General features: G+C 33.1%; 3 protein-coding genes across 3 annotated transcripts; all 3 read right to left on the bottom strand.

Moving 5' to 3' along the window:
* Nucleotides 1–4,285: 4,285 nt before the first annotated feature.
* Nucleotides 4,286–5,356, bottom strand: LOC121253480 (ATP-dependent DNA helicase PIF1-like). The gene has a single exon (XM_041153491.1). The coding sequence runs from the start codon at nucleotides 5,354–5,356 to the stop codon at nucleotides 4,286–4,288; it is 1,071 nt and encodes a 356-aa protein (XP_041009425.1).
* Nucleotides 5,357–42,698: 37,342 nt separating this feature from the next.
* On the bottom strand, nucleotides 42,699–46,192 carry LOC121252531 (12-oxophytodienoate reductase 3). Its single transcript, XM_041152229.1, has 5 exons — nucleotides 46,032–46,192; nucleotides 45,634–45,774; nucleotides 45,190–45,320; nucleotides 44,649–44,831; nucleotides 42,699–43,569 (listed from the first exon to the last, which is right to left on the bottom strand). Exons 1-5 carry the CDS (start codon nucleotides 46,106–46,108, stop codon nucleotides 42,908–42,910), a joined length of 1,194 nt encoding a protein of 397 aa, XP_041008163.1. The 5' UTR covers nucleotides 46,109–46,192; the 3' UTR covers nucleotides 42,699–42,907.
* Nucleotides 46,193–68,315: 22,123 nt separating this feature from the next.
* LOC121253479 (protein FAR1-RELATED SEQUENCE 6-like) lies at nucleotides 68,316–71,619 on the bottom strand. The gene is made up of 4 exons (XM_041153490.1): nucleotides 71,138–71,619; nucleotides 70,468–71,047; nucleotides 70,299–70,367; nucleotides 68,316–68,396 (listed from the first exon to the last, which is right to left on the bottom strand). The coding sequence occupies exons 1-4, from the start codon at nucleotides 71,617–71,619 to the stop codon at nucleotides 68,316–68,318; spliced, it is 1,212 nt and encodes a 403-aa protein (XP_041009424.1).
* Between the last annotated feature and the right edge of the window lie 470 nt (nucleotides 71,620–72,089).

The following is a 72,089-nucleotide window of genomic DNA, read 5'->3' as shown; positions in this document are numbered from 1 at the left end:
GATAAACAGGTACCTATTCAAATCTAATGAGTTCGTTGGAAATATAATATTTTGGGCTAGTTGGAATTAAAAATAGTATATATGTACTGCTGGCTATTTATAATTGAATACTATTTTGAGTACTAACTACTCTTTCTAAATATATGTAAAGTTGGTTGTTTATTATAACATAAGTTGAAGATTTAGAGTAGCTTAAACATTTTCTCTTGTGATGGTACAAAAAAGTTACATTCGATCCCTTTAATTGCTTCTTTAACATGAGCCTATTCCATCATAGCTAAGCAAATTTCATGCATGCATCTACTTTAGCATGTACTATAATCAAGCTTGAAGGCGTATGATTAAATCATACGTTTTCTTTCATTTAGAAAAAGCATGTAATAATAGATCAGGTTCAAGGCTCTAAATGAAACCAATACCATTTGAAGTTTGAACTGATCCCTTGCATCATGTGTATCCTATAATACATATATAGTTTCTTTTTTCGTGAAAAGGGAAAAAAGTACTCAATTTATTACATATATAAGATTAGAGCCTTAATTTAAAATTTGTAACATTCTTCAGTTTTTCATATTAGTTTCATGTAGCATTCAATTTGGCATGCATCATGTAACATCTACAGCCAGGTTTATTATGTTATTAATGTTTCTATCGGCCCTGAATTTCATGCCATTTTAGATCTCCATTTTGTAACACAAACCAAATAACAGTTTATGCCCTATAAATCACGTACAAGGGCATCAAAGTGATTAAATTCTTTTGTTGTATGTTTTTTTACCTTTTTTATTTTTAATTTTCTCTTTGACTTCATAGTGCACTCATACGTTTGTAATTACTAGCTAGTCCTATGATTTCTTGGCTAAACAAAAATTCGCTTGTATATAATGTAGAGAATGTCATAAAATTATACATGATTTAGTGTACATTGCAAAATTCTTGTGGTATATATCTGGCAAGCTCTAATTTTCTGTAACAGGAGTGCACTACTGGTCTTTATTAAACTGGAGGAATGGATGAAGATGACTTTAATTTTGCAATATCTAGATCTAAAGAAGTTAGATTTGGATTAAAAAGTTTGGATATAGAGGATCAAACCTTGATACTGTTGGAAAACCATGTAAATAACAGATCTAGCTCCTGTATAAAATAGTAGTGGTACTGGTGGTATGGTGATAGTGTAGACGAAGATAGAGAAAAAGAAGAAAAGTATAGATGAATAGTTAAAGTAAAATGGTGGTTGGCGAACAAGGTGAATAAAATAGTCTTTTAATGTCCTTTTAATATTTCTCAATTTATTTAATTGTAAGCAAAATCATATATGCAGAAAAATGTTATTCTACCAATCACAAACCTGATGGATGATCAAGAAGACATCTTTGCCAAGGTTCTTGGGCAAAATCTTACTATGCTTCCATCAAGAACATTGTAAGAAGTTCTTGTAGCCTGCCACATATATAGTGTGCATAGCACATATTGAAGTTGTCTGCCAAATATGTAGTAGAACTTGTGTGTAAGAACATTGTAAGAAGTTGCTTGACTTATATTGTTTAGGCACGTTATATGTAATACTAGTGGAGGCGTAATGTCCAATGCATGTTTGCTTAGTTGGATTTTATAACTGTTTTGCAGAAATTTGTACAAAGAAATATTAAACAAAGTTAAACAACAAGATAAATTATAAACTTGTTTTTTTTCCTATCGTTATTGTAGTTTTGGGCCATATTGGACAGGACCAATTGAGACAACATTGAAATTCTTATGTTATTGTTGGTTGAATTTGTCTGGATCTGCTGTAAGTTGAATCATCCACTGTTTTTTTGAAGCTTGTAATGCCATGTTTTCTATAAATGGTAAATGCTCCTGTATATTAAATATTTGATGAGATTAAATAATCAATAAATGTATGAATAATTTGCACATAGAACAAAATTGAAAACTACAAAAATAACACTGTTTTTTACAAGTAATTTAATTATATTATTAGACTTTTTAAGTTTAGAGATTCGAGTTATTATTTATGATTTATATGTTAATTGTTATAATATATAGTTATAATATTCTATAGAAAATGTAAGAGTTATTTTAAAGTACAATTAAGTATGTTTTGTTGAAAAGGAAAAAGTAGTAAAAATGAAAAATGTTACCTCTCCAGTGTGATTCATGAAATCAATTGCTGTGCAACTCAATGCTTCCTCTGCAAGTTCGCCAAACATAACTGTAGCTAATTTTCCTGTCCCATCATCAAGCTCAACATATGCTCGACAACTACAAATAATGGGAGTATTGTTTTTTGTTAAGGTCAGCAAAAATTACATAGAAAAAAAATTTTGAATGAATTATTAGGTAGTAAAGTTTGAAGAATATATACCGTGGTTAAGCAACACTTTGATGTTTGCAGTGATAACAAAGAAAGCTTTCATTTTGGTCATGCCCAGTTCCTTTGTTACAATTGATGCATGACATGTAAAAGAATATTTGGCACAAGGTGATGATGTTTATCTTTGCTTTGATCCAGAATTTTGCTTTCTGTATTATATTAGAAATAATGTTTTACACAACAAGAATGAATAAGAATGTAAAAATGTCACTAAGAAAAGTATTTTACCTCCATTGGTTGTAAACTTTTCAGTAATGCAGCAATATCACAATTTTGTGTTATTTCTCGAACACCAACCGATGATAAGGATGTGGATGGATATTTCAAAGATTTTGCAATGATACTTTCAAGCATTGAATCATTAATTGCTGCCCTTAAAAATTAAAAATGATATTTAATTTAAAAATGGGAAAATAAAGTTTAGATCTTCAATGTATGTACTTAAGTAATTTATGATTAATTAATATTAATATAGTTGTGTTTATTTTAATGCATTAATAAAAGCAAGATATAGATTTGTAACTGTTGATATAAATATACTAATGAAGAATTGGTTAAATATGGATTACCATCTTTGCAATGATTCTGCCTCAGGAAGAAGGGGATTAACTATAAATACACTTGTTGGTCGAGACGAGAGAGATAACCCTGTATTATAAATACAGATAATTATTAGTTAGAAAATATATGATTCAAAAGAACATTTAAAAATGTTAATCATTAAAAGTACCATTATAAGACCGAACCCTTAGCTTTGTTGCAAGTATGATTGGTTTTGTTTCTATTATCTCAGAAATTTTTTGGCATTTGTCTTGGACAAAGCGGCCCCACATTGTTAAGCAGATGGGATTCAGACTATGACATATAAAATAAAAGAATCAATAGGAAATTTTAAAAGTAAAGATTGCAAAGTAATTTTAAAATGTTAAAGTGAATGAATTTTTTTACCTCTGATCTATAACATAGATTTCTTGAATTACAGCTGGTACATTTGTTAATGTTATCTCTCTTGGTGGCTTTATATGAATGGCAATCGCTAAAAGGTCTGATTAATAAGGCTTAAATTATTAGTTTGTTATTAATAAAAAATTTCAAAAGAAAATAATAAATTACCTATTTCTGCAATCGCGTCTTTATAAGGATCTAATTTTTCAATAGGAATAAGATTGTACTTTGGCATGCCTACTTGATCTTCATTCTCTGGCACTTCTTCGATGATTGTTTTGGAATTTAGAATCTATTGATATGCATGACTATCAATTCTATATCTGGGATCCAATAGCTTAACATATGCGTTTGTAATATAATAAGATCAGAAAATCTGTAGAGAATCATCCCGTGATTCAATATCTTTACCAAACAACATTGCTTGGACCCGATTTCCCTGTATCAAATAAAAAAAGTATAAATAATTATTTTTTATGGCAAAATATTATTACATAGAAGGTAAAAGATATATAAAAAAAAAATATAATGATTTTTTTTATTGTAAAAAGAAGGATAATCACAAAAATAAATGAAGTACCTCTTGATCGACCAATGTCAAGTTTTGGTATTTGACTGGTGAGTGTTGCCCAGTTCGTTTGGGAGATTTTTCAGCCACAAGCATTTTTATCTCTCAGTTTCTTGTGGCTGGAGAAATATCTTTAATTGATGTATAAATAGTCTGCATGTTGAAAACTGGCAACCTAGAAACAAATTAAATGTATAAGTATAGCATATCAAATATACAGTTAATTAAAGTGCATACTAAAAAGAAAAAGAAAAGAACTTTTTTTTATTGATTGACAAAAAGAAATTAGTAAAATATGCAACACAAACAAAAAAAACAAAAATGTAATGAACATTTAATTTATTTGTAGTGGTTAAAAAAGAATTTTGCAATTTTATTTAACTACCTGTATAGTATCAATTAGAAGCTGCCAATGTTAACAATTCCGTATAAACAATATTTTTTGTGCGATTGTTTTCTGATTCTTCAGCTGAGATTGGCCTTATTAAAATCTTGATTGCAGAAATAGTCTTAGCTCTTGATAAAGCCACATATAATTGCCCATGTGAGAAAACTGGATGAGGCAAATATATCCCAACAAAATCCAATGTTTGTCCTTGTGATTTATCTATACTCATTGCAAAGCTTAATTTAACAGGGAATTGAGTTCGCTTGAATGGGAAACCACTATTTTCATCAGGATTTGGCAAGAATGGGATTCTTGGAATAAAAACTTTTCTACCACTGTGATGACCAACAGCAATTTCTGCATGAATCATGTTATGATCAAAATTGCGGCATATAAGTCGTGTTCCATTGCATAATCCTTCTGAAGGGTTAATGTTTCTGAGCAACATGATTGGACAATTTTGTTTCAGTAATAACTCATGAGGAGGAAGTCCATTTGGTGTTAGTGTATTCAAGAAATCTTCCATAACTAGTTGTTTAGATGCATCAATTGATTCATCAAAGCTGTAATATCGTTTTAGCTCCCCGAGAAATTTCTGAATTAACAAAGTGTTTATTTCATCAACATAAGCATTCTTTGGTGTCAATATAGCTCGATTCATTATGGTTGAAATGTTTACTGAATAATCACAAATATCATGAAAAACAGCATCCACCAAATGATTCAAAGAAGTGGCATCGTTTTCATATGGGATTAACATGGCTACAGGAATATTGACAAGTTCATCAATTGTGATTGGTGGCATCCCATTGCCTAATTCTAATATATATTTTGAAAAGTCTGGATCTAATCTTGCACGCATATTTTCAGTCAAATGAAACTTTGTCAATGTTGGCCATAGGTAAGAAGAAACCAAGCTAGTGTCAATTTGTTGTTGTCTTGTGCTTTTTTGAACTACAGGTAGGATTTGACAAAAATCTCCACCAAACACAACAACCTTTCCACCAAAAGATAGTTCTGAATCATTAATGTTTTTCAACATTTTATCCAATACTTCTATGGCTTCTTTTCTTGACATAGGAGTTTCATCCTATATAATTAATCTTACCTTTTGTAGCAGTTTTGCAAGCCCACTTTGTTTACTAACACCACATATGGCATTTTTGTTAATATCTAACGGTATTTTAAACCATGAATGTGCAGTTCGACCTCCAGGTAAAATTGATGCCGCAACACCAGATGAAGCAGTTACAAGAGCCACTAATTGTTTTGATCTTATTGTTGCAATGAGTGTTTTATATAAGAATGTTTTCCCTGTTCCACCAGGCCCATCAATAAAAAATGCAGCAATTTCGTTTGATAAAACTTTTCTCAAAACTTCGTTTGTGGAAATGGAGCGCAAAACTTCTGTCCTAACATTCAATGAAGAATGTTCAATCAATTGAAAATTAGCTAACATCTCTTGTTCAAAACGTTCCCAAAGATCTCTTGGATTGGTGGGATTACAATAAACCAAAATTGTTGCAAACAATCTTCTCAAATTGAAAGGCATTTGATAGAGAGAGGCTTCATATAAGCATTCTTCTAAACTATTATCTTTCTGTAACAAACTGTGCATAGTAGCTGCTTCACGAAATGTAGGAGCCAAAACACCATTTATTGTTTTCAGATCATCAAATGATAAAGGACCTCTTATGTGATTTAATAATCTCTGAAGATAATATCTTTCTCCTTCAACAGGATTTGCTGTAACAATTCGACCTATCACAATTTGTTTTTTTCGAACAGTCAACATTTTGTACTGTTGGCTCCACACATAAAACTCTGGGAATTCTTTATATAACAATTTTCTGGCATTCACATCAACTTGATTTGTTGTGAAAAATTCTGTAAATATTGATTTTGCAGAAAGATCAGAGTTCGCTACATTGGCTAAGTTTTCATATGATCGAAAAGTCACTTGGTGTTGATTTTCAAGATGTAAGTGCAAACTATAAACTGCTGGATATACCTCATTGACAATAAACCCAAATATTCTCCACATAGCCTCTGGTGGAGCAATCCATCGAGCTGATTGAAACCGTTCAATTTCATCAACTTGTTAATTTGATTGTTCAGAAACCAAGTTGAAAGCAACACGGTTGTGGCCCTTGTAAATATATTTGTAAAGATACTTAACTGCATTTATTGTAGAACATATTTCGACGTTGATGTGACAGTCAAACATCGCAAGCAAATAAGGATTATATAGAACAACCCAACGATTATCCAAATCATGACCTCTAATTTTGACTGTTTTTCCATTGTTTGAACGTTTATATATTGGGAAGCAATCATTTCCAACAACAGTATTTGACACAAACTGTTTCGGATAATTATTCTTGCGGCAACCATTTTTTTCATGCATACATTTGTTGGATTTAGAATTCCGCACGGTCCGTGCATCATATGTTTAACAACAGCTGTATGTAGATGCAGATTTTTGTCTTTGTCGGGCAATTCAGCAGAGACAATCTCATCAAAAGATTCTGGTGCATATAACTTCCAATCTTGACGCAATATAATTAAAAAATGCACATGTAGAAGTCCTCTGTTTGGTGTTCAATAATGTAAACATATGCCGAAACTTTTCCAAATATCTCCTGTTTGAATAGCTGATACTTCAGCTCTTCTAATTTTGCTCTGAAGATCCGAGCAATTAAATCAGGCCGATTTTGAGTTTCTTCATGTGGTTGCAATTCATTTGAAATTTCTTTCCAATTTGGGTTGCATGTAATTGTCAAAAAAATATCTGGTTTGCCGTACCGTTGAACCAAAGTCATCGCTTCCATATACCTTTTTTGCATATTCTTCGGACCTCCAATAAAAGATGAAGGCAGAATCACACGCTTCCCAATTCTAGAAGCATTTGTCTCTCCAAGATTAACACTATCAACAATTCCTTAATATAATTTAGATCGAATGTGTTGTTGATTGCTATGAAAATAATCTAACCTTGATGTTTCAATATTAACATACATATCAACAACAAATTGTTAAAGAAGCCAACCAGATAGTAGGAGGATGGATTTGATATTTTCTCTGATTTGTAACTTGTAGCAATAATATTCACAGCATGAAACAATTGGATCTTTTCTTTTTTTCCTTAGAACTACAAAAAAATAAAAAATAATTTAGAAAATTTCATTCCTAATGTGTAAATTGTGGGCTGTTATATAAAAAACGTAATGTAAAAAATTTAACCTTCTTGTTCTCTTGTAAGTAATTCTTCTGCAAATGTTGATTGATGAGGATCAATTGATTGGACTGTGCAATTATCAGCAGATACAGATGGAGTTCTTTTGTTAATTCTTTGTATACCTTGGTGCCATCAAATATCACCAAAGGGGAATAACAATGGATATTGAAGCGGATCATAACATCCGAAATAATACTGAACAATATGACTCCCACCAACATGGTTAAATACAAAAATGTCACGAGGTGTTAACTGTTCTAGATCATCATTTTCAACCCAAATTGCAGCAACTTCTGATGATGTTGGTGCATTAAATACCCGTTGATCTAATCCAGGATCTGATCTTATAAAGATTTTCTGATATTCTAAATCTGGTTGATTCCCAATAGATCGAAAAAATATGGAACATGGATTTACACGAAGAATATTCATGAATTGAGTAATAATTGATGAATCCATTATAACTGAATCAAGAATGCGATTTTCAAATTCATGTTCCGTATCATAGAAATACAGTTGCAAATTAGAAGGTCGGCCATTTGAAGGAACCAAATCAGAAAGGTAGTGATAGATTTGACCTTGAGCTCGAAATGTGTAAATTCCACTATTTCTTCGACATAAATTTCTGTCAAATTTCACTTCAAACGATGTGAAAGCAAATTTGTTGTTATATGTTCGAATGTATGTTTAGAATTGTACAGATTCAGGAGTGTTTGAAATAATCAAACTATAAAGTTGATCTGGAACATCATTTGCAACCAAAGAAATTGACCCATCAGCACAACAAAAACTGTTTGTCTCATGAAAGAATCTTTTTGCTTTACAATGCTTGCAATGTGGCACATCCGGCAAATAATTATCTTCATACGGAATATTCTATAATATTTGTCTATGCACAGCAATACGAGAACGTGATACACCTATTAAATTGAGATAAAATGAAGACAATGGAATAAAGTTGATTAGAATTAGATGAATGATTTTTGCTTGGATCGATGATTTAAGTATGGTTAAAAGCAAGAACACAATGTCATAAATAAACCAATTCTATTTTGATTCCTTACCGAAAAGACTTTTTGATCGAGTCCTTTGAGAAGGTGATTGGATTTGATTAACAGAAAGAGCCTATTTTGGAGAAAAAATCATTGTTGAATAGAAAGAATATGATTAGATACGATAAAAAAGATTTATATTAGTAAACCTGTGGAATTGCATGTTGTTCAGAAACCTCTACTGTTTTTGTCAAGGCATTTGCTGATTTCTGTGTCAACAAATCCACAGAGTAATTTAAACTAGTAGAAGAATCTAATAAAATATTTAATTGTGTAGATCCTTCTAAAGCTGTTCCAATAATATTGACAGCTGGAGGAACATTTGGCTCTTGTGAGGAGGTCATTCCAACAATGTCAACATCTTTATTGGAATTCGGTATCTTTTTCGTCGAGATTGTTGAACATTATAATTTTGATCATTGCTAATAGATTGAAGATGATCATTTGATGTGCCATCAATTGATATAATCATTTGATCAGCATCAGATGTCATTGAATCTTTCAGCTCAATCACATTTCTTTTAGCAGCTTTCCTTTGAGCATATATTTCTCTAGCTTTTTGTCGAAATTCAGCTTTTTTCTCTTCAGAAAAATCTTTATACGGGATTTTTTTTTTGTTGATTGTTTTTGAGAAGCTTCAAAAACATGTTTCTAAAATTTAAGTTTAAGGAAAATTTTTTACAATTTATTGCTATAATAAATATTTTATAATTAATTAATAAAATCTTACCGCTCATTATATTAGGAGAGCAAATCATAGGCTGGAAAATTGCAAATTGCAATAAAACCAAAAGCTAACGAACCAGTGATCACGATTTAACGTAAAATCCTCAATGAACATTGTAGTTTAGATTCTCTAAAATGTGTACTCATTCCAACCTTGAACAATACATAATAAATATGTCTAAGCATATAAAACTTGAACTAATATTATTTGAAAACATAAAAATAATTGGCAAATAAATATTATAGATTAAAAAATGCATGGAAAAAAAAGAAACAATTTATAATAAATGACATAAAAGTACTTACAGTTTTTTTCCAGAAGGAAACAATATTTTCTTGAATTTGAATCTTCTGATTGAGAAAATAAATCTTGTTTTTTAAAAACAAAAAATGTTATTTATGAAAGGATATTTTCTTTATAATTTATAAAAGAAAGGAAATTTTTTAAGTTCTTATAATTAATTTTGAAAGTAAATAATACAAAAAATATTTATAAAGAAATTAAAAAAGAATTTAAAAATAAAAGTTTAAAATATATTTTTATAATCTAAAATATTTGTTCGTAAAATATAAAATCCAAAACAGGAAAAATATTTCTTTGTTATTGTGAAAAAAGAATATATAAATTATTTTTTAATTTACTATGGAAAAATAATATAAATTGTGGAACTTTAAAAGTATTAGTATTTATGGGATTATTAATTGTTTGTTCCAATTAAAAATTTGCGATTAAAATATAAATATTTCATTGTTACAAAAAAACAAAACCTACAATTTTAATTTTCTATATTGTCATAATTAATTTTGAAAAGTAACAATCAAACATATATGTATAAAAAATTAAAAAAGAATTTAAAAAATAGAAATTTAAAATCTATTCTTAAATTAATCTAAAATATTTGTTTTCGAAATATTAAATCCAAAAGAGAAGAAATATTTCTCTACCATTGAAAAAAAAGAATATTACAAAAAAAAATGACTTAAAGTTTCTCTGGACTGTAAATAAATAAAGTAATCTGACTCTTTTAAAATGTGTGCTAATTTTAACACTAAACAATACATAACAAATATGTTTCAACACGTAAAACTTGAACCAATATTATTTCAAAATGAAAAAATATTTGACAAATGAAAAAAAAAATATATATATATATAAATCTAAAAAAGGAAAAAAAATGAAACAATTTGTACAAAATAACAAAAAAATACTTACAATTTCTTTTCCAAGAGATAACAATATTTGGTTGAATTAAAATATTCTGAAACAGAAAATAAACCATATTTTCACTATTGAAAAAAAAGAACATTACAAAAAATCAAAAAAATGACTTAAAGTTTCTCTAGACTGTAAATAAATAAAATATTCTGACTCTTTCAAAATGTGTGCTAATTTTAACACTAAACAATACATAATAAATATGTTTAAGTATGTAAAACTTGAACCAATATTCTTTCAAAATGAAAAAATTTTTGACAAATCAAAATATATATATAACTATATATATAAATCGTAAAAAGCAAAAATCAAATGAGACAATTTGTACAAAATAACAAAAAAATACTTAAAGTTTCTTTTCCAAGAGATAACAATATTTGGTTAAATTGAAATCTTTTGAATCAGAAAATTAACCATATTTTCTTTAAAAAAAAAATTGTTATTTTTGGCTGAGAATATTTTCTTTATGATTTTATAAAAAACAATTTAAGGTTTTATAGTTAAATTTGAAAGTAAACAACAAAACAAAAATTTAAAAAAGAATTAGAAAAATAAAAGATCAAAATCTATTTTCAAATTAAATGTCAAAATAAAAATTCTAAAAGAATTTATGTTTTGAAATATCTAATGACAAGAATAAAAAAAACCATATTTTTGAGAATGATGTAATAATCTTTTAAATTTATAAAACGTGAAACTTTTTATGAAATAAAACTTACTTTATAACGTTCATAAATGAAAATTAAAAATAATTTAAAACTAAAATTGATCATGTACTTAATAAAATAATTTTGGGATTAAACATGTAAACGGTTAAATTATTATTATTACAAATGACAGTAAATAATAACAATATATTGCTTTGTTGAGATGTTCACATTTTGTACATTGAATTTAAATTTATTTCGATTTTTAACTATGATTAATACATTTCGTTTAAATAAATTAATTTTATACCAATAACATCAATAAATCGTCTTCAACCCTTGAGTTGTTATGGTTTGATAACGGTAAAGAAGTTGGTAAAGAAGTTGTTAAGATTGGCCGCAAGCAAAGTTGTAAAATATAACGCCAAATAGAAAATTAGAATTACATAACAAAATTCTAAGATATAAACGTATAATTGAAAATATAACTTTCCACAAATTGTCTTCCAAATAATAAAAAAATTTCCGTTGAGCACAAAATATAGGATTAAGATTTAAAACTTGTTAACTTTCCTCAACAATTTTAACTTTAACGAGGAAAAATCTCCATAATGTTATCTTAAATTCCTCTTACAGATTATAAAATTCACAAAATTATGCTTAAGAAAGTATATATGTTTGTTGAAAATAGATTCTTACGTTAGAAACAATCAATTCATCCAGTTGGAAAAAAAAAAAAAAAAAAAAAAACCTATTTCATGAAACCAACAACTTTAGAAACAGCACTTCTAACAATATTTTATAACTGTTGTTCATAATTTTGTCACATAAAAATACATAATGTCCACTCTTAAAAATAAGTCACATAAAACTTTCCAATTTAAAACAAAATGAAATTTGTCCTAAATAAAAAAAATTTATAAAATAAAAGTGTCAATAGTATATTACAAATTTTAATTTTAATTTGTTAAGAAGAATTTGTAAAGTCAAAGAATGAACCAAAAAAAAACAAAAAAAAAAAAAAAAATTGTGAGATGTTTAAGTGGCATGAATAGTTGATGGAGGGACTAATTTCAAAACCCAAAATCAGACAGGTTATAGAAAAATGTTTAAGTGAATAAGATAGTTCAGGACTATACAGATTGCAGAAGTGCTTTATAAATAAAGCAAGCAATGATCTATGCAAAATAATTTTTTGGCCTACTCTTGCAAATGTTAAAAAATCTTTTTATGAAAATAAAAAAGAAAATTGTAAATATTTTAATGAAATTAACATGAAACAGGGAGCAAATCATAATGGAATTTACATTTTAGTTTCACCAAATGTTTGTTTTAGTATCACTTTTTCATCCTAATGTAAATTAGAAATACAACTGAAATTAAGAAAAATGAAACCATCTGGTACATTGGGCTGTAAAAACAGAAAATTAAAACAATACCAATAAATAACATTACAAATGCATTGAACAAAAGAAGCAATTGCTCCATTGCAACGAAAATTATTATAATTGTCAAAGCTCATTATAATTGCATTACAGAAAATACTGAGAACATTCCTCCATTGCAGGAAAATTGTTTAGCTATGTTATGTGATAGTTCTAAACAGCAAGATGAGTGTCAATTTGAGTTCACAAGTGAACAAACAAAGGAATTTTACTTGACATATTCTTGCAAGGGAGGAACATCCCAAATGCTCAAGTAATTCCATTATTACATGATTAACTCTTGCATTATAATGTATAACTAATACAACGGTCTTACAAATAATAAAATAGATATTTCTTCTAAAATCTGCTTAGTAAAAAACATTACCAAGCAGATTTTTTACAGATTGATAACATATTAATTTGAAACACCCTAAATTTCTACAGTTGCAGCATAAAAATACCAAATAAACAATCTCTTATCCAGCATAAAAGTCAGATTGTTTATACATTTTTCTAGAATGCCATAAATTAGTATATTACAACTTAAAGACCCCAGTAATTTGAAGATTTGTAAAATCACAATTATATCACTGAGGCACAAATAATAATGCCTAAAACTGATTTTACCTACCCAATGACTCAGGGGATCAATGATAGGAAAACAAAATGGACAAAAACTCAAAAATTAGTATTCACTTCTTTCATGCCTTTTTTGAACGTTTGGACATGTATAAAAAATTTTAGGATATGGCTTTTTAGGAGTATAGATGATAAAATAAAAAGGAAAAGCTGAGCAATTACTTTCAGCTATTATATAAAAATCTTTAATTGAACCCAGCATCATTGCGCTGATATGATTTTTTGACATAATTTATTTCTTGCCACAGTTAAGTAATCATGATTTTTATAAACAATCCAGTCAGAACCTTAAACCATAACGTTGTCTTCTCTCATAGGTTTAATGAAAAAGTACACAAAGGCATGGAACGTCATGACTGGATATTAGCAAGTTAAAGATGTAAAATAAAGAAAATTACACAAAGGCAATGCCTTCTAGATAACATAATCTTTTGTAACCATTGATAATAAAAGGTCATAAAACAAAGAAAAACTATATAATATGTTAAAACATATTTGCATCATATAACTATAGATACAAAATTAAAGAAAATAATATAAAAGATTTTAATATTTTGAAATTATATAAGATGGAAGCAATGGTTTGTTCTCAACAAACAAACCCAACAACATACAATCTTAGAAGCAGTGAGTATAAAAAAATAAAAACTTTGAGATTCACCAATACAAAACTTCCAACCATGCTAGACAAAAAAAAAAAAAAAAAAAAAAAACTTAAATTCAGAACACCAACGAATGAAACTTATATATATATACACGAACAAAAAATCATTTCAACACTAAACCAGAAAGTATTCAGAACACCAACAAATGAAACTTACATATATATACAAACAGAAAAATCATTTCAACACTAAACCAGAAAGTAACAAACAAAATAGTTAAAAATTAGGAATAACTACAATATATACATTTACAATAAAAACATAATATTCACTGTAGGTTCTGAAGTATATTCAAATCGAAACATCTACATCAAAAACACCAACGTCAACATAACAACAACATCTAATCTGTTTAAATATCAAACCAAAATTAAGTTCAATTAAAGAAACATCTAATGTAACACAAACCTTAAATGAACAGACCACGCAAACAGTACTTCAATCTTGCCTGCACCAAAGATAAACAAATTAGAACAATTAAAAGCATATAAGAAATGAAGCAAATTTCAGAATCAAGTCAGCATAAGCCAAAAAGAACAACACAAAGATGCCAAACAACAAAAATGTATAGAAACATCCACAAAGATCTTCAACCAACAAAAACACAACAAATGTTGAAAGATGTTACAAATCTGAATGTAACAGCATAACTAAATGTTTAAAACATGAAAAAAAAATTCAAATACAAAAATGTAAGAAATGAAAAACACAACAAAACTACCATGTGGTTTCAGACAGAAGCTATATCACAAAAGAAGAGATAAACTGCGGCCTAACATATAAATAATCAAATCTAAAAAAAAAAAAACTGAATAAAACCTCAATTTTCAAAACTGCAAGTATTTAGAAATAAACTCTACACAACAGAGAAACAACAAAAAATATTGAGGAACTTTAACAACAGAAAGTGCAAACACAACACAAATAACTTTTTCCTATCATGAGTAGATAATAAGGGAGAATGATCTTGAATAAATATCTAAATTTTAGCCTAATTACTTAACTGTCACAAACTCCCCGACCTTGACAATTCTCAAAGCCGGAGAGACTTTGAGAGTCAAGCAATTTAACAGACATTTTTTCAAGATAATTCTCCCATATTGTTTACAAGACAGGAAGTTTCAAACATTGTTTGACAAAAGAAGAGATAAAAAGTGGCCTCAAATATAAATAAAAAAAAAGTTTAAAAAAAAACTGAACAAAACTTCATTTTTCAAAACTGCAAGGAATCATCGCGAACTATTCACAATAGACAAATGATAAAAAAATATCAAGGAACTTTAACAACAAAAGATACAAACACATAACACAAATAACCAGATTAACAAATGTGAATAGAACAACGTAACCAAACATTAAACCAAGAAAAAAAATATTCACATGCAAAAATATAACAAATCAAAAACAGAACAAAAATTCCTCGTAGTCTCAAACTAGAACTACATCAAAAAAGAAACAGATAAACTGTGGTCTCAGACAACAAATGGAATGTAAAATAAAATGAATAAAACTTCAACTATTTAGAAATGGACTGTACACAAACACTACAAAAATAATCTATAGTCTCAATCAGAAACTATATCAGAAAAGAAAAGAGATAAATTGTGATCTCAGCAAACAATGGAATGCAAAAAAAAAAAAAAAAAAACATAAAACTTCCTTTTTCAAAATTGCAAGTATTTACAAACGGACTGTACACAACAAAGAAATGTCAGAAAAAATTGAACAACTTTAACGACAGAAGGGAGAAGCACAACACAAATGACCAGTGGTCTCAGACAAAAGCAACATCAAAAACAACACAGATAAACCGTGGTCTTACATATAAAGAATGGAAAGTAAGGAAAAAATAGATGAATAAAACTTATTTCTTAAAACTGCAAGTATTTACAAATGAACTCCACACAACAGATACATCACAACAAAATGGAGGTACATTTAACAACACAAGGTATCGTAAAAATGAATGTCAAGATTATATCACGAAAAAAAATATATAAATATCACCGAAAGGCAATTTCATATACAGTTTCTCACGAAAGAGGAGTACATCATCGATCTCACAATGAAACTGAAAATACGAAACGGTAATAAATACAATCTGCAACGCACAGAAAGAAACCGTAATAAATCCAACGGCAAAAGAACACAGCACAAATTGCACTGAAACATAAAACGAAGGGGGGCAGGAAATTACTGTGGCGACATTGTACTTCAAAACTCCAAATCCAACCTTGGTTTTTTAATACAAAACCCTTGACCAAAAAGAAAACATTGAGAGAATAGAAGAGCGAGGTTATGTTTGGTATACTCGATCAAAAAGAAAATAGCATGAGAGAATAGAAAGTGAGGTAGTGTTTGATAAAGGACTTATAGCAGTTTATAGAAGTGTGGCCATAAAGTAAGAATCCAGAAGGAAGGACGCATAGAAACAAAAGTAATAAAACAAGAAAAGACTTTTGCACAGAAAATACAAATCAAATGATTCAAATCTCCTTTTTGCCATCCCCAATACAGTGACAACACAAAAATCCAAACAATCAACCCATACTCTAAAGCTGACAAACAGTTCAAACAGATCTAGAAAGGGACAAAAAAATATTTCAGAAGCTTCCTCGGGAACTCAAATTCAAAAACTGAATGTCACATACATATAAAAATGAAATGAGAATGTACCAACCAAACCAAAAAAGAACAGTAGAACCAACAAAACAAAAGAAACCAACAAACTAAAAACTCCAAAGCTGACAAACAGTTCAAACAGATCTAGAAAACGACAAAAAGATATTTTAGAAGCTTCCTCGAGAACTCAAATTCAGAAACTGAATGTCACGTACATATAAAACTGAAACGAGAATGCACCAACCAAACCAAAAAAGAACAGTAAAACCAACAAAACTAAAGAAACAAAGAAACTAAAAAGCTGTCAAATGGAATATTAAAAAAAAAAACAAACGTTCAAAATCAGAATGTAGCAAGGAAACCAAAAAACAGCAGCAGAACCAACAAAAGAAAAGGAAACCCAAAAACAACAGCAGAACCAACAAAAGAAAAGGAACCAAGAAACTAACAAGCTATCAAATCGGAATATATAAAAAAAAAAAACAAATCTTGAAAACTGCATAAAAAATATCTACATGATTATTGAGGTGAAATCTCAAAAATACAATTCTCGAAGCCACCAACAGTAACCAGCGAACTTATCAGAGCACCATTAATGCACTGACCAGAAGATGCCACATCCATTTAAAATAGAACCCCCACTCCGTATATATGTAATAGGTAAACATATAATCATAAAAAAACAAAAAACCAGAATTAAAGCAATTACCTAAAATCTACAAATAACAATACTAACAAAAGGCATAACTTTAATAAAAATTTCTGAAAAAAAATATTACATCATTGACCACGGAATCAATACTCAGAGCCATAAGCAAATAGAGGAAATTCCAAAACAACATTGAACCACCACCACAATAATAGGACGGATAAAATACAGGACGGATACTAATTGCTCTTCCCCAAAACAAAGTGCATCATGGACCACGGAATCAAACCGAAAATAACAAAAAATGTAAATTTACTGAAACTAAAACAAACCAAACGAAGCGCATCATTGACCACGACATCAAAACAAAAAAAAACTTCAAACCCTTCCAAAACCAGTAAAAAAATCTCAATGCACCACCAAAAACCCAAAAAAAAAAAAACACAAGACGCACCCAAAAAAAGCTAAAACCATTCAAACTCTTCCAAAACCAGCAAAAAAACCTCAACTTTGAACTCGCAACAACATCCCACCGAAACAAAACCGCAACTTTCAACCCGCAAAAAACAGTGACTTTCTTAAAAACCGTTCCTCTTCGACAAGCACCACTGAAAGCGCAACCCAAACGTCCCAAACAAACCAACACAACACCAAGAGCCATCACAGAAAACGGCAAGGCAAAATGAAAACCAAGGTAAACGTTCAAAACCGACCAAAATGCACCACCCAAAATCCCAAAAAAACACACAAGATACACCCAAAAAAATCCCAAACCTTTCAACTTTGAACCCAAACTAACAAAAAAACATCAACTTCGAACCCACAACAACATCTCCACAAAAACAAAACTGCAACTTTGAACCCACAAAAAAGCACAACTTTCAACCCTGAAAAAAACCAAACTTTTGGAAAAACCCTTCTTTTCGACAAGCACCACCGAAATGGCAAAATGAATAAAAATCCAAACGTCCAAAACAAACCCACACAGCACCAAGATCCATAAGCAGAAAACGGAAAGAAAAAATGAGAAGCAAGAGAAACGTTCCAAACATCTTCAAACCGACCAAAATGCACCACCAAAAATCCCAAAAAAAGGCACAATACACACCCAAAAAAATTCAAAACCGTTCAAACTCTTCCAAAACCAGAAAAAAAAAACCTCAAGTTTGAACCCACACCAGCAAAAAAACCTCAATTTTGAACCCACAATAACATCCCACCGAAAAAAACAAACCCACACAGAGAGCAAACCGAAGGTCTCAAACAAACCCACACAAAAAACCACACGGAAAGAACAGCAGAGAAGGAGAAGACAAAACCTAGAGAAAGAGACACAGAAGACCAAATACAATGAACGAACGAAACGCCAAAATCAAAAGCCACTCAAGCGTCCAAACAAACCCACGGCAGAGAGGGAGAAGGTGAGAGAAAGAAAGAGAGATGACTGAATGGAGAAGATGAAAAGCACCCGTATAACCCACCTAAATATCTACCCAAGGAAAAGACAAAAAAATCCCCCCATACACGGAAACAAAGGACATAAATGGAACTGCAAAAAAAAAAGACAAAACACACACACGGGAGAAAAAAACGGAATGGGAAATCACTGTAGATACTGTAGCATGCCGATTCCCACTTATATAATAACTATAGATATGTCTATACTTTAGTTGACTCATCATGAGCACTAAGGGAAAAAGGCACTACTCAATAGCTTTCTATGCATATATAGTGAGATGAACTCTAAGTGAAAGCAGTTATATATTTCTAGTTCATATGGAATCTGTGTACATATTTTGGTTTTTTAGTTGGCAAGCTAGTAGGATATAATGATTGGTAATTGGACTTTTGTTTACATGTATCTGGAATGATTTTTTATGTGAAAATCTTTTTTTTTAAATCATTTCAGGTTAATTAATTGAATTTTTTGTATAAATTCAAGGGAAACATTAATGTTTATTTAATCTATTTTATGGATTTAAAGTTCCTTCCCTCAATAAACATTTCAAGCATATTTATCAACAACCAAAAATTTAAATATGCTTATTTCAAAAAAAAAAATTAAATATGCTATCTCGCTAATAATTTATTTGTGGCCAAAAGACATAATTTTAGCGTCCAAAATATACTGCGGGTAAATAGATTTTTGCATCCATTTTGAACCATTCATATCAGTACCGTCCAAAGAATGTGTGATGCCAAAACTACCAACGCAAATAACTTTTTGCTTTTTGCTGCACTATTTCTCAAATTTGTGACAACTTACATAGTTGCTATTGAGGATCCAAATTCCTTTTGCGGCCACATACAAGTGCCGGTAATAAGAATTGATTTGCGGCTATATGTTTTTATAACACCATAACATTGTCGCAAATAGGTACTTTTGGTCACTGTATCCAAAATCATTTGCGACTAAAAAATCTAATTTTGCGTCGTAATATTATGACGCAAATAGTCGAGTTATTTGCGACATTATTGACATTGGATGCTAAAGTGATTTTGAGACGTGGATGGAAATCATCATTTGAATCAATATATTTGGCCTTTTTACGTCGATTTGAGCTGCCGGGAATGAGAATTGATTTGCGGCTGTATGTTTTTATGACACCAATTAATCATTGCAAATAGATAGTCTTGTCACTATATCCAACATCATTTGTGAGTAAAAAAATCTAATTTTGTGTCGTAATATTATGACACAAATAGTCGTATTATTTGCAACATTATTGACATTGGACGCTAAAGTGATTTTGAGACGTGGATGGAAATCATCATTTGCGTCAATATATTTAGCATTTTTACGTCGATTTGAGCTGCTAGAAATGAGAATTGATTTGCGGCTGTATGTTTTTACGACACCATAACATAGTATAGATAGTTTTGTCACTGTATCCAACATCATTTGCGGCTAAACAATCTATTTTTTGTGTCTCCATATTACGACACAAATAATATCTTTTCGCGACGTTATTTACAATTGACGCGAAAGTGCTTTTAAGAGTGAGTACTATCATCTCCCTTGCGTCGATGAGGAATGGATGGAAATACTCATTTGCGTCACTATTTTTTACTTTTTGCATGTATTGAATTGTGATGTCATATACTATTAAAAAAAGATAGCAGCAAAATTACCTGATAAGCAGGATCTTCAAATATATCACAAACCTTCTCTCAATTGTTTGGTGGCATTACTTGGAATAGATTCCGGTGTGCCTCAATTGTAGTACTGAACTTCTGATAGTGTGCATGGCATCGACCTTTATACCTCCAGAATGCATTCGATAGTAGTTCCTCAACCGTTTGTTGATCCTCTTGGGTTGTAGCTTATTATCAGGCAATGATTTTTTATATGGTATTTTACATCTTGGAGAACTTTAGACTAGGAGGATGTAGTCATCAGTGCATACGTGTGAGTAAGCGCACAAACATATAAAACAAGCCACGCTGTCGAATCTCCGGAGCCACCGGTGTGATCATCAGGAATATCAACTTTAATTTTATCTACTTTCCTTACTTTCTCTATGCAAACACCACTCGTAGTGTCTCGACCTCGACGCTAGCTTACAACAGCTATATATACAGTAATTAAAGCATATATTTTAATTAAATTATTTTTATTTTATAGATATATATTACTTAAATCTAGCATTAAATGTGGTATTTAATTTGATAAAATACTTTGTTCTGGGTCTGGTGATGTTGGCCAACTATTGATGGCAGGTGAACCACATGAGGAGTCGGTAATAGATGGGGATGGCGCACGTGTTGCTTTGCGTTTGAGAGGCATATCTGTTTAAAATTGAAATAAATTATTATCCGAACAACGTTATAGATATTTATAAAAATGATAGTTACACAAATATCTGTTTGAAATTCATTCACTATCAATGTTGCTGGACCAGTCGCCCTCATCCTCACTAGACACTTTAGTCGATTTATGTTTTTTCGACATTTCACCCTCAATTAGTTCGAGTTGAACATCTTCTCTACGCAATGGGACCATGTCATATTGACTTAGATCAACAAATAGATTAATGCCTGATTCGTTTTCTTGATAGGCTTCTTCATTCGCTGGACTATCAACTTCTTCATGTGCTTCGCCTGCCTCTGGAATGTAATCATATACATTTCTTGGTGTAAATTTATCCACTACCCGCCATGGGTTCCCGTATTCCAGATCATCTAAATAAAAAACTTGATTCGCTTGGCAAGCGAGAACGAAAGGATCATCCTCATACCATGTGTGAGATGTATTGACATTCACAAAATATTCATCGTTACGCACTTCCAACCTAGGATTTGAGACATCCCACCAATTACATTTAAACAACCAGACTATATATCCTCCACATACTTTAACGCTATGATATCTTCCACAATTTCGTAAAAGTCAATATTATCATCCTCATGGCTTCCTTCGACTACGACTCCACAATTTTGAGTTTTCTTATATCATTCTCTATTAGCTGTGTGAAATTTATATCCACACACCAAATATCCTGAGTATATGGCCCGCCTAGATGGACCGCATGCCACAGCATATAATTCTAGTGAGATTTCTTCATAATTTTCACTCTATTTTTATACAACCTACATTAATAAATATTATTATAGTTATATAAATGTTAAATAGAAAAAAGTGAAATTTAGTGTTTTGATGTTTGTATTATTAGATCGAGGTTTGCAATAATACTTTTTGTTCAAACCACGAGGTGAATTTTTTTCGTGCTTCTTTTCTACGTCAGTTACACCATTCGTGCGAAATAATTGTATATGTTCGTTGCGTATGTTCACGTGAACTATTAATGTGTATCAAGTTATACTATATTATTATACCTAAACTTAAAGATACTATTGATTTATATGATCATCACTAACCTCAAGTATTAGTCAATCTCTAGATAGTTATTCAATACATACCATTGAGCTCTTTCAAACTCTCGCCCACATAGGTCATAGCCCCTTGTGCGCCTATGGAACTTACGGTTTGAGAAAACACAAAATGCTTATGAGACTACCATTTGTCCACCTTCATAATTTCGATCCGGTCTCTTAAATATAGTATCAACCCCACGGAAATACATTAAACAAAATGTATGTCACTCATTATCAATGTATGACTCTGCAATCAAACCTTCCAGACGAGCTTTATTCCCTACATATCGTTTAAGTTTTTCTAAAAACCGCTCAATAGGATACATCCATTTAAACTGAAATGGGCCAGCGACTAAAGCTTCATGAGGTAGGTGCACAGCCAAATGAACCATTACATCAAAGAATGAAGACGGGTACGAACTCTCCAATTTGCACAATATCACTACAATGTCAGTTTCTATTTTTAACAATGCATCAACCTTCAACATTCTATTACAAATGTCCTTGAAAAACCTCCCTAATTTTATGAGAGCAATACAAACATCCTGAGTAAGCTTTCCACGCATACCAACCAGCAACAGATGCTGCAGAAATACATGACAATCATGGCTTTTAAGACCAGTTATTTTCCAATCATGAGTTCAAACACATCTTGACATGTTTGAAGTATAGCCATCAAGTAATTTGATTGTCATGAACCAATCATAGAATTTCTTTCTTTCATCATTTGAAAGTGTATACCATCCAATGGGCATATAGGCTGACGACCCAGTATCTTGCAATTGCAACTCCGGTCTTATCCCCAACTCCTTTAAATCTTTACGAGAATTAGTTGTATCTTTTGACTTCCCTTCTATTGACATCAGAGTGCCCAATATATTCTCACGTATATTTTTTTAAATGTGCATAACATCTAGATTGTGGTGTAGTGTCAAGGTAGACCAATATGGCAGCTCGAAAAAAATACTTTTTTTTGTCCAATCAACTCCACTGCTTGTCGTTTTCTTTTTTGAACTCTTGCATCTTTCCCAAAGTTGTTTTCTCAAACATCCCCCAATTGTGCGATAATATCATTCCCAGACAACTCTGGCGGTGATGATCTACGCTCAACCCTTCCATCAAATATCGTTCTTTTTTAACACCATTTATGATCATATGGTAAATATCGACGGTGTCCCATGAAACATAATTTCCTACCATTTTTCAACCACTTAGACTGTGTATCTTTATTGCAAACAAGATAAGCCATTTTACCTTTTGTGCTCCATCCAGACAAGTTTTCATATGCTGAAAAATCATTTATTGTTCACATCACTGTAGCATGTATCTTGAACTTCCACGACGAGGCCAAATCATATGTACTGCCACCCTGATCCCACAACTCTTTCAACTCTGTAATCATTGGTTGCAGATATACATCTAATTCATTCCCTGGTGAGCTTGGCCCTGGAATCAGTAGAGTCATCATAAAATATGGATTATTCATACACTTCTAAGGTGGCAAGTTATAGGGCAGTAATATGACAGGCCAAATACAATGAGAAGTGCTCATATTGCCATATGGATTAAAATCATCTATTGCTAAACCAAGACATACATTGCGAGGTTCTTCGGCAAACCATGAATACTCGACATCAAATTTCTTTCATTGTAAGGAATCTGCGAGATACGAGAGGAAGTTTTCATTTGGACTCTTTATGTGTGATGCCAAGACATATCTTTCGCAATCAAGCTGGACGTAAACAATATTTGAAGTCGAGGAATCAACGGAAAATGTCTTAACACTTTTTGGGGTACATTACGGTTATCAGATGTCCATCTTGACTCATGACACACTGGACATGAATCAAATTCTGCATATTGCTACCAGAAGAGAACACAATCAATTTTACAAGTGTGGATGATATTATAATCAAATCCTAGCCCTCTCTTAAATTGCTTATCTTCATAAAAATTACGAGGTACTCCATTATCTTGAGGGAGTGCCTCTTTAAATAATTATAACAACATGTCGATGGCCTTGGCAAAAATACGACAAATAGACTTAATATGGAGCAGCCTCACTGTGAAAGACAATTTGCTATGACGGGTGCACCCCTCATAGAACTCTCATTGTGCATCCTCTCACAGTCTTCCAAAGTTTCCATTTTCCTCAAATGATTGTGTAGATGTTCATTCTCCATCCCTCGTCCTAAATATTCCTGCACCCAGATCGTCTAACTTCTCAGTCATATCTTCTCCATTATTATCACTGTCTTCAAAAGCATCCACATTTATTTCATCCATGTCGATGTCATTACCTTCCTCCATTTGTTTGGACTAACTGCTAAATCTAACTTTTTTAGGAAATGGTTCACCATGCAAGACCCAAGGTGTGTATTTAGATTCGATTCCATTTACAAATAAATGCTCATCCACTACCACCAAATTATGAGAACTAAGATTTTTACACTTCTTGCACAGACATCTTATAAATCCTCAAATGTCAACACTCATGTGAGCAAACTCAATAAAAGAACTTCACTCCTTGTGAATACTCCTTATAGTCTCACCCAAGTCTATCTCACAATAGCATCCAACTCTTATCCATTGTATTTCTATTTCTCATCGACTGTCAATCAAAAAAACCCAATTCATAGGATAAACACTATCAAGATTATATTCATACTTGTTTACCATCTATTTTATAAGGTAGTTGGTTCTATCTCATTCGAGAGACTATCATCTATATCGCATATATACTCAGTCCAAAACTCTAATGTTAGTAAAAGTTTCGACAATATTTCCCTACAATTCTCCAAGTATGCTAGTCACGATAAGTCGTCAACCCTATTCATGAGCCGAGAAATTTACGGACCACATATCCGAAGAATGTAAGGAAATACTAAACCAAAATTTTAATTGACCAACACATGAGTTTAAACTGAATATATCTACCATATAGATGATAGAATCTCAAACTGTCCACTTTGGACAATTTAAGAATTGTTCCTAAACTGTCTGCTTATTGGTGGTGAAGGATTTGGAGGAAGCCTCTACTGACCAGTCACCATGGGGGTCTATCATTCATGAGATTAGGCTCCTGTTGACTACTTTTATTGATGTAAAGAGTTGTCATGTGAATAGACTAGGAAATGGGATAGCCCATGGCCGAGCTAGATACGCTTAGGTTGTAGATTCCATCCAAATGTGGTGGGAGGGGTTTTCAGACTTTATCTCTCAAGCCATTTGGCTTGATAGTCATCTGTAACTCTTAGTTTGATTTGAATAAAATTGTCGTTTTATAAAATATAAATATATATATAAAATAAAATAAAATAAAATAAAATAAAATAAATAAAAAAAGGAGTTGTACCCAAACGTTTTTTAAGAGAATATTTGGCCACAACTCTTGAACGGTTCTAAGGTTGAATTGCATATAAAAATAACTCTGAATTCCATCACCTTTCTAGTAAACCAATCCACTACTAAACCAACTCCTACAATTATTAAATTTGAAATCAAATCACATTCCAAATCACATTCCAAATCACAAATACAATGCAAAATCACATTACAAATCACCAATATTATTATTTTATAAGTATTAATTTTAATTTAAGTATTAAGAATTCTTCTGATTATTTTATTTTAAATATTAATTTTAATTTAAGTGCAAAATATTTTTTAATTATACATTATATTTTTTTAATTAAACATTTTATAAGTATTAGTTTTAATTTTAAGTATGAATAATTCTTATGATTATTTTATTTTAAGTATTAATTTTAATTTAATTGTAAAATATTGTTTAATTATACATTATAGTTTTTTAATTAAATATTTTATAAGTATTCATTTTAATTTAAGTATTAATAATTCTTTTGTTTATTATATTATAAGTATTAATTTTAATTTAATTTCACTAATTTGTTATTTATACATTATAGTTTTTTAATTAAATATTTTATAAGTATTAATTTTAATTTAAGTATTAATAATTCTTATGTTTATTATATTTTAAGTATTAATTTTAATTTAAGTGCAAAATATTTTTAATTATACATTATAGTTTTTTAATTAAATATTTTATATGTATTAATTATTTTATAAGTATTTTTTTAATTAAATATATGCTATACTATAGTATAGTATATGCTATATACTATATTAAGTTTATAGATCATTAACTATGTACTAACTATATATAATTATATACTATATTAAGTTTATAGATCATTAACTATATACTAACTATATATATTATACTGACTATATATACTATATATTAGGGATGTGCAAAATTTCGAGAATTCCGACTCCGTCCGACCTCCGCTCCGACGCCGACTCCGACGGAGTCGGATTTGTCAGAATTCGGAGTCGGAATTCGGAACTACTCCAACTAGTGATTCGGAAGCGGAGTCGGAGTCGGAGCTCCATGTAGCTCCGACTCCGACTCCGAATTTTTTTTTAAACCCAGCTGTAAAACGACGTCGTTTTACAACTGGGTTTAAAAAAAATTATTGAACGACACCGTTCCACTTAATATGGAACGGCGTCGTTTCATATGTCTTCCTAAGGAAGCCTCATGAGCCTCATACGTTCCCCTTCCCCCCTTCTTCTTCCTTCTCCAGTTCTTCTTCTTCTTCCTTCTCCCTTCTCTCTCGCGTCTCCCGTCCCAGTGACTGAACCATCCCTTCTCTCTCGCGTCTTCCGTCCTAGTGCCAGCGTGCCGCCGTTCGTCCTTGCTCCTCCGTGCCGCCGTTCCTCGTTGCTCCTCTATTCAGCTTCCACCTACGGTGAGCCCTAAATTTAATTCAAGCACGTCTCTTATGAATTGGAGCCAGTAGTTGTGATTCTTGTGAATTGGTTGTATTGAATATTCAATATAGTCCCAACACGGTGCTCAAAACCCTGAATTTTACATTGTATTGCAGACTTGCGCTCGAGCGAGGTGTCGAGCGCAAGTCGAGCGCACGTTGTATTGAACATTGGCTCGAGCATCACGTCGAGCGCAAGTCGAGCGAACCTCTCTGGATGGGTTCTGCTCGAACCTCTCTGGATGGATTCTGCTCGAGCGCCACGTCGAGCACACGTCGAGCGGACCTCTCTGGATGGGTTCCGCTCGAGCGAACGTCGAGCACACGTCGAGCGAACCTCTCTGGATAGGTTCCGCTGAGTCGAGCGCAAGTCAACCGAACCTCGATGTAATAATACATCGATACAATAATATATTATGATACAATAATACATGTCCTATTGTATAATACAATAGCCTAGTTTATTTTTAAACTAATTTTTTGCTTCTAATTTAATTTTTTCAGCTTCATTGATTGTGATATGAATCCTAGACATAGTGGAGATGATCGTCCACAAAGGAATGTGGCGGATGCCAATGCTACAACTCCTACACCGGTGGGTACTTCCACCCCTAGAGCCACATCTAGGGCAGCTACATCTAGAGCAGCTACATCTAGAGCAGCTACATCTTGTGCGAGTAGTCGACTCCCACTCCCAGTTGATATAGAGGATGAGGATATGTTCAACGAAGATGAGGAGATGCCCATTGAGCAAGATCAACCACCACGACCTTCTAAAAAGAGGTCGTGGACATGGGAGCATTTCACCAAAATTCCTGGTGAAATTGCGAACCCAGTAGCAAGATGTCATTACTGTGGATCACTTTGTAGATGCCATTCGAAGAAGCAAGGTACCAGTGTGTTAATAGCACATCTAAATGGTTGTCAACGATATAAGATAGCGAAGGGATTGCAAGCCACTGATCAGACCAACCTCAGTTACCAAACTTCTACAGCCACTGATGGTACACAGACTAAGAAATTGGTCATCCCTCAATACAGTGAGAAGATGTTGAGGGACATGCTTGCAGAGATGATAATTACTGATGAGATGCCATTTACCACAGTCGAGAAAAGAGGCTTTCGAAAGTTTCTAAATTTTGTTGAGCCACGATTTCCCATTCCATCACGGTATACAGTGATGCGAGATTGTATGAAGAGGCATGTGAAAGACAAGGAGGAGATGAGGAAGATGTTTATTACCACTGGCCAGAGAGTGTCTTTTACGACTGACACATGGACTTCCATACAGAACGTCTGCTACATGTGTATCACAGCACACTACATTGACAGTGAGTGGATTTTGCATAAAAAAATTATTGGTTTTAAAAAAATTGTGGATCATAAAGGTGCATCCATTGGGGCGAAGATGGATGATTGTTTAAAGGACTGGAGAATTCAAAAAGTGCTGTGTATTACAGTTGACAATGCCAGTGTGAATGAAACAGCAATTGATTGGTTTAAGCGGAATACGACGGTGAGAGATGATGTCATTCGGGCCCACGAGTTTATTCACGTTCGATGTTGTGCTCATATCATTAACCTCATAGTTGTTGAGGGATTAAAAGAGGTTCATGATTCCATAACCCGAGTCCGCAACATTGTACGATATGTGAGGGGTTCCCCTCAAAGGCTTGCCAAGTTTAAGGCAATAGCAGAAGATCTGAAGATTGAATGTTCTAGTATGCTGTGCTTGGACGTTCCGACTCGATGGAATTCTACATACATGATGTTGGATGTGGCACAGAAGTACCAAAAAGCATTCGAGCAGATGGAGGTCGAGGATGGGGGCCTGAGGTATGCTTTGTTGGAGCCAGCAGGACAGGGGCTCGGTGCGCCGGACGCACATGATTGGACCAGTGTGAGTTATTTTGTTGAATTTTTAAGAACTTTTTATGAGATAACCATGCGGCTATCTGGATCCAAATATACGACTGCGAACTCATTTTTCAACGAGCTCTCGGAGCTTCACTTCCAGTTGGAAAATAGTTGTACTAACTCTGCTGGATTGTTATCTGCTATGGCTACGAGGATGAAGATCAAATATGATAAATATTGGGGGAATATTGAGAAGATAAATAGATTGCTATTTGTAGCTGTGATCCTTGACCCCCGAGTTAAGTTGGCCGTTCTAGAATTTTGGGTAAATTCCGTCCTCGGGGCAGTGAAGGCTGCAGAGTTTATTAAATTGCTAAAAGTGATGTTGATGACTTATATCATCACTACAGTACTAGTGCTCAGCCTTCATCCGCAGTTGGTAGCTCCTCACATTCGAGGCCGACAGGATTGACAGTTTCTTCATGTGATACTGACCCACCTGTAGGGGTTAGAGGCAATCGTATTATACAGCAGTATCATCAACTCATGTCAACAAGGAATACTATGCATTGTATATCTGAGGTTGAACGATATTTTATGGAAGCTGTCGAGGCACCTAGTGATGTATTTCAGTTATTAACTTGGTGGAAAGTTAATTCCACCAAGTATCCAGTCCTTTCCCGTGTGGCCCGAGATGTGCTAGCCATTCCTGTCACTACAGTTGCCTCAGAGTCGGCATTTAGCACTGGAGGTCGTGTGTTGGATGCTTATCGGAGTTCATTGTCACCGTCAACCGTGGAGGCCCTCGTTTGCACACAGAATTGGATAAGTGAAACGCCTATTGGACTAGATACCGTTGGCGTTGATGCCGAGAGCTATAGGCTTGAATCGGGTAAGTTTATATGCTTTTAAATGATGATTTAATTATTTTTAATGTTTCTAACTTCTAATTTTTATGATTTTATAGATCTAATTGTGAACCCTAACATAATTACCGATGATTGAGAGTCTGGAACGGACGCTACTTGAGAGTTGGGATGGAGTTGGGAGAACCTCCTTTCTTGGTAAGAATCAAATTATTCTTTTACCGTATTCAATTTTTTATTATCAATTTTTTTTCATCTATTGATTGCTACTTTCTATCTTCATTTCAGGCATGACCAATGGAACAAAAATTATTTGACTGAAATCCGTGTTTAATCGAATTGTAGTTATATTTCAAATTATAGTCATATTGTTATTACGTTAATAATGAGACTGTTATAACTTATGGCTACATCATACATGTTATTTACTTTTTAAACTATTTATATAGTTATATTTATGTAGTCATATCCCGAGCAAAGAAGTGAGATAAGTACTCTTTATTCTATAATTTCTATTAGTACTTATTCATCCTCTTTCAAACGTTTAGAATTTATTATCCAACTGAAATTAATCGAATTATAGAAATTCGTACCATCATTCTTTTTTATAAAATTTTAAATTTATGTAATTTTCAACTCATGAGTCATGAGCACTTTTAATGCTAAATTTCAGGCGGACATAAAACAAATTAAAGATATAATCAAAATTCAGTAACAAAATCAGAACGAATATTTAAATTATTGAAAACTCTTGAATAAACCAAATATTTGTAGATCGTTTCACTTTAAAAAAATATATATATGTTGCTCACTATCTGAAACGAAATTGAACAATAAAATTTAAATAATAATAAAAAAAAAAACAAAATTTTGTGAGGAGTTCGGAAATTATGTTCGGAGTCGAAGCTCCGACCTCCATTCGGAGTTCCGATCGGAGTTCGGGGCTCCGAACTCCAGTCGGAGTTCCGATCGGAGTTCGGGGCTCCGACCTCCGTTCGGAGTTCCGATCGGAGTTCGGAGCTCCGACCTCCGATCGGAATCGGACTCCGACTACCTTCGGAGTCGGAGTCGGAGGGAAAATCCGCCTCCGACTTGAGTCGGAGTCGGAGGTCGGAAATGACAACTCCGACTCCGTCGGAGTCGGAGCCCACCCCTACTATATATACTATACTAAAAGTATAGATTTCTATACTAACTATATAGACCACTATAGTTTATATATCTACTATATAGATTACTAAGTTCATAGACTACAATATAACAATACTATATAGACTACAATATAATAATAGTAAAAAAAAAAAAAAACTAACTAACAAACAAACAAAGAAGTAAAATTCATTGATACAGATTTTTATAAAAATAACCCATAAAAAAAGAAAATGAAGTATATTGAGAGGCTTGTATTGGTAAACCATAAAAAATCTATTGGTCAACCCATTCATGCTGGAAGGCTTTAAGGGTGGTCCTGGTAGTATTCTCTCAAGTCCTTAATCTACTTATTTCTCTTTGAATATAGGAAATATTTGTTTTAAATCCTGTCTCAATGAATTATTTATTTAAAACTAATGAATTCACTACTATTATTCTCGTACAACTTGATAACATCAACCAAAAAGATTACATTATAATAGATATAGAAAGAAATTTACAAGATTGGATAATTCCTAATATTCCAAAAAATCAAATATATAAATATTTTATTTTTTCTTCCAAATTGTCATTTCTTACGAATTATGCTATTAAAACAGTAGAAAAAACTATTAGTTTAATTAATTATTATGAATCATTATAACTATTAACAAATGAAGCTATCAAACATTATAAAGAACGGAAATATTCTTTCATATATATTGAACTAGTACAACTAGCTATAAAACCCCTCATTAGAAATAGATTAAACACCTCAATATTACTCTATTTAGGAGGTGGAAGATATAATAATTTTCATGATTCATTACTTGGAATGGTAGAATCAAACTTGTTCCAAGGTCCAGTTTACTTTAATTGTTATCTCAAATATTCGCTTTCATTATTCGATACTAATATCTTACATGCTTTAATATTAAATATTAAAACAAACGGTTATCATATAATGAAATGATCACATCCTTTAACAGTAGTATATAGGATCCATTATAAACTGATGAAAACAACATTAGAACCACAAGTTCTTATTAGCAGTCCAAAAAGATATACATTATTATTACAATCTGGTATACTAGTGTACAAATTCCTAAACAAATTACTCTCCATAATGAATGAAAATTAGTGAACATTACTCCATTACCTAAGATAAAAAAATAATTCCAAAAATGATCTATCAAAAAAGGATGGAACAGTCCAAATTACTTTTTAACCTTTTAGAAGATCTTTATCACATTATTCTTTTCCTGCACCTTCTAGTTATGATACACCTAGATCTGTTCTTACATCAATTTCTCAGAATAGATATCAAAATTTTGACACCAGATCCCAGAACCTAAACACAGATTCAGAAAATTATTCCCGAAAGTATTATTGATATATTAGTATATACTGTTAATCATCCAAATAAGGCATCCACTTCTCATAATTTTGAAAATAAAAATTCTTCTCCAACATATTCACAACTATTTGGAGATGATACCCAAATATACATCGTGAGTAAAGAAGAATTTAAAATTAATAAAGAATATCCCAAACAATATTATATGAAAAAAGAAAATAATCACAAAAGATTAGTGTTTTTCTCAACTTTTACAAAAATAGAAAGACACTATATTCAAGAAAAATATTACGAGTATTTAGAAGGAATACAAATTAATTTACATTTCTTTACATGGTTTGAAATTTATAAATCAAACCAATTATCAACCATAAACAGAACTACTAATCAATAGAGTAAAGAAGAAGATAATCAAATTGTTTATGAAGAATATCCTCCTTTTGAAACCATTCAATTCAATCAAAGAAATACTCAAATATTGGTCTCCCCAATAAAAAAATATAATAATTCAGTAGAAGTTAAAAACACTGATATAATCCAACAAAACAATTACACCAATTTATATCTAAAAATCATGAGTAAATAATTAGAAAGAATTGAAACCCAAATATTTCCTATTAATCATACTATTAAAGAAGCAAAAGAAACCTATTTATTTGTTCCTCATGAAATCTCATCTCATCTAAAAACTATTTTTTCTAAAAATGAAAATGATTTATTAGAACAAATCTCTAATAAATTAGAGAAATTAACTATTAGTAATACCGCATCTACCTCAAAACAACATCATATTAATGTATTAAGTAAGATAGACTCATATGTATTATCTGATTCTGAAATTAGTAATATTAAAAACCAATTTACAAATTTAGATTTACAAATAAATAAGATTAGAGGAGATCATGTTAATAGTTTTTTAGCTAGGGATTCTAAACATCATGTTTCTATTACTCGAAATTGGTATTGAGGCCTACTCCACCAGATATGCAATCCAAAGAAAGAGAATATATAGTAAGATCTAGGGGTGGGCAGCGGGGCCCCGCCCCCGCTGCACCGCCCGGCTTCCGCCCCGCCTCCGCATGGGCGGGCGGGCTAACCCGCTCCGCCCATGCGGGGGCGGGGGCGGGATGACCCCAGCGGGGCCCCGCCCCGCCCCCGCCCCCGCCCCACATTAAAAAAAAAAATTTATTCATATATATTAAATAAATATATTGTATATAGATATACACAATTTATAAAAGACTTAAAATTATATTCAAGTCATTGGATTGTTTTGGCCTCCTAGGCCAATCTTTATATAGGAGGCCAAGGCAATACAATAGTCATCCTTAAGCAATGTGGGACTTAGTAGTAAGTCCCACATTGCTTAAGGATGACTATTGTATTGCCTTGGCCTCCTATATAAAGATTGGCCTAGGAGGCCAAATCAATCCAAAATCTAACTCTAATGAGTTTAAATTTTTTTATATTTATAAATTTTAATTTATTATTTAAAATATATTATAATTTTGGTCTAAAAAAATATTTTTAGACCAAAAAAAATTTTTTTTTAACATAATGGCAGGGGGCCGGGCGGGGGCGGGGGGCGGGGGGGAAATCCCCAACCCCGCATGGTGCGGGGCGGGGTGCGGGGAAGGGCACCCCCCGCCCCGCACCATGCGGGTAGCAGCCCTAGTAAGATCTACTTTTGCACTAGATGTATTATATGAATTAAATATAGATGGATTATCTGAGTATGAAATATTAAATCATTTCCAAGAAATGATTATGGTTGCTAACGTCTTTAAAAATAATAGAAAAATTGATCACCAAGTAGCACATATTATTGTTACAGGTTTTACTGGCCAATTAAAAGGATTGTGAGATCATTATCCTTCACATTAGCAAAGAATAAAAATATTAACTGCATATAAATATGATGAAAATATATAAATGATTAAAACAAAAAATGGTTTACCATTAGAAGATGATGTAAATACTTTAATATATGTATTAACCAAACACTTTATTAGTGATCTTGTTCAAGTCAAAGAAAGAACCATTGATTTGTTAATTAATTTAAGATGTCCTCAATTATCTTATTTCCGTTGGTATAAAGATGTATTTATAACTAAAGTTATGATCAGAAACGAATGTCAAGAACCATACTGGAAGGAAAATTTCATAGCCGAACTTTCATATTATTTCACCCAAAAGGTACGAGAATCATTAATAAAATCAGACGGTACTATTGATTTTAATAATCTCACATATGGTGATATAATAACTACTATTAATAGAACTGGTTTAATCATGTATAATGATTTAAGATTAAAAAAGCAGATGGACAAATAAAAGAAATTTGCTAAAAATGAATTATGTACCTTTTGTGAACAATTTGGTTATACTCCATTATTAGCTCCTTCAAAAAGACACATAAAGGGAAAAACAATTTATAAGAATAATTCTAACAAAAAATGAAAATATAAAAAACTTATAAAATGAAAAAATATAAAAATATATATAATAAACCAATAAAAAATCCTAAAAAGACTAATAAAAAGAAAAAAAATAAATTGTTTGTTATAAATGTGAAAAAGTTTGACATTATAAATCAAATTGTAAAGTTAAGTAATAGATTAATAAATTAGATATATTTGAAATATTAAAAGAAAAATTATTAAACATTTTTATAATACATTCAAGTGAAGAGGAATGAAGCTCTTTAGAAGAAGAATAAATCTATCAATTAAAAGAATCAAACTTTTCAAAACATTCTTCTGATAGTGAATCTGAAGAAGATGAAGTATAGGTCTGCAATTGTTTAGATAAAAATAATTGCATTTGTAATAAAACCATTAATGTACTTTCAAAATAAGAAGATATTATATTAGAATTAATAGACAAAATTAGTGATTCCCAGGAAAGAAAAAATTACTTAGAAAAACTAAAACATACTTTTAATAGTCAAACTACTTCAGTAACCTCTTCAACACCTTACAATTTTTCAGAAATAATAAGAAGATTTAAAACAAAAAATTACAATACAAGATCTACAATAAAAAATTAATGAAATAAAACAAGAAGTTGGAAATATGAAAACATCTAATCTTAAACTATAAGTTTTAAATGAACAATTACTATAAGAAATTATATTATTAAAAGTAAATAAAAACGTAAATAATTCTCAAAATAAAGAACAATGAGATTGTTCAACAATAGCTATAAAAGATGAAACAAACAATTTCATTAATATTCTTGATATGATAAATTTTCAGAAATTGTATACTGAAATAACAGTTTCTATTAATCAAGAATTTTCTTTTACTACAATTACCCTATTTGATACAGGAACAGATCTAAATTGTATACAAGAGTGATTAATACCTTCTAAATATTTTGAAAAAACAAAAAATACATTATCACAAGCTAGTGGAACAAAATTGAACATAAATTATAAATTACCTAATGCACATATTTGTAATAATAGAATTTGTTTTAAAACAACATTTATTTTGGTAAAAAATATTAATGCCAAAGTAATATTAGGAAATATATTCCTTGCATTACTTTACCCTTTCTCAGTAATAGAAAGAATGAATTTCTACTAAAATACTTGGACAAGAAATTCAATTTAAATTTTTATTCCCTCTTATATCAAAAGAAATTAACTCCTTAAAAGAAGTTTCATTAACCAGAAAAATTAATTTTTTAACAAAAAAAGGATTAAAATAAAATAAAAACAGATAAGTTTCTTAAAACAAGAATTAAAATATAAAAGAATTGAAAAACAATTAAAAGATCCGTTACTAACTCAAAAAATTGATAATTTTAAAACCATAATTGAAAAGAAGTATGCTCTAACATACCTAATACTTTTTGGAATAGAAAACAACATATAGTTGAATTACCTTATGAAAAAAAAAATTTCTTAAAAGAATATTCCGATTAAGGTTAGACCAATCTAAATGAATAATGAATTATTAGAATTCTGTAAAAAATAAATTAATGATTTATTAAGAAAATGGTTGATTAGGAAATGTAAGGGGACATGGAGTTGTGCTGCCTTTTATGTTAAAAAATAGACAGAATTAAAAAGAGATCGGCTAGTTATTAATTATGGACCGTTAAATAAAGTATTACAATGGATTATATACACAATCCCCAATAAGAAAGATTTGTTATCTTGAATTTATAATGTTACAGTATTTTTAAAATTTGACATGAAAAGTGAGTTTTGACAAATACAAATTGTTGGAAAAGACCGGTATAAAACAGTATTTACAATCTCATTCGGACATTATGAATGGAATGTTATGTCATTTGGATTAAAAAATGCACCTAATGAATTTCAAAATATTATGAATGAAATATTTATTCATTTTACACATTTTTCAATAGTTTATATAGATGATGTATTAATATTTTCTTCATCCATTGAACAATACTGGAAAAACTTAAACACATTTGTTCAAATTATTAAACAAAATGGATTAGTTATTTCATCACTAAAAATAAAATTATTTCAAAACAAAATTAGATTCATTGGACATGATATCTATCAATAAACTATTACAACAATTAGTAGAACAATAAAATTTGATGATAAATTTCTAGATAAAATAAAAGATAAGCAACAACTACAAACATTTATGGGAAGTCTCAATTATGTTGCAGATTTTTATCAATCTCTCAAACTATTATATAAGTCATTCTTTAAAATATTAAAAAAGAATCCACCTCTGTGGACAGAAAAATATACAAATTAAGGCTCATATTAAGAAATTACCATGCTTAGGACTCTCATCCTTTCATATTATTAAAATTGTTGAAACAGATACCTCTAATCTTGGTTATGGAGGAATTATGAAACAAAAATTATCAACTGATTCGAAACAAATTATTCGATTCCATTATGGATGTTGGAATCTTGCCCAAAAGAATTATGGTATTATTAAAAAAGAAATTTTAGCTATTGTATTATGTATTTCTAAATTTCAGGATGATTTGTTGAATCAAAAAATTTTACTTATAATAGATTGTATATCAGCCAAGTAAGTTTTGATTAAAGATGTGAAAAACCTGACTGCTAAACATATATTTGCTAGATGGCAAGCTATATCAAATATTTTTTATTTTGATATTGAACATATTAAATGAGAATTTAATTCTATTCCTAATTTTTTATTCCGAGAATTCTTACAGAGAAAATCATGTCATCCTCAAAGTCAAAAGTAAAGTCTAAATCCTCTTATACTCAGCCACAATTTCCTCTCTATCCTTCACCTTGCCCTTCTGCAACTCCAGTATTGGAGACATTACCACAAAATATTAGACCATCTTACAATTCATTCTCACCATTAACTTTTTCAAAATTACCAACATATTCCAAAGCTGTTTCTCCTTCTTCTTTTCATTCTCAAATTGTTAATCATCCATTACTATCTCAGCTTTCTACATCTCTTATTATCATTAAACCTCACTGGACCCAGTATTTTCCATCAAGTTTGAAATTCAATACCTGTTTGACCCCCAAAAATTATTTGATATCTTTCTTTTACTAAATTGGCATTATGTTCCACAAAACATTAAGAAAACTCAACATTTTTATGAATTCATATTAGTAGACACTAATTCAATTATTCTCTCTGAGATCCCCTTGCTCCCTTCAAACTCAACATTCTCTACCTGCATCTCCAATTATTGTCTTTCATAAAGTTACTATTAAACAGGTTCTCACTTTGGAACAATGAGGAAAAAATCTCTATTTAACAAGAAAGTTTTCTCATCCGTATGATCCGCTCTATTATGATTATCAATAGGCATGGACAAAAATGTTTTTGAAACAAAACAAAAATTTACGCCATTTGTGGTTCCTGCACTTTGACAAATTATATGAAATCAGGACACTCTCAAAATAGTTTTTAGTATGGTGGAACTATTATAGACCTAAACCTCTTCTCCTTCCTCTCCCTCTCCAGGAAAGTCCTCGGATTTTTTCTTCACAAGATGATTGTCCACCAGCATTAAACCATTGTTCACCACTTCTTCTTTTCTTCCTCAAAACAAAATTAAATTGGATTATGAAATGAGAATATGTTCTCAAACCACATCCCTCTCTCAAGATCATATTTTTAGCCCGTCAGGTCTCTGCCAAATGGTGAGAAAAATACAATTATGATCATGTATGAAAAATGTTTTCTAAAATCACCAAAGCCCCTGAAGTTTTAGTCCAGTGGAGTAGATTTCAAGCACAATTAGCATCCATCACCAGCAAAACAGATTTGAAAAAATTAGCTGAGACAATGTCACAAATCTCAAACAGTGATGAAGAAGGCGCACAAAATCAAAACAGATTATCTCCATTACAACAACCCGCATTATCACCCGTTCAACAGACCTCTCCTTCTCAGTAGGCCTCTCCTTCTCAACAGGTCTTTCCTTCTCAAAACTACTCACCTTACCATCCAGTACATTTAATGGATTCTCAAGATCCATTTGATCTGGAATTAGCAAACTATAACCCTCAAATTATGTGATTCCAGAATATTACTACTTTCTCAATTAGTCAGCATGACAGATGGAAGTTGTCAGAAATATTATCTCCTCAGAAGAATAAAGACAAAGAACTTTGTCTATACTATTTACATCAGATTATTGTCTACACTGTTCACGTCAGATTATTGTCGCTGCTCGAAATTATTGTCCAAGAAAACGACAAATGACTTTGTACATACTGTTCAACTTCACTTATTGATAGCTAACGTAAGAAGATAAGCATGTATTATTATAATTACTGTTCTATTATTATAATTAATGTTCTATACTGTTCTAATGTCTATATAAAAGAGTCTGTAAAGAAGTAAGGGAATTCAGAAACTCTTATATGAAGCCTCTTCTTCTCTCATCCAAATCTCTCTAGTCTTCCTCAATCTCTAAAATCTATCTTTTGTAAACATTTCTTTCTTCATGTCTTCTGCTCCCAACTCTTCTGAGAATTAATCTCTTTATAAATATTATGTCTTTAATAAAGTTGATTTTGTATATCTTTTCTATCTTATTTACTTTCTTATGCATATGGTCAGTTATACAGCCTGTTTTACATGCTCTCATGCATATGGCTAGTTATACTGCCTATTATTATTAAACTATTATTAGTAGTTATTTATCACCTCTGCCTGTTTTATATACTCTCATGCATATGGCTGGTTATACTGCCTATTATTATTAAGCTATTATTAGTAGCTATTTATTACCTGGGATACACGTAATACTAAATACTAAGTATTATAATACTAATATTAATATTTTTTTTTGCTTTTGTACTTTGTAATATTAGTACTATTATATATTAGTATTAGTAATATAATTATAAATATATTAGTATAATAACCTTTTGAACCGATTTCCTATAGGCTTGAACAACATTTATGCATATAATAACTGTTCGAACGAGACGTCACGGACATCATATACCCAGTTTGAATAGATTGCCATTTACTACTTAGAGTTCGAATAAAAGCCCGTCAAGAACTCACTGCCCGTGAATCCTCCACCACAAAATCCAACGTATCAAACCCACATCCTTATAGCTAGTGCCGAATGTAGAGCCGGATGTTAGTTTGGATGATAGTGAGAACGATAATCTACTTGATGATGGTCTTAGATGATCAGGTCCGTCAGTTAGTGCGAGACCCTTCAGCTCCTCCATATGATGGGAGCAAGGCGATCCGACAGGCCGACTGTATAGCATTTTTCAGAATGCTTAATTTGATTGTTGGGTACAACATTCATCTCAAAAAAACACAACAAACACCCTTGTTTTTCCACTCCAAAGTAGAACAACCTCTCATCAAAAACCAACTGCCCAGCAACCCTCCACATCCCCTATTTTTCCAACATCGTAACATAGCAATTTGCCTCCACCAATTCACCACTCCATGCCGGAAACTCCACAGAAAATGCCATAAGCCTCCGTACACCGTCCTCGAGCCAACCACCATCCAACACCCAGTCTGCAAGTCTCAACACAAACACAGTAAGCACGACTCCTTCATGCATGTTGGAAACCAACCCATCTACACCAGCCACTTAGTAGTTACACCCACCGTGAGCCACTACTCCTCTTCCGTAGCATCGTTCATGTCCCACCCATGATAATGTTCAGGTGTGAACATCCCCTGTTTCTCTTCACCTACGAAGGTCTCTCTCTCTCCCCCCATGTGAAACTCTCTATTTTCTACCTTCTCTTGCTTGGCATAGACCTAGAATATAAGCTTATATATGGTGAATGTTGGTCAAGGGAAAGGTGGATTATTTGTTATGGGTTGAATGAATATTACATTTCAAGGCTTTAGCCATACGGGTCATACAAATGTTGCATGAATTTTTTTTTTAGGGTTGATGAAAATTTTTATGTTTGGATGAGAAGAGATTTTAGGTTTAATCGATTGGAGAGATTATGTGGATAATAATGATTTGGGGAGCGATGATTTTTTTCTGGGTTATGATAATTTTAGGCTTTATGAAGCATAGGTTATTTAAGTATTTTAGATTTTAATTACAAAATATGTGCTTAATTAGAGACTTCGGTGGTTTGAAAATTGACACAAGTTACGTTGCTATTTTATAGGTGACGATCGATATTCGTTTGGTTCTATATTGAGGAAATTCATAAATCTTAAAAAGTTCAGGTAAGTAGGGCTCCTATACTAAATTTTGCATAAAAAGAAAGGGACTAAGGATGATTTTATAAAACAATGTGCATATTTTGTTATGAAAAGAAACTTGAAAACAACATCGGTCATCTTATCTGCATTACTCATGAAATCCATATAAGAAGAGAAAAATATTTAATATCATAACTAGTGTAGACATGAGCTATTTTTGGCACTTTATTCACAGTTGTATAAAAAAAGCGAACATGAATACGTGCGCATAATTATATGAAGATGATCTGAATCCGTTGTGACCTAAATATGTTCAGTACTTTGTTATGATATGATGTGACATCTAAAAACTTCTGACATGACATTTTGTTTCTATTCTGTTTTGACCTTACCACGAGTTTAAAACTATGGCCTCTGTTTGGACTGGTACCAACTCCTATGTTTTTAGTGCACCCACTTTGCAAACAATGTGGGTTTCTGCGTAATCTTTCCTGCGTGCATACTCGGAACTCCAAGAAGAATAAGGCGAAGATTTCACATTCTGTTTCTACTCCGTTAGGTGTCGAGGTTTGCACAACCCTACCACGAGGGTTAACACATGGAATTTCATTCTAATGTGATGTTTCAATTATGCTATGCCAAATGACTTTTGAATATGTATATTTTTTAACTGTCATTCTGATATTTTTGATAACTTGTTTTGTTCTATATTTTGTTAATGCCTCATCTTTACATACTGGTATATGTTCCCTACTTATTAAGTTGTTGATAACTCATCTCTTATCTCCACAATATTTTCAGACGTTTTAGATATTTAAGTTGAAGATCAAGAATATGAAGCATGGGCATGACTATTTGAGCATAGTGGATTAAGTACTAAGAGGGTAATTTGATTATTGGAGAGTTTTATTCAGTGGAGTTGTTTTGTTACGTTGACTTGGTATTTTCGAAGGTTGATGTTTATTTTGAGCAATGTTTTGAATACCACACCGGAAGCCGTACCGGTCAAGGCACTGGAACGAAATATTTCGGTACCGGTAGCATTTCGTGTACCGTTTCGGGATAGTCGATATATGAATAAATTATATATATAAATTATATTTCAAAATAATAGTCTATATATAAATAAATTATATATATATATAAATTATAAATAGTCTAGTCTAAATTGGGGGTTAAAAAATAAGCTTATAATTCGAAAAAATGAAAAATAAAAAATTTGTAGGCCGAAATATAGGCCGGTACGAAACGTATAGGTTACCTGTACCGGCCCAACGGCCGGTACGGTACGAAATTCAAAATAGTGATTTTGAGACCTTGTGGTGTCTTAGATTAATTATATTGGAATAGTTGATTTGAAATAAGGAGTTTATGTGTTATTGAGACTTTGAAATTTATGTCTGTATTGAGAGATGTGATTTTTAAGTGACAAGACTTAACTCATCGACCTATCAGAGTACGGGGCGTTACAATTTCATCAAGCACATCAACACTGAAGCATACCAACGCCGAAGCAGGGGACACCGAAGTTAACTCAAAGTTACCGCTCAATTATTTTAAATTTTTTAATTTTAATTTTTTTACTTAATGTTTAAGAAAGTGACTATTAGTGAAATTGTGTATTTTTTTATTTTATTTTTTTTAATGATTAAGGATATTAAAAAATTATTGAAAAAATATGAAAGGAAAAAAAAAATTTTAATTTGGATTGAGAATTCATCTCATCTCATCATTACAACTTTATTAAATTTTCACACAATACCATAAACAATTCAAATTTTTTAAATCTCAATTCAACTTTTTCAAATCTCAAAACAATAATAATATTAAAAAATAATATTCTAACAATATTTATTCAACTTTCAACTAAAATCATCTTATCTCACTATCTAAACGGGACTAAAAGCCGAAAAGGCTTGGAGCAGAACTTTTGCTCTTCTATGTCCAACGAGGAACCTCTGTTTATCCGGTATTTACTCCTGCAGGTTAATCAAAGTTGCCATTCCTTTGTTTCAAGTTCCCACATAAACTAAGGTGAGAAGAATATTAAACCACACAAGGACACAGTCATGACTTTGCATTATACATGCATATCTGAATGATTATTGATTAACACCCATGTCTATTTTCTCTCAAAAACAATATCAAGTGGAAGTTCCAAATCTAGATATGCAAAAGACCATACAGACTATTATTAGCCAGATAAATCTACCCATCAGAGGCGGGACAATGGCTCTTGGCTTGCACTTTCCCTGTTCAGAAATGGGTAATCTGTGTACCCAACAACAGGATCCTGGGTGTAGAAAGTTTTTCTATTATACTTTGTTAGGGGCGCATTGATCTTAAACTTCAAGACCAAGTCTGGGTTTGAGATAAAAAGGCGACCATAGGATACCAAATCAGCATCATCTTGCGCTACAGCTTCCATTCCTAGCTCCCGAGTAAAGCCACCACTACAGATAAATGTTCCCTGATAAGCTTTTCTAAAGGCCCTCATCAACTGAGCTTCCTCTTCTTCACTGCCTGGTCTGCCTGATTCTGCTTGGCCATAAGCAGTGTATCGAGGCTGAGTCACATGGAGATAAGTGAGTCTTGAGCCCAGGTCTACTTGGAGCTTGTTGAGTCTACCAATCACTTCCAAGCCTAGGCCAAGTGGGTCAGAGTCTGTGGCATCAAGGTGATCAATTGCTGGAGAAATTCTAACGGCAACTCGTTCTGCACCAATGGCTCCTACTACTGCTTGAACCACCTGCATTAAGAATTTACACCTATTTGCAATTGATCCGCCATACTCGTCAGTACGATCGTTGATACCATTCTTCAAAAATTGGTCAATGAGGTACCCATGCGCCCCATGAATCTCAATTCCATCAAAACCTGAACGTTACAGAATGTCATGTTCTGTATCAATGATTCTTGAACATAACAACAAACCCTTTTTTTTGTTGGTATGAGAAGTGTACACTGAACAAAATTTTGATGTAGGAAAGTAGGTTCTCATTATACACCATGGTAGGCATGTGCAAATGTATCAAGGAATCCAACTTCAATCCACGGTGCTACCTAAAAATAGAACTTTGAGGCAATCATGAAAATCCTTAACTATATGTTGGGAACCCAGATCCTTTCACTAAACATTTCATAGCAAACTAATTGTTATTTATAAAATTTTCAAAATTCCTATTCTCTAATTTAATATTTTAAAAAATTTATTAAAATATTTTACTTACAAAAAAAAAAAAAAAAATTATACTTTAAACTCTTCCCAGATTACCACTCATTTTGCAATATGATCTTCAAACTACCAAAGTTATCATTTAGACTCCAATATAAAATGTAAATTGCAACTTGTCCTCTTTTTTAATATCTACTAATTAAGATCATGTCATGTCACTTTTTTTCTATTTATGTCAAATCATAACCAGGGAACAAAGTGCAACTTATGATTCAAATTGGGGGTTAAGTGAGAACTGTAGTTTGGAGATCATATCATATAGAGTTTTAAGATAGACTTGGGTACACTAAATAGGTATCATCTATTCCTCTCCTTCCTTAAATTAATTACTTAAATGAGAAAGGCAAAAGAAAAGAAGGATTGCATCATTAGCACGAGGTCTTTGTGTAATTGGGAAGGGGGGGCGGATTATCACACACAAAGAGAGCCATTGTTGGAGACTCACGTGTAATCTGTCGGAGACTCAGAGAGCCACTGGAAAGGAAACACACTCGTAGTCACTCAATGCGCCAATAGTACTATAAAGCATAGGAGGATTCTAGTCAAAGAAACCTATTGTGGTTGCATACCTGGTCTTTAAAAGTAAATACACATCACCCCAATTCAAAATTTAGTAGTAAGATAATATTAGTATGCTTGAGTCATACGAAGCTGGGAATTAATGCTAGAGATATTATAATTACAAACTGAGAAAGTATGTGATGATTCAACTTAAACGAACCTGCACGAATGGCATTCAAGGCTGCCTTGCGATAATGTTCCACCACATCCTGTATTTCATATGCTTCCAGGGCTCTTGGCACCGGGTATGTGCTGTAGGATCCATCTGGCTTGAGAATTCTCCACCTACTTGATATGGGCTTGCTCGTTGATGAAATTGGAGGAGCCCCCCCAGGTTGATAAACTGATCAATTATCATAAAAACACTGACTAATTAAAATATTCAACTATTCAACAACAATGAAGCAAATAAAAACAAAGGGTTACAGAAAAAGATGATAAGGTATAATGTGATTAGGCCTAAAAGCTTATTATACACACGATCTAGATCAAGGGACTACATCATCTTTTTTCTGACTAGGCATTTTTAACATTGTATATTGTAAGAGATAGTCATAACTGAAGCTAAGGAATATGGCAAAGGGAAACGGGAAGGAAGCACAAAAGCAGTATATTCGTTAAAAAAAAATAAAATGATATGTTGTGTTTAGACAAGAGAACGATAACGTGAGAAATGTTGAGTCAACGCCATTCATGAGTACCTGGATGAGATGCACGGCCAACATGCCACAACTGGCAGAAAATGATGCCACCTTTTTTATGAACTGCATCCACCACCTTCTTCCATGCCTCCACCTGTTCTTCAGAATATATCCCAGGAACATGAGGGAATCTGCAGGCCACACAACCAAAATATTAGCAAAACTTGGAGAGTCTTTAATGCAATTTGACATGTCTACGCCAAAACTAATTCCTTGTGGTACTACCAAAGAAACATTCAATGACATATTCATCTAAGATAAAGCTTTGATTTCAGAGTCTGAGATGATTTAGATTGAGATTGGCTGCCCTGGTGTGAACTTTAGTGGGTCCCATTTACTTTTACGCAAAGCAAATTCCTTGAAGGAAAGAAAAAATAATCTCGGGCGGCCGGGCCCACCCATTAAGAGAAGGACCTCAAAAACAAAAGAGAATCACGAAATTACCCGGCGGCTGTGTTGGAGACCAGAGTGCCTTCGGTGATGAGAAAGCCGCCGTTGGTTGTTCTTTGGGCGTAGTACTCCGCAAGTGCTGGCCGTGGAATCCCATTCCACGCTCTGCACCTCGTCATGGGCGCAAGCACCACCCTGCCGCCACCACAACCAACACACAGTAAATATCAGCTAAAACCAAGACCAATCCCGTTCAAAAAGAAAAATAAAAGAATCGCAGATCGCCTGCCATGGATATGTCCTTTCAGTTCCATCGCCCTTCCAAATTCCGAGAATCCTCCCTACTTTCCCCACCCCATTAAAAAGAAAAAAAATCAAAAAAGCTCCGCGCTCGGAAGGATCGGATTCGGTACAACGGAGAGGAAATAAGAGTGCGCCCGCAAAAGACTGACCTGTGAGAGAGGGAGAACTTGCCCATCCTGTAAGGAGAGAAGAGGCTGCTATCTTGTGATGCTGAATTTTCCGCCATCGGTACAGACAATACTGTTCAAATTCAATAATGCTGCGTATAAATAATGTAAGTGAGGATGGGAGGAGAGGGAGTGAAATGATTTGTTTAAGTTTAAAAAAATATATATAAAAAACGTGGGTAGTATTTTTAAAAAAAAATGTGAAAAGAAATTATTTTTTTATTAATTGAATCCTTTTTTAAAAAAAAAAATAATAAGAGTATTAGTATTGGTCTATACATATATATACGTAAAGTTATATTTGTATAATATGACCTTAAAATCTTTAAATTGAATTATACATATCTAAATATTTAGCTACCTATGAACAGTATTTATCTAAATTTAGATAATTACTATTCACCCTACAAATCATATTTTAATCATTATTTCTCTTTTATCTCACTCTCTCTCACAATCTTTTTATTTTCTCCCTCATTCAACAACACAATAAATCTTCACTTGTACATTCATTTTATTATTATAATATATTTATATATATATTTTTCATTTTATTATATTTTTAATGTAATATATAAAAAATTATATTTTTTATTATTGTATTTGTATTATTAATGTTAAATGTATGTAGTGAATTCTAATTGTAAAATATATATAAAATTAATTTTAGTAAAAAATTAATAATAATAAAATAATAATATTTTATTATTATTTTGTCTAAAATATATATAAATTAATGTAAAAATTTTATTTAAATGACGATATATAAAAAAAATAATTTTACATATGTATATATATAAACCAATGCTAAGGGAATAAAGAATTTGTGTATTATTGTTTATAATTTATTCCTAAAGTTTCGCTGAAGTGGAAGGGTGGCTGACATGGTCCACGCACCAACAAACAAAAAAGTGTGTAATATTTAGTGCCATAATTGGTCGGTAGGCCTATAGGATGTGACACAACTGTTTGCATGTGCAACTTTACTGTAGTTCTCTTACAACATTTAAATTAACGCCCTTTAAATTTCTGAATCATTTTAACTCATTTTATATCGAGTCTTTACAGTTATCAAAAAAATCTTCTAATATATGTGCCGAATAGTATATTTTTTTATTTATTTATTTTTTCTTCATCTATTTTTTTAATCATAATAAATATTTAAAAAAAATAAAAAATTTACAACATCATTAAAAAGTATTTCTTTAATCACTAAATAACAAAAAAAATTCGAGACACAATTTCGAGACCCAACTTTCAATGAGTTTAGCATTTCTGTTTCATCTTATCTTATTATTATAATTTTATTAAATTCTCATATAAAATATAATAAATAATTCAATTTTTTCAAATTTCAATTTAATTTTTTTAAATCTCAAAATAATAATATTAAAAAATAATATTTTAATAATATTTTATTTAACCTTTAATTTTTATCTAAAATCATCTCATCTCACTATCTAAACGGAGTCTAAATAACTTTTCTTTAAGGCCTTGATATCAAAATCATCTTGTCACATTTAATTATTATAATTTTTTCAAAATTTTAAATAAAATAAAATAAATAATTCAATTTTTTCAAATTTTAAGAAAATATTAATAATAATATTTTATTTAATTTTTAACTTTCATCTCAACTCACTATTCAAATATTTTCCTTATTATTTGTTATATTAAATTTTATCCTTTTCAATCGCAGCATATTTTAGATGAGTTATATATTTGTTATTTAAATGATCGGCCAGTAAACATGTATCACGTCCACAAGCGAGAAATATTTTAGTTTTAAAGAAATTTAATAAAATAAATTTATAAATTGATGACCTATTTGATATAATACATTAAATTATAAAATTATTTTTATTATAAAACATATTTAACATATCATATAAACATATATCAATTTGTGAATTTATTTTTTTATAATCTCTTAGTAGTCACTCTTCTTAATAAAATGTTTATTATTTTATTATGAAAATTGTTACAACTATAAAAGTAATTATATAACAATAATTTCATAAATTGACATGATTTTATATAATCTATTAGATCTATTATACAATAAAAATAATTTTAAAATATAACAAACCATAGAAAGTTACGTTAATTTGTAAAATTAATTTTGTGTATTTTTTTTTATAGTTTAAGTATTTTTTTTATTATTATTTTTTTATTATTATTTTTTTATTTAGGCTTAGAAACTGCTGCTAGTACCGTACAAATATTCTAGATAAGAGTCGTGGACCACGTGCAGTTGAATTATATATTTAAAGAAAAAAGATATAATATTAGTGGCGGTCGGTAGGGCATGGAACGTGTAACATGTGTAAGCTTACTGTGGTGCTTTTTACGTGGTATTTTTCACATGATAAAATTCGTGCCTGACCGACCATATAATATTCCATTCTACATGCCAAACTTGGATTAAGACACTCATTTGTTTGGAGCAGTTTATACTCAGCAATCAACATAATAAAAGCAGGCTGCATACAGAGAATAGGAGATGGAGAAAAAATAAAAGTGTGAATTGATAAATAGATTCCAAAACCTAGACTATGCAACATTCAATCTCCAATAAGAGTTTTGTCAAGAAATGTAAAAGTTGCATATTTAATTAATCACAACAAGTGATGGTGGGACATACAATTACTAAGAGAGGTTTTCAATGAAGAAGAAGTCAAACAAATACTTAAAATACTTGTGTCACAGTGCGCTAGAGAAGATAAGTTGATATGGAAAGCCACAGTAAAAGGAGACTTCTCTGTGAGAAGTGCATATCATTTGTGTAAGCAGCAACAACAAAATCAGATGTGGGAATCTTTAACTAAAGGGGATCAAAGAGAATTATGGAAACAAATTTGAAAGCTGCAAACAAAAAATTCTGCCAAAGTATTATTTAGCGTGCAATTATTGATGCTTTACCTATAAAACATAATTTATACAAGAGAAAGATTACAGCTAATCCATTATGCCCCACATGTCAGAATGCAACTGAAACACTTGCTCATATTCTTTGGGGGTTAGGAAGTAGGAAAATACAGAAATATTCTATTACAGGGAGACTTTGGTTTCATTTTTCTTCACATGCTCCACAGAACAGGAGGAAATCACTCTATTTGCAAAAACAACAAGGGCAATATGGCAGAGGAGGAACAAATGGATTTTTTAAGGTGGTTTCATATCCCCAGAAGCACTAACCAACAGAGCTAAGCAACAGGATTTCAAACAAGTACAAAATCAGCAAGAAGCTATGCACAGGAGGATGCAGAAACAGGCCAGTATACAATGTATTGCACCATCATTTACATGGCTCAAACGTAACTGGGATGTAGCTATTAGAAAGGAAGATTATAGAATTGGAGTTAGAGTGGTGATTCGAAATAGTGAGGCTAAAGTTTTAGCCACCTTAATGCAACCACTTACCTTCTGTTCATAGCCAGATATTGCAAAAGCTAGGGGATTACTCACGGCTGCAAGAATATGTCAGGAATTGAACTTGCAAGATGTCATTTTTGAAGGGAACTCAAATCAAATAGTAACTTCTATGAGACAAGTACAATGCAAAATGGGATACTAAATTGTTTGGTGGAGGATACTAAAGCCATATTGCTAGATACAAACTGGAAAATTAAACATGTGAGAAGAGATGCTAACAAAGTGGCACATCAACTAGCCAAAAAAGCAATTTTATTGAGTCAAGAAACTTTTGATATAGGCTATGTAGATCCTTATAAGCCTCTTGCAATGGTTGAAGGCCATAATACTGGTTGAAGTTATATAGGAATTCTTGAACCCAAGAGTTAAGAATAACAAGTTTTTCATTACCTAAAATAGAATAACCACTTAGAATAACGAAACAGATTATATTTGTCGAGAAATTCAAAATCGTATGGATACAATCCCCATTGTGTATCTTGATCAATTGGATCGTTTCTTTGTCGATTCCGATACGAAGCTTTTCTAGATGTGTTTCCGGGTATTCCTTTATCATTTCGTCCAACTTTTCAAAAAAATAAAGATTGTATAGAATTATATGCAAAGAAATTTTATAAAAATAATTTTATAATTTAACTTGTCAAATTAACCTATATTACTGTATTAAAAAAATAATAATCTTTTATAATTCTACCAAATATTGCTCATAATATCACATAAAGCCAATAGTCTCAAATTGCTAAAACCTAGTGTTTATACCGAATCCCATCCTTTGATCTAGCATAACCTCCTCGAAAAATACCACATGCCTTGTGAACAAAAAAAACGTCATATAACAAGGACCAATGCACCAAATTTGAGGTTGGAGCAATCCTAAAAGAGAAGTGCTATATACACAAATGGAATACATAAAAATAAACTCACAAATAGATGTGGTTTCATGTAATCTGTTAAATCTACTTTACAATCTGACGTATTGCATCAAGCTACATCTATTTATGGGTTTACTTTTGTGTAATCATTTTGTAATTAAAGTATTTCTCATCCTAAAATATATGGAAAACACACTCCAACCTCCTATTGAGGAATGCCATCGATTTTTTGTATGGATTGTTTTTTTTTTACCCAATAATTAAAGAAATATTTTTTAATAAATTTGTAATTTTTTTATATAATGAACAATTAAGAGAAAACTTAGCTATGTGCCAATTCTCTCACCCAACACCCAATGTGCCCCCAATTATGGACTATCTCGGTTTAGTGGACATGGATCATGCTATAGGTTGCATCATCAACATATATTTACTAGAGCACTCTCATTTGTATATGCCGATAAAAGCTAAAAGTTTGACATGAAAACTATCCACCTTGAATCAGGCGTAGTTTTAAAATTTTAGATATGAATTACAATACTTCAACCTGTTTGTCTGTACACAATAACTTAGGGCTCTGGGGCTTAAGATGAAACACAAAATCTTGAAACATTTTCATACGGTCAAATACTCTCAAGTATCTATACAAAATTGAAAACACAAAACCATCACATCCCATATGTTCCTTCCTTTTTCCATCCCTATCATTGAGAAGACCCTTCACTGACTATACAGTGAGCTTGTCCCCAAGAATTGGCTCGAAATTCATCCTGACAATCCCTTCCTCCTGCTTGGGCACAACTCATTGAACCTTTCTCATTCATTCCACAATTCCTCAAAACCCATCACCCAAAATGAACTGATCCATGTAGTTTCCTTCCTCCTCCCTTCTCCCGATCGTTGCAAGGCTTTGTCATTGTTGTTTTAGGCTTGCTCCTTGTTTAGGCAAGGGAGATGCTACTTGTGCTAGCTAGCCATTTTATACTTTCGTATGGGCTTCCCATTTTGCACCATATAATATTGCTTAATTTTTTATATGCTTAATTTATGTTCTTTCAATAACAGAGATGTGAATAAATTATGAATAGAAAATAAGCATATAAAAAATTAAGCAATATAAAACAGATCTGAACCAACAAATTATGCTATAAAACAAACCCAACATATATAAAATAGATAAAAATGTTGAGTTGGTCATATATTATATGGTGCAGAATTAAGCACACTCAATAATTCATGTGGGCCTAGTTAAGTGACATTTTCGTGTGTTGTTTACCTTATAACGGCAAGTAACATCTAAACGATCTTGTGCTCAATGAGTGTTGTGAAAAAGAATACTTTTATTAGCCGTCTTCTTGTATATAAGTTTCACTATTGTATGAATATTTAACACAATAAATTGATTCTGCTGGCTGATTCACATGCAATCTGTTTTTATTTTTTATTTTCCAACACCTTAGTTTTTTAAAATCCCTTTTGATTGCTCAACAAACAAGATTATACTCTTCATATTATGCTATTTATGTTTATGCTTTTTGTGTCATCTGTTGTTACAAACTGACTTGGCTAGACAGTTGAGTATAGAAGTCCTTAGTTTTCAATCTAATCTACACTCAGTCAAGCCAATTTTCATGCCAATAAATGTGGGATTAAAATGACAGATTTTATGATGGAAGACTATATGCAACATTATTCTACCTTAAAATTTATTCTTGTTTGTGTAAGTATTTTTTCTACCTTTTTACTTCATATTACTGACTGATGTAACCTTATGTTGTAGCATTACTATTTATGTTTATCCGCTCGTGTTTCATACTTTCAAGTACGACATCTTTCAGTGCATACCCATTATATTTTCTAGTTCTAATGTCATGTTTTGAATTTCCTAGTTGTTATCTTGATGCCACACTGCTTCTATTATTGGTACTTTGATGTTTGAAAACCATTTATATTTTCTGACCATTAGGTTTAATATAGGTACTTTTATTGGTTCCAATATGTAGCATTGTCATATGGAGCAACTATTAGCACCCCATGGATGATTCGAGAACCAATAATTGTGATTGTGATCTATGGTGCGATGGTTGAAGGATATATTTATCGAGACGTGTGGAGAATCCCTTAATAATACATTAAGAGCAGGGTAAATAACAACTTTTGGGACCATGCTATTAGGCGAAACTGCATGGAAACAATTCAAGACCTCAAGATTCCCCAAGTATGATATGCTTTGCAACATTTTTGGGATGTCAGTTGCCACTAGAGCACTACAACATGCATCAATGCAAGAGCCCCCAACTAGTGATGACGAGCAGTGACTTGAGGAGGAGTTACGACACCAAGGCCTCGTACTGGGCAATCGACAAGGATTGCCTATTGATGTGGATGAGATGGACGTGTCCATGCAAACAGGGACACCATCATCTGACATTCGCCGCATCCACTTGTTGCTCACATCGGTGACAAACGGGGGGGCCCTCCGTGCAAATGCCACCAAAAATTAGCAACTGCATTCATCAGCTCACTCGTATTGTTGCAGCAAGGGATAAGTGCTATGAGGATACGAATGGGACAATGTTTTTAAAGAGTAGCAAAGGCAATACCAGCAGTAAGTCTGATTCCAATTATGATCGCCACACTCAATATATCCGATTGTTGGAATCGATGACACCTCCACTGCCTACAGCCCAATTTCTATGTGACTTCAAACAATACTTGATCATAATGTTTAGATAGGCTTCCTTCCATTTTGAAGAATGAAGATTTGCTATTACAAAATAACACTGCTACTTGAGGGTGTTGAAAATCTAAGTCTCTGAAAACATATCTAAGCCAGTCAACTCACAACTAAGATTGGTCTTTACTCTGTATTCAGCCTCAGCCGAAGACCTTGACACCACATTTTGTTTCTTTTATTTCCAAGACACCAAAGAAGAACTAATGAACACACAATCACCTGTCACGAATCTCCTTGTGTTTGGACAGGCCCCCCAATCCGAGTCACAATACACCTGAAGTTGACTTTGCAGAATAAAACAATCCCTGGCCTAGTGCCCTCTTGATGTACCTCAACACTTTGTGTCAGCATGTAAATGAGGAATTCTAGGACTATCCATAAATTGACTCGACAATTGGACAGAATATGCAAGGTCTGGTCTAGTTATAGTCAAGTAAAGTAGCCGACAAATTAACCTCTAGTAAAGAGTAGGATCAACAAGTAACTCCCCTTGTTCTTTATATAACTTGAGATTTTGATCCAAAGGAATTCTGGTAGAGGTAGAACCTATTGTGCCAGAATCCTTTAGTATGTCAAGTGCATATTTTCTTTAGCATATGTGAATGCCTTCATCTGACCTTGCTACCTTAAGACCGAGGAAATATTTCAGCTTCCCAAGGTCTTTGATTTTAAATTTATCATTGAGAGAAGCTTTAAGAATGTTGACAACATCTATACAATTACTTGCAACTATAATGTCATCAACATATACAAGGATGGCTGTGAATGAGGTACCTTCTGACTTTGTAAACAGGTTGTAATCAGCCTTAAATTGATTGAATCCTTGCTGGATGATGAAGTTAGATAGCTTAAAATACCATTGGTGAGATGCTTAGTTCAGCCCATACAAACTCTTTCGAACCTTTCATACCTTTTTGCTATTTTCATTACCGTAACCAGGTGGTAATTGCATGTAAACCTCTTCTACTAAGTCCCCATGTAGAAAAGTATTGTTCACATCGAATTGATGCAAGTGCCACCCTGTCACAGGTACTATAGCCAACAAGGTTCTCATTGTGACTAGTTTTGCTATGAGAGAGAAAGTCTCATGATAGTCAATACCTTCTTGTTGCGTGTACCCCTTTGTCACTAGCCTAGCCTTAAATCTTTTAACACTTCCATTAGCATTAAACTTAATTTTGTAAACCCATTTGCACCTTATTTCTTCTTTATCAGGAGGTAAGTCGACAATAACTCAAGTGTCGTTTAACTTAAGTGCTGCTATTTCAGCTTTCATGGCTGCACACCATTGGGCAGATTGGGCAAATTCCTGATAGTTTCTAAGTTTGGTTTGATTGGTTATAGATGTGACAAAGGCTTTGTGTAGAGTGGACAATTTATCATAAGATATGCAGTCACTAAGAGGAACGGATTTACTTGAAAGGCCAGAGCCTTTTTGCTTGTCCAACTTCTAAGATGGGTGAGATAAAGTAACTTGTTGGCATATGAAATCCTGCAAATGTGGAGGCACTCTTCTTACTATGGTGGATCTAACGAGGCACGATCTACGAGGCAGGTGATTAATGTGGTTTGTGTTTGTAGAAGTTGGAATAGAAGAGTCTGAATGATTGGCTTTTTCATTTAGATTAGGTGTCTCGGTACGCATTGAAAGGTCTACAGAGTTAGATGGTATTGGACTTAGGTTTCCTGTATCAGTAGAATCATTTGGTATGGGAACATTTGGAATAGATGTGGTGATTATTTGAAGGAATGAAAGTTGGTTAGGGTCTGGTAAAACACTAGATTCTTTGACAGTGCATTCTTTAACATTGATTTCTTTGTAGGGAAAAATATTTTCACAGAAGATAATATTTTGTGAAATAAAAGTTTTCTTGGTTTCTAAATCCAACAACTTATATCCTTTGATCCCAAAAGGATATCCCAAGAAAACACGCCTCCTAGCTCTAGAGTCGAACTTGTGCCTCTCATTCACAAGGATTGTGGCAAAGGCTAAACATCCGAAAACTCTAAGTTGGGAATAGGCAGGTTTGGTCTTAAAAAGAATTTCAAAAGGACTTTTGTACTTTAACAAAGGGGATGGGGTTCTATTTATGAGATATACAGCAGTAAGCACACAATTATTCCAATATTTTAATGGAATGTAACTTTGAAATTTCAAGACCCTAGCAACATTCAAAATGCGCTAGTGCTTTCTCTCTACTATGGCATTTTGTTGTGGTGTCTCAACACAAGTTTTTTTGGCATATAATGCCCTTCTCAAGATAAAAAATTTTCATGGTAAACTCTCCTCCATTGTCACTATGAATAATTTTTATTTTGGTTTCAAATTGGGTTTCAATCATAGCACAAAAGCTTTGCAGTGCACTAGTTGCATCAGATTTCGATTTTGACATATATGCCCAAGTACATCTACTAAAATCGTCCACAAGAGTTAGAAAATATTTAGATCCATCATAACTCAACTCATTACAGGGGCCCCAAATATCACAATGCACTAACTCAAGCATCTTTCAAATTTGTGCTCACTTAAAGGAAAGGGCAACTTGTGCAACTTAGCTAATGGACAGATAAGACAAGGCTTGTGGCTACAATATTTGGGTGTGTGAATGTCACTGTCTAAAACAAGTCCAGAATAAGATGAATGTCCTAATATGTAATGCCAAAGATCGAAATCTTCAGCATTATTGGTTACAGAAGTAGATAAGGGTGCAATATGAGTGAACTGGTTTAAAACTTTAGCTAAGGTTGAAGAAGAGATTTCCTTTTGCAGCATATGATATAATTTGTGCTTTACTTCACCCATGACAGTCGTTGTCCAAGTAGAAAGTCCTAGATGAAACAAAAATAGGGAAAAACATGAGACAACAGTTTAATTCTTGAGCAATTTTCCTAGCTGAAATGAGATTAAACGAAAAAGAGGGAACACAAAGAACGTTTTGGAGAACTAGAGACTCAGTTATGTTTACAGTTACTATATGAGTAACTAGGGCAACCTCTCCATTAGGCAAAGCTACAGAATATGAAATTTGAGAATTAATTTAAGTAAAGAAGGAAGTGGAACAGATCATATGATCTGTTGCCTGTGTCCAAAATCCAAGGAATGGTAGAAAGATTAGTAGCTTTGGTGCTATAAGTAGAGAGACAAAGAGATATACTAGACATTTTACGAATTTCGGTATTAGAAGAAGATGGGAAAAAGTTTTGAACATTGTTTGCTGAAAGGAGCTGAGGCAAATTGTTGGTGGATGGCTTGAGGAGCCCTAAAAGCTGAGAATATTACTCTTGAGTCAATGAGACTGGAGCTTTGTCCCTCACTTGTTCCGGATACAGAAGCTTGATTTGCAGCAAATGAAGGTGGCTTGGCTTTCCCATCAAATATGTTGCCTGAAGGATACCCGTGGAGTTTAAAGCACTTCTCGACTGGAATTTGGCAATGTGAGTAGGTCAGTTTGGGATTTGCTTTAAAGCATCACTCAAGAGAATGCCTTGACATTTTACTGTGAGTACAATAGTATTGGTCCTTTTGGGATGAGAAATTCTATTTTTCACCTTCTCTAAAATTTCCTCTAGCTATGAGGGCCATGGATTCATTAACCGTGCCATCTGAAGATATCTCCCTTCTCATTTAGGCTAGGAAATGGCTTGATCAAAAGAATCTGAGTTTTAATACTTTTGTAAGACTCATTCAAGCCCATCAAGAACTCCATTACCCGATCACATTGTTGATTTTGAACTACTGTTTTAAACCCTTCACATGAATAATTAGGAATAGACTCATTATGCAATAGTTCATCCAACAGAGTTTTGAGTTTTGAAAAATAAACACTTACATCATCTTGGTTTTGCACTAATGTTATTATACCTTGCTTGATTTCATAGATTCTTAGTGCATTTTGTTGAGCAAACTGCTACTCAAGTTCGAGCCACAACTAATGAGTCGTCTCTGCATACACCATGCTACATTTGATGTCAACAACCTTGGTGTTTTTGCATCCAAGATCACTATATCATTGCACTTCAGCCAGTGATCCATCAAGGGGTCATTCGGGTCTGCAGGTTCACATAGAGTACCATCTATGAACCCCCAACTTGTTCTTGATTCTAAAAGCCCTTCTCATAGATCTAGCCCATGAATAGTAATTGTTGGCGTCCAAGCTGTGGGTCACCAAGATGGCTCCTGTTCCATCATTGGTCCTAATGTAGTATGGGCTAGCTGACTGCGTAGGATCATGAGGAGAGTTTGGAGGAAAGGTTTGATCATCTGCCATTATATTGCTCTGATACCAAAAAAAAAAAAAAAAAAAAACAAAGAGAGAGAGAATAATATAACAGTAATCTATTTAGTAGAGTAAGAACACAGCGATGGAATTGTGGAGAATATTTGAAATTGTATTGATTTTTTCTCTGTATATAGCACTATACGAATGAAAATAATATATAGAGTACAAAACCAAACAAATATGCGAACTCTCTACAACTAGCATGAAAGAATAAATAAAAAAAATCTTTTGTACAATAACAGAATGTCCTCATCCTTAGCTAGCAGAATATTCTTCTTCTAGAATTTCCACCTGCTTCCTTTCTAGGACATTCTTCAGTTGCATATTCTCATCCTGCTGCTGACATGAATTATGATGCTAGCAATGTTGACTTTCCAACTATGCAGATTCTTCCTCTAACTAAGTCAACAAATCTTCATTCTTCAATATCTCATTGTCTAATAGTAGCAGGAATGAGTGAGCTTAGAGTTTGACTTGAGTTGCCAGATAAGGTCATTGTTCCATGTGTTCAGTTAGGTATTTGATGCTTATCAATATGAGCAATAAGCATAATATTATTCGAATTTATTTCTAACTTAATGGTAGTTGTTGAACAATACTTTACGCTTATGGTTTTACCCTGTTTGGATGACTTTAATAAGTTGAAATAAAATTGTGTTGCCATGTTTACCCATTTGAGTATAACCCAGGCTAACAATTTTTTATTTATCTTACAATGTTTTTTCTTCTGTATGTATAAAGTGTGTTGTTAAATTATGCCATTTTTAATTTTATCATTGTTAGATTCTCATTGATGTTTTTATATCTCACCAAATTTCGTATCTTCAAAGGTATAGGATTATCTTATTGAGTCGGTCTTGGCAAACATAGTTCAATACAATAGTGGGCAATAATTTCTTAAAATGGGAATGGGAAACATTCGCATTATATTTAATGGATGAATTTTTATTTGCTTATTCTAGCATTTTTGCGACCATGATCTCAAAAGAAGGTTCTGGCAAATGGACAGTGACAATCGGTCAAATGAAACAATGTTCATGGAAGCAAACAACAGCAACAAAGAGACCATATCTGATACTATTGCTGTAACAACCCGTTAGAAATTCACTGATGAAATTTCTATTGACTTTAGGAACCTCGTGAAAATCTCATAAATTTTTACGAATCGACAAATCGCACAGGTTTTAGTCTGTCAACATAGTCAGTGTTATCACTCATTATGATTCTAGAAATATAAGTTTAATTATTTGAGATTGTTAAAAATGTCAGAATGCGTTATGGTTTACGTCATTAGACTCAGTTGATTATTTAGGATTTTAAGGCGCAATAGCTCATTTTCAGAAATTCCTGTTCGAAATTGTAAAATTATTTTTAGGGGCACTTCAGGGTTGGATTTCAGTAAACGATTTTCACTATAGGTTAATATGAATATTTAGAATTTTTCAGTACTAAGTTTAATATGCATTTTTTCAGAGTGAATAGTAACCTCGATAAGCAGACCCAGTGCAGTGTTTTCAAAATCACAGTGTGGAATGCAAATTAAGTTAGAGAAGTTTTATTTGGACACATGGCAAGATCTTAACAACACATAGTGAATAGTATTAGACATTTGGCACCATGAGGAATTATTAGATAGATTTGTGAAGGAAATCAAGGTGTGAGATCATCCCATCTAAGCAAAGCTTTATTTCATCTGATCCACCAAATTGTGCCAGACCAAAGAGTGTTTCAATCCTGGCGAAACCTTAAATGGTTGGGATCCAATTGAAACTCAAAAGCTTGATTGAAACCGAAATCCTAAACGGTTTCCCCAAACCCTAAAGCTAGCCTCCACACCCTTTTTAATCTAATTTCTACCATTATGTTTAATTACTTGATTAAATCACTTCCATATACTATTAATTAATCAAACCCTTATTATGACATCATTATTCAACCTTTTAAACCTTGAAAATTTGATTGGATCAAGAAAAATTAGATTTGAGCTTGATAGCATCTCAAACCCTAATCAAACCCCCTTTAAACCCCAAATTGAAGCCTACTTGGTTGAGACCCACCAAGGCCCATGAATTTGGTGACCTTAGCAAAAATTCTTGAACAAGTTTCCTCCCCCACATGGCAAACCATCCATTGCCATTGGCTGCACCCATTAGTGCCTTGATGTGAAGGAGAAATCCACTCCATCAACCTCCATCTCTCACAGCTGTTGTAGGCAGTTCTTGCCCCTCATTATTCTCCACTTTATGTCACATAGCCAACTCTAATCAAGGGTCATTCAAGCCCATAACTTCCCCCTCTAGGAATCTAAAGTCGTACAAGGTACATTTCACTTCATTTTATCACTTCTTCACCCCGTTCTTAGAGAGAAACTCAAAAGAGCTCTCTCGAGCAAATTTTTGGGTCTTTTTGCATGGAAATTTTAGACCATTTGTAGTATTTTTTCACAAAGAATCCTGAAAAAAAAGTTGTTTGTATTTGAGTGTAGTTTCCGTGGATATCTTATTAGTCTCATTCCATGCTCATTTGATCAGTCAAAAGCATTTTTAACCATAGAAAGGTCATTTTGGGCATGAAACTGGAGAATATGTTATGTTTTGAAATTTTTGACCAAGCTAATGAACATATCTTGGTCCGAAAAATTTATGGAGTGTTGTTAGCATGTTTTTATGAATGTTCATTAAGGTTTTGTTGCATGGATAAAGCTTTTGATGACAGATTTTCCTTAGATCTATGAACTTGAAAACTGGAAGTGGAAAAACAGTTTTTGTTTTGTGAAAGTTTGAATATTTCGTAGTTTGATCTTATTACAAAGGTTTTGATATTTTTATATGATGATCCTAAACCTCTTATATACATGTTAGGATGTTATTTTGAAAATATTTAGTATTATTTTAAAGATATAATTTTTCTATGCAAGAAAATTTCGATTAGGCCTAAGATTTGATGTGTTTGGGTTAGATCCATGTTTTATTGAGTTTTAGTCATGTGATTTTAAGTTTGATGGTTAGATATTATTTATGACACATTTTTAAACCATGAGATGTTTTAGTTTGAAGATCACATGTCTTTAAGTCATGGATCAAGAGATTGATCAAAGTTAGTTACGAGAAAAGTTTATGTTTTGGACTAAGTGTGAAACCAAAAACTCCCAAGTGTTTTATGATTTTTTGTGACTTTTGTTTGATGATTTAAAGCATGGTTGATCTTAAGATGATGTTATGAATATGTCAGAAGTAAGATTTGATTTTTTTGGAATTTTTGGGGATTTTTAATTAAGGTCAAAACTTGTGATTTAAGGTCAAGAAACACCAAGATCGTTCCAAGACTTATGTGTGCGGTTTTGCTCCCTGACTAGGGAGTGCCTTCACGGAAGCACATGGCTGATGCAGGGGGGTTCCCAACCCCCATCACGTCTTCCAGTCCGGCAAAGGACGTTTGTGGATTTATTGAGAAATCCGCCTCAGGCTATCCCTGAGGTAATTGTTCCGCTTCGGCAGCCTAAGCATGTTGAGGAAGAAGTCTTTGTGCAATTTACTAAGGAAGAACTGGATCGGTCTGCGGCTCCATTTCATTTTTCTTTGGTCTTGAAGTTTCTGCGGCAGCGGCCTTTTCTGGATCGTATTAGAGGTTTTATTCATAGTCGATGGGGCCTTTTGACGCAGCCTGTGGTGTCTGTGATGCACCGGCCAAGAAATGTTTTCGTACGCTTTTCAAACGAAGATGATTTCCTGAAAGCCATATCACGAGAAAGTTGTGATATTGAAGGGGCTGCATACCGAGCATTTCAATGGATAGTAGAGTTCAAAGAGGATGAGGAACCAGCGCAGGTGCCAGTGTGGATTATGCTCCCTGGTCTTCCCCTGAATCTTTATCAAGAATCATATCTCAGAAATGTAGTGGCACCGATAGGTACATATTTACGTAGGGATAATGCAACGAGGTGTGCAACTAGAACTGATGGTGTGAGAGTTTGCGTGCTTATGAATATTGATCAAGATCCAATATCTTCTTTTTGGATTGGAACGCCACGACATCCTGCAAGTTTTTTCCAAGAAGTGGAGTATGAAACTTTGCCAGCATTTTGTTCTTGCTGTAAAGTGCAAGGACATAATCTGAAAATGTGTAAGACTAAGATCAAGGAAGGGAAAGATCCCAAGAACTTGAGGAATATTAAATCAAACAGAGTTTGGGTTCCTAAGGAGAAGGAGGATGCGGTTAATACTGAAAAAGATCCACCAGGTAAGACTATCGAGTCATCCTCTGTTTTGGTTATTCATAATGTAGAGGACAATGAGTTAAAGGTTGGAAGTATTGAAGGGGTGGTGTCTTTAGACGCTGAGATTGATAAGGGAGAAACTGAGATTGCTAGGGAAGTAGATGGGACTTTAGTACCTGGGAAAGATTTGACAATGTTGGCAGAATCAAGTGGAGTTCAATCGGAAAAAGAATTGGTTTTGGTTATGGGGGATGACCAGGTTGTGCAACCTGTGGTGGTGTCTGATATGGAGGGACTGGACGATAATTCTAAGGTGCAAACAGGAGGTACACGGGATCCTAGTTCAGAGGACTTGCAACTGGTGGTTTTTGACCAAGCTCATCTTGGTATGGAATCAAAATCTGAGGATGAGATTGAGGTGGCGCATCCAGCGAAGGAGAAGGATGGAAGTTCTGATTCTGAGCTATCAAAAAAGAAGGTAATTTCTAAACGAATGCTAAGAAGTTCATCAAGGGTTCCAAGCAGACCCGCTAAACATATCCAATGATGAATAAAGTTATGTTTTGGAATCTAAGAGGAATTGGCACTTCGAAGAAGAGATTGCGGAAGCTAGTTCGTGTACATCAGCCTTGTATTCTATTTCTGGTGGAGCCATTTAGGGATGACAGTAAGCTGAGTTATTGGTGTGATTATCTTTTGTTTAGTGCGTGTCTTTCTAATGCGGATAAGGCTGGGAAAATTTGGTGTTTCTAGGTTGCTGGGATACTGGTGGAGGTCGTGGGAGGCTCGGATTAGTTTATTTCTTTGATGATTAATTCAAATGTGTTGATATCAGCTGTATATGCAAAGTGCCGGTATCTAGATAGGCGGGCTTTATGGGAGGATTTGTTAATGTAAACTCTATACAGCTGCCTCATGTGATCTTGGGGGATTTTAACATTCTGCGGAATGATAGTGAACGGCGTGGTGGATGTCCGAGACTTCTCATGGCAATGGAGGAGTTCTGTTCATTTATTGATACTGATGGACTGGTGGAGATGCCGTTTTTAGGGAACAAATTTTCATAGTGCAACGGGCAATCGAGGATAGCTCGCTGATGGGCACAGCTTGACAGAGCTCTGTGCAATTTGAAATTTCTGGAGCTGTTTCCTTCGATGCATAATCATTATTTGCCTAGGAGGTCTTCAGATCATTCTCCCACGCTATTGGGTCTTTTGGCTTCTTTATCCAGATATGGCCCTTCTTCATTTAAATTTCATTTTATGTGGACTACTCATGAAGATTTTTGGCGATGTGTGTCGAGTTCTTAGGAGGGAGGAGTTTATGGAACTGGTTTGTGGAAGTTAGCAGAAAAATTGAAGAGATTAAAACAGGTTCTTAGAACGTGGAATAAGAATATGTTTGGTTGGACTGGCCTACATATTAAAGATTTAGAAAACAAAGTGGAAGAAGGGGAGGCTAGTTTACAAGAGAGGTTTTCAGAAGATGTTGAACTGGATGTTTTAGCAAATAAGATGGAGCTGGATGTCTGGCTAGAAAGAGAGGAAGCTCGACTTGCTCAACAGTTTAAGCATGATTGGATTTTACAAGGTGAAACGTCATCTTCTTTCTTTAAAGCATTACAATCCAGGAAACATAATGTAGTAATGAAAATGAAAATGTCTGATGGTAGTGTACTTAGTTCTCCGGAAGCCATTCATGAGGAGGCTTGTGTGTATTTTGAGGAATTTTTAAAGGCAAATCAGTCGAGTTCATTGCCAAATTTGGCTGATTTAATTTCGGATGAAGTATCGGAAGAGGAAAATAATATTTTTGGCGGTCCTCCTTTGATGGAGGAAGTTAAAAATGCTCTGTTTTCTATTCCTAAGGATAGTAGTCCTGGTCTGGATGATTTTAGATCAGGGTTCTATCAACATTGTTGGTCTTTAGTGAAAGAAGATGTATTTGAAGCAATTACAGATTTTTTTAGCGGGACAGAACTTCCACGGTTTTATACTGCATCTTATATTGTTTTAATTCCTAAAATCCAGAATCCAACGTCATTTGGGAATTTTAGACCGATTAGTCTTTGTTCCGTGGTTTATAAAATATGTTCTAAGATTCTAGTGAACCGGTTTTCAGTGCTATTTAGTAGAATAATTTCAAAGGAGCAAGGAGCTTTTCTTCCAGGTAGAAGTATCTTTGAAAATATCAGTCTTACTCAGGAGCTAATTCATGACATCAATAAAAAAGTCAGAGGAGGTAATATTTTGATGAAAATTGATTTTGCAAAAGCCTATGATACGATTGATTGTGAGTTCTTATTTTGTGTATTGGAAGGATTTGGTTTTTCTCTGAAAATTAGACAACTTTTGAGGCAATGTGTTACTACACCTTGGTATTCGATTGTAATGAATGGCACAACAAAGGGGTTTTTTAAGGGTGGAAGGGGTTTACGACAAGATGATCCTTTATCTCCGTACTTATTCATTTTAGTAGAGGAAATAATTTCCCGTTTGATTAAAAAGAAGTACGAAGAAGGAAGAGTAAAGTGTTATTCTCTTCTGAGACATAGCCCTATAGTCTCACATTTATTATATGCTGATGATATGATAATTTTTTCTAATGGTGGGAAATCTTCTATTTTGGAAATTGTTGGTATTTTGAATACATATGCTTCATGGTCGGGGCAACAGGTAAATAATGCCAAATCTCATATCTTATTTTCTAAGCATATTAATTGTGTCAGACGAAGGCATATATTATCTATCACTAAATTCTCGGAAGGGGTGTTTCCTTTCAAGTATTTAGGGGTTCCAATTGTCTCAGGAAGATTGAAGTCATTACATTTCCAAGATATTGTTCAAAGAATTCGTAACCAGATTGAGGGCTGGAAAATAAATTTTCTTTCCGCTGGGGCGAGATTGATTCTTTTAAAACAAGTATTATCTAGTATGCCAATCCATCTTCTTTCAGTGATGCATGTTCCAAAAAGTGTTTATTCTCGGATTAATAAGATTTTGAGTACATTTTTTTCGGGTTCGGTTAATGGGAATCCTTAGAGAAAGTGGATTAAATGGGAAAAGGTTTGCAGTCCTGTGGATGAGGGAGGGATTGGGTTGAGGAAATTAATTGATATTCAAAGGTCATTACATTCTAAATTTGCATGGAATATTTTATGCACTGATTCTATCTGGCAAAAGTATTTTAGTGCAAAGTATATGCATGGTGTGCATCTGTTGGAAATTAATATAACAAGAGGATCCCAATTCTGGAAATCTGTAGCTAAAGAATTGAAATTTGTCCTCTTGCATTCTAAGTGGAGAATTCGTGAGGGGAATGTGTATTTTTGGAAGGATAAGTGGATGAGTTCTGGGCCTTTGAGGGAGAGTTGCCCGATTGTGGGTGATTTGAATTTGAAAGTGAATCAGGTTATGTTGAATAATAGTTGGAATGTGAATTATTTGGAGCAGTTAGTAGGGGTAGGGAAAGCTGCAGAAATTACTAATGAAATTAAGGGTCAAAGGTTAGGAGAAGATAAGCTTGTATGGATGGGTAATTCGGAGGGTTCCTTTACGTCCAGGAGTGCTTGGAGTCTTGTTCGGGAGAGGAATAATAATTTTGAATGGACGGAGTGGATATGGAATGTTGCTATTCCTAAGAAGTTGTCTCTGTTTATGTGGAAGGCCCTCAACTTAAGTCTAAGTGTGGATGATCGAATAAGGAATTTGGGCGTACCATTAGTGTCCAAGTGTGAGTGTTGTGAACGAGGTGCCATAGAGGAGCTTGATCATGTGTTGTATAGTGGGTACATAGCGGCGGTCATTTGGAAATTCAGTTCCAATATGTTGGGTATTCCGTTTGTCCCAAATAGGTCTTGGAAAGCAATAATTGAGGCTTGGTTTCGGAGTTTATGGAGGTGGAGATGTAAAACAAGAATGGAAGGTAAGAAAGAAAAGATTCATGTCTTTTGGAGATGGGTTAAATATTGGATTCAATGGGTTGGTATTAAAATTAATAAGGCTTCTCGTCTAATGGATAATGATATTAAAGTGTTAAATTCTTTGAGTCTACCTATTATTGCGAGAAAGAAGGAAGTTTTGAAGGTAGTTAGATGGGAAAAGCCAAATAGAGGGTGGCTTAAAATGAATGTAGATGGTAGTAGTCGTAATAATCCTGGAATGTTGGGTGCAGGTGGCGTAATCAGGAATGAATTAGGGAAAGTGGTATATGCTTTCTCAGAATCATATGGGCATGGGAGTAATAATCTTGCGGAAGTTATGGCTCTATAGGCTGGTCTTAAACATTGTAAGCAATGGGGATATGATAATCCGGTTATTGAGATGGATTCCTTAATAGTAGTGAATTGGATTAAGAATGGAAGATGTACTCTTTGGTATCTTGAGGATTTTTGGGAAGAAATAGTTAGAATGTTGGGGGAGATTAATTTTGTTATGAGTCATATATATCGGGAAGGAAATAAGGCTGCTAATTTTTTGGCAAGACTAGGAAGTAGTGGAGTGTCCCGTGTATGGATAGGTCAAACGGAGCTTCCACATTTGTTGAAAGGGATCACCAGAACAGATGCATGTAGCCTACCTCAGATTCGGAAGTGCTAATTCAAAATGAAATGTTTGGTAATGTATTTTAATTTTTTTTCTGTCTTCTGTATTTTTATTTGAGTACTTGAGATTTTAATTCAATAGTTTTGTAAAAGTCAAGTACTGTGATTGTAACCACGGCTTTCCTCCGCCACAAATGAGGGTTTATTAATAAACTTGGGCAGGGGTCATTATTGGACATGTGACTACCTTCTCTTTAATTAAAAAAAAAAAAGGTTCACTTTTTGTTAAAAAGTTTGAGCCTTTTTATAAAAAGTTTAGTGTTGATGATTAGCTTTTCTTAATAGATATTTTAAGTGTATTTTTAAACACATGATAGGAAGATATTTGTTACAAAATTTTGGTTTAATCATGGATTTTGAAGACGAAAGAAATTGCAATCAAAATCAAGAGAAATGACCTATGAATGTTTTGGCCATAGTGATTTTTCCATAGTTGTAAATGGTTTTAAATTTTTCTGAGTTTATATTTGAGTTTAGGACAAAATTTACATGAGAAATTCAAATTTTAGTAATTTTTTGAGTTAGAATGTGAAATTCTTAAGTTAGGGGTAAAATAGTCATTTTTTCACATGTAGAGGATAAAATTGTAATTTTACTTTAAGTTTTCTATTTTCACATTTCTAATTGTTAATAATTAAATTTTTATTAGAATACCTTCTTACAGTTCCTCGTGTTTCGCGCTTTATTCTCGTATAACACAACTATCGAGGTAAGTTAGCTCTTAACTTACTATCAATTTACTGTGTATGTGTGATGGGTAAGGAAACTACAGTTTATGTTCATATGTTGTTATATATGTCATGTCATCACATGTTTATCTATTGAGAAATTCTAGTCCTAGGCCGGTTTGTTCTCGTACACCACACTTTGATGATCTAGCAAACTCGGTCCACTAAAAAAAATGGTTCGCTCTTCTCTCCCCCAGTCCCTCTGCTCTCCCCTCCCGTGTTCCCTCTTCTCTCCCCCAGTCCCTCTCCCCTCCCTTTTCCAAATCAAAAAACCTTAAGAGAAATTCCCCTCGAATCCATCCCTCCCTCTTCTGTTGAATCCCTCTCCCCCCTCCCTCTTCCAAAGCGAGAAACCCTAAGAGAAGAGGCCCTCGAAATCCATCCCTCTCCCCCCCCCTCCCTCTTCTGAAGCGAGAAACCCTAAGAGAAGAGGCCCTCAAAATCCATCCCTCCCTCCTCTGCCAAATCCCTCTCCCCCCCCCTCCCCCTCCCCCTCCCCCTCCTGAAGAGGAAAACCCTAAGAGAAATCCCCCTCGAAATCCCTCCCTCCCTCCCTCTACCGAATCCCTCTCCCCCCCTCCCTCTTCCAATTCGAAAAACCCTAAGAGAAATCCCCCTCGAAATCCCTCCCTCCCTCCCTCTACTGAATCCCTCTCCCCTATCGACACCATCCCTCCCTCCCTTTGCCGAAACGAAGTAGCTCAAAGGTATATTTTCTGAGCTGGTTTTTTATTTCTTATTATGATTATGATTTCTAAGGTATGCATTATTTAGAAAGTAGTTAATTAGTTGTGGATAATTACTAATTGCTTCTCATGATTGCTCTCCTATATTTTGGGTATTATTTTCTTTAAATTTGCATAAATATCTTTATCATTATACATTCATCATGAATTGTGATTGTGGGTGTAAGCTAACCACCTATATAGGGCTTAATGCTTCATTATCCGATAGAAATATGAACTGATATCTCATTGTTGGTGTATGATGCTTGTTTCACTATATTGGGAGAAGATGAATTGGCATTGTGGGTGTAAGCTGACCACCTATATGGGGCTTAATGCTTCATTATCCGATAGAAATATGAACTAATATTTCATTGTTGGTGTATGATGCTTGTTTCACTATATTGGGAGAAGAGAGCCTTATACTTGAGCATTGCTTTGTTCAGTTGTTTGGTTCATTTCAGCTCAGTTTGTCTGTGGCACTTCAGCTAGATAGAAAGTTTGGCCTTATGATTTTAGTGTCATTTTTTCTCCTAGCATTGTAATGCTCAAGTATATTTTGAAACATATGCATGTAAAAGCATTTGAACATGTGGATCTTGATTGGCTTAGTAAAAAAATCTTTTGGGTTGCAAAGATTGTACCTGTCAATTGCATATATTGTCAAAATTCATTTCCCAACCTTACAATTGGAGGAACATATAAGATACTGACCTAGTCCTCCAATAGATGCCACTGATAATGTTGATGCCTGCATATAGACAAACCTTGTAATGAGAGTCCACTATATCAATGCCCCAGGCTTTGTCAGCACCAACACCACAGTAATATGGTCCTTGTTGAGCAACAACTAAAACTTCATATCACACGAAATATGAATGTTTTCATATGCTTGGATTCTGTGATATGGTGTGTATTGATATGCTTGGATTCTATGACATGCTGTGTATTAAGCTTTAGGTTTCTGAAAAATGCAAATCATAGTTGCTCTGTCTATTTGAAATGGATCTACGTTATGCTATTGATTTTTTGGGTCTTGGTTGAAAGGTGGAGTGGTGCTGGTGGGCCATGTGATGGGCAGATAGGGAATGAGATGATGATGCATTACCAATACATGTTTCTTACCATTTGAGTGGGTGGGAATTGAATGTGCTAAATGTTTCATTTAGATCACCTATGGCCTCGAGTCAATCATCATGTGTTGTTGATGAGTTACAAATAGAAGCACCAACTTGTTGGTGTGGCTTGAAAGCCCCATTGAAGACCTCCCATATTAACAAAAATCCTGGAAGGAAATTTTACACCTGCTCGAAGTATAACACAGTAAAACATATTTTTTTTATCATAATTTTGTATTACTTTTTAATTTGTCATATTTAACAATCTTGGAATTGATAATTTGTATGTAGGGAGAAGAAATATGTCAATTCTTTATATGGGCAAATATACTTCAATTGGTAGAGGAGAAAATATGCACAAGAGAGAATGCAGCTCAAAAAAGGGAAGACGATTTACTGTTGCGCGAGTATAAAGTTTAGAAAACGAAAGATAAACTAGTTGAGAGAGAGAGTGTTCTTTACAAGCAAGAGAAGAAAATTAGAAATCAGCTCGTAGAGAATAGATGTGCATGAATATTATTATATATTTACTGGGTGTTATCAATTGTAATAATATTTGGTTGCCTTGGACTATAAATGTATTTTGAAGAAGTAAATTGTAGATGGATGGTACAGATTAATGTATATGAATTGTATTGTTTTAATGTTAAGGCCTGTGTTGGAAATCTTTTGTTAATTGTATTGTCTTACTGCACTGCTTTGGGATGACGCATATATTGTTAATCAGGGATAAAATCACTACCATGAGCATACAAAACAAAACCCAACTACATCAGAACACCTAATATATGTGGCGATATATTACATGCTTCCAAAATCCATAAAAATACAAAATATTCTCAAACTACATAAAAATACATCACATGCTTCCAAAATCCATAAAAATATAAAACATACCCAAACTACATCAAACTATATCACATGCTTCCAAAATCCATAAAAATACAAAACATACCCAAACTACATCAAAATACATCACATGCTTCCAAAATCTATAAAAATACAAAACATACCTAAACTACATCAAAATACAACACAGTCTTCCAAAATCCATAAAAATACAAAACAATACTCAAACTACATCAAAATACATCACAGTCTTCCAAAATCCACAAAAATACATCACAATCTTTCAAAAATCCATAAAAATACATCACAGTCTTCCAAAAATGCATAAAAATACATTACAGTCTTCCAAGATCCATAAAAATACCAGAAAGTCTTCCAAAATCCATAAAAATACAAAACAATACCCAAACTACATAGTTTCTACATCATAGTCTTCCAAAATCCATAAAATTACAAAAAAATGCCCAAACTACATATTTTCTACATTACAGTCTTCCTGGAGCAGCTACTCATTGCCCAATGGCGTTGGTTTTGTGACAGTACTACACTGTGTTAGAACCACAAAATATCCTTGGCTGCACTGGGTATCTGCTCCTAATTTAAAGTAAAAAAAAAATCGCCATTAGAGAGTGGTTATGAATGCAGTGGGAAGCAATATAGAATTAATACACATAAAAACTTTTTACTTCAACATTTTCTGGAGCTTCTGACACCTCACAATCCTGGTTCGTATCATCAAATATTTTTTTGCGTGTCTAAATAAGTTTCAAATACAAAAATATACATCCGTTAAAAAGAAATATGCATGCAGTGGAAAGCAATGCACATAATAAATACTAGGAGAAAATTTATTACATGTTTCTTCTTTCGCTTGATCGCAGCCTTCCCAACAGGCGGAACCTTTCTTTTTGTTGGCGGCCTCCCTTTCCCTCTGACAACGTGTGGGCTTAATATTTTCTTGCCCTTGTCCGTGATCACAATCTCTGTTACCTTCGTTGAGCTGGACTCAAGTGTTAATCCTTTAAATTGATTCTCAAACTCATCCAAGTGGCACATGAATGCAATAACATGAGCATCACTCGACGATACACAGGTAGCTAATTTCACACATCGTTTCACCACAAACTCATACCTCCATGAATCCGCATTTTGTCGTAAGTCATCGTAGTTACTTTTTACCACTGTGTATCTCCTCTTTAAGTCCTTTCTCCATCGATCCAACAAGTACTTCTCTAGTAGTGCATAAATCTTATTCATCTGACAAATGTTCAATGCATGCCTAAAGACAATCCATCTCATCTCAAACATTGCACATGTGCATTTCAGATCAATCTCCTCATCGTTAAAGTAAACTGTGTACTTTATACTCTTAACATGGTCATCATCTGTCGTTATTTCATCTAAAACATTGTAGGTGGAAATGCAACCCTCCTTACTGATAAGTATGCAGTTACATAAAATCATTCCCAAAACCTCTCTTTGAACCTCTTTAAATTTTGCATTTGTATACACCGCTTAAAATTGCTTTTCAATGCGAAACGTAGATGAACATGGGATGGTTTGGTTGGAGGAATTGAAATCAGTTGTCGTCTCGACCTCCACCTTCTTCCTAAGCACATTGTCAAATTGATTGACGAATTCTTTCAACATCATACCAGAATGCACAAACCCATCAAAGAAAGTATTCAGGCTTTCAGAACGCTGTGTTGTGCTTATGTCAGCCCAAAAAACTCCTTTAAGGTACACCGGTACCCAAAACGATCTCTCGTTATACAACCCTTGCAGCCATGCATTTTCACCTAGTTCATATTTATGAATAAGTTGCCCCCACTTCTCCTCAAACTCATCACATGTCTGTGAATCATATTGGGCACTCTGAATAGCAGTCTTCAACCCTGCTTTGAAGGTAGCGTGAGATCCCAATTTCTCAGGCAGTTTTCGCATTATATGCCATAAACAATATCTATGGCGTGTGTCTGGGAATAGCAACGCAATAGCAGCCTTCATTGCTCGGTCTTGGTCTGTTATGATCACTTTTGGAGCTCAACCATCCATGTACTCCAACCATGCTTGAAACAACCACACAAAAGTACTTGTGTCCTCACTTGAAATCAAGCCAGCCCCTAACAATATAGACTGCCAATGATGATTTACACCAACAATGGAGCAAACGGCATACCGTATCTATTTGTTAGGTATGTCGTATCGAAGGTGATAATATCTCCGAAATACTCATACGCTACTCTACTACATGCATCAGCTCAGAACACATTTCTAAGTCTCAACTCCTCATCCACATCAATCACATAAACAAAACCATCATTCTGCAATCTCATCCTCTTGAAGTACTTAGTCAGTGCTTCGCCACCACCTTTACCTAGTCTTAATTGTCGGGTTTTGTCAATAAAATTTTGACAGTCTTTTTCTTGAAACTGCAAATTCTCAAACCCCCCCCCTCGGCATCAACAACAAGTACC

The sequence above is a fragment of the Juglans microcarpa x Juglans regia genome, chromosome 2S (assembly GCF_004785595.1).
Source record: "Juglans microcarpa x Juglans regia isolate MS1-56 chromosome 2S, Jm3101_v1.0, whole genome shotgun sequence".
Lineage (NCBI taxonomy): Eukaryota > Viridiplantae > Streptophyta > Magnoliopsida > Fagales > Juglandaceae > Juglans > Juglans microcarpa x Juglans regia.
The sequence above is the reverse complement of the archived record's forward strand: the minus strand, read 5'-3'. Positions and strand labels throughout refer to the sequence as shown.

Excerpts from the sequence above, each read along its gene's own strand:
- LOC121252531 (XM_041152229.1), bottom strand. The coding sequence starts at position 46,108 with ATGGCGGAAAATTCAGCATCACAAGATAGCAGCCTCTTCTCTCCTTAC. Across the intron at positions 45,775-46,031 it reads AAGTTCTCCCTCTCTCACAG|GGTGGTGCTTGCGCCCATGA; the intron begins GTCAGTCTTTTG and ends TGGTGGCGGCAG. Across the intron at positions 45,321-45,633 it reads GTCTCCAACACAGCCGCCGG|ATTCCCTCATGTTCCTGGGA; the intron begins GTAATTTCGTGA and ends TGTGGCCTGCAG.
- LOC121253479 (XM_041153490.1), bottom strand. The coding sequence starts at position 71,619 with ATGAAGGCTGCTATTGCGTTGCTATTCCCAGACACACGCCATAGATAT. Across the intron at positions 70,368-70,467 it reads TCAAGCGAAAGAAGAAACAT|ACACGCAAAAAAATATTTGA; the intron begins GTAATAAATTTT and ends AAACTTATTTAG. Across the intron at positions 68,397-70,298 it reads AAGCTCCAGAAAATGTTGAA|GCATCAACATTATCAGTGGC; the intron begins GTAAAAAGTTTT and ends GTCTATATGCAG.
- LOC121253480 (XM_041153491.1), bottom strand. The coding sequence starts at position 5,356 with ATGTCAAGAAAAGAAGCCATAGAAGTATTGGATAAAATGTTGAAAAAC.